Consider the following 56,622-nt stretch of genomic DNA (forward strand, 5'->3'; position numbering starts at 1 on the left):
AGAAGCCACTAAGCGGTCGACGCCAGTGAGACAAAGAGCATATGCGTTTTGTTGTCCGCTTCTGGCCCAAGGCCCATCAGCCCATAACCCCTTACACCTCTCCGGCTATAAATAGAGATCTCATCCCACAGGTTAAACATTCTATTCCCTCGGCTCTCACTCTTTACACTTAATTACTCTCAAAGCAATCGCTAATTCTCACGCCGGAGCCTGGTTAAGAGGGAAACCCCCACATTCCCCTCTTAACGAGTAACGGTGTTCTGTTTTGCAGGATTGATTACCAAGTCGGAGCTCAAATATCCTTAAGAAGATTAACCATCATGAAAGGAACATAAACCAATCTAATTAACTCCCTAATTAGATCACTGTTTCTTCATTGGCGCCCACCGTGGTTTTTCTATAACCACCCTCATCTTCTTTTATTTGAGCCTTTGACACCTCTTTCTTCCTTCGACTATGACTGGTCAAGGAATCATCCCGGAGTTCGGTTTCGGAACCAACTCTAACACGGCGTTGGGCGAAGGAATCCAAAACTTCCAAGCCCAACAAATCGAAGAAATCGGCGAAGTTGAAATCAACAATACTGGGGGTCCGCGCGGGAGCTTCACCCGCATCACCCAAGTGGTCACCCCAGGGAACGGAGAAGGACCTTCGAACACAGCGCCACCTCAAAATGTATCTGCATTACTTGGCTTACCAGAAGGCGAAACCCCAGCCTCGTGGTATGCCAAGAACATCGCCACTATCAATGCAGCATACCAATCGCTCATCGCGCAGCAAGCAGTTTTGACGGCAGAACCGTCCTTGGTCACCCCTCAGAGTCAGGGGGTGCGCCAAATGCCCCCACCAGCCAATATACAAGGCAGAATCAACAGGCCTCCCCCTACAAGACGTTTAAGCGTACAAGACACGCGCGATACAAGAGGGGAAACGGATAGTTACTACGACTATCCGTCGAACCTTCAACGAGGCCTTGTTCACAGCCGGCTCACGCCGCGCAACATGAACAACGAATGGGAAGAAACAGACCCATATGATCCCACATAGGAAGGTGACGAAGAATCGTCAGTCTTTAATCGTTTACCAAAAAACCATGAGTACTACAAGCCAAGACAACACATTGGCTACACAGAAGAAGCTGAAAGAGATTTCCGCCTGGCATACAGACCAGCGGAAGCTGCGGAACACTCCAAGTTTATCCCGAAAATTGCACTCGCGCCGCTTTCACGAGAGAAGCTACCCCCAACTGTTGGGAAATTCAATGGGTTGACTGACCCAGACGATCACGTCAGAACATTCAGGAGTGTGGGCTGCATGGGAGGTTGGAACATGCCCATGTGGTGCCACCTGTTCATTCAAACTCTTACCGGAGCGGCTCGCGCCTGGTTTGACAGCCTTCCGCCTGGGAAGATTAAATCATGGACAGATTTCAAGACGCAATTCTTAAGCTACTTTAGCCAACAACGTCGCTACCAACGTGACACAGCCGAAGTAGAAGATATTTGGCGAAGAGATGGTGAAGGTCTGGAGGACTTCATCACGCGTTTTAACAAAGAGTGTCTGGAAATAGGCGGCGTCAGTGAGCAACTCATGCGCTGTCACTTCAAAAAGGCTATACGCTGCGATAGTCTCATTAGAACCATCACAGGCAAAGATGGAATGCCAAAGGAGTGGGATAAACTAATGGAAGCCGCAAAAATCGTCGCGCAAACTGAGGAGTCCCTTGCTGGTGGAAAGGGCTACTACCCAGAAGATCGATTTTCAAGAGGAAGTACGCGCGATAACAACAACAAGCGTAACAAATACAAGAGTCATGACTGGAAGTCTGAGAGACCAAGAGGCCGTGACGACAGGCCGCGCTACAGAGAAGATGCGCGAGAAACGATTGACCGTATCGGTTACAAGAAGGCGGTCAGAGATGACAATCGTGACAAACACTGGACTCCGCTCACAAAAACTCCAAAGGAGGTATTGATGACGGAGAATGTCGATTTCAAGGCACCCAGACCAATGACAAACAAGAAAGGGCAAGACCCCAACTTGTACTGCGATTTTCACAAAGATTCAGGGCACCTGACCGACGACTGTTATAGCTTGCGCCAAGAAATCGAGAGAGCGCTCAAAAGCGGTAAGCTAAGCCATTTAGTGAAGAATGTACGCAAGGAAACCCGTCAACTCCAGCGCCACGATGAAGGGAACCACAAAAAGGTCCGACGACTAGAGACTCACATGGTCAACGGACCCAGGTATAGCGCGAAAGAGAAAGGCAAACGCCCTTATGAACCTTCTTGGCAAGAGCAGCAAGTTATATTTCCGGTAATGCGCGGCGGACCTCGCGCCACACGTCCTGTGGTCATCACCGGCATAATCGGGCATTATGAAACTGACTACATATTCATAGACCCGGGAAGTACTGCCGACATCATTTACGAACAGTGTTTCAATCAGTTGGATGAAGAGGATAAAGCGCGACTCGAACCTGTCGATTATCCTTTGTCTGGATTTTGCAACGAGATGGTTTTTCCTCTCGGACAGATCAGTTTCCCCGTCACGCTCTCTGACAGGAAACACTCAAGAACAACAAATGTGAACTTCATGGTAATGCCAGTGAAATCGAGGCATGATGTGCTTATTGGTAGAGAAACACAAGGCGAGCTAAACATGGTGACTTCAACGCCTCATTCTGCGATAGGTTTCCCAACCAAGACAGGAGTAGCAATCATATATGCCAAGAAAGAAGTAATGTCAACTGAAGAGCTGCGCCCAACAAAGGCGGCAAAAGTCTCCACGACCGAGCCAGAGAAATAGGTTTTAAACCGAAAATACCCTGAGCAGACTGTGACAATTGGCCACGCCATTTCGTCAGACATCAGAACACGTCTAAAGCAACTGCTGTTTCGAAACATGGATATATTTGCCTGGACACCGGCAGACATGACCGGTGTCCCGCGCAACATCACCGAGCATTGCTTAAACACGTACCCATCTGTCGAGCCAAAGGTCCAAAGAAGGCGCAGCCTAGGGGCAGACAAGACAAAAGCAATGAACGAGCAGGTATGTGAGCTGCTCAAAGCCGGGATCCTGCGAGAGGTAAGATATCAGAGTTGGGTGGCGAACCCCGTGATGGTCGAAAAATCAAATGGCGGATGGCGCATGTGCGTAGACTACACTGATCTCAACAAGGCGTGCCCAAAGGATTGCTATTCCTTGCCTGAGATCGATAAAAAAATAGATTCTCTCGCGCCATACCGATGGAAGTCCTTTTTGAATTGCTACAAAGGATACCATCAAGTGCAGATGAAGCTAGAAGATGAAGACAAGACAGCGTTCAGAACGGATTTTGGAATCTTCTGCTACACAAAGATGCCTTTTGGCCTGAAGAATGCAGGCGCGACATATCAACGCTTGATGGACAAGACCTTCGCAGGTGACATCGGAAAGCATATTGAGGTTTATATCGATGATCTAGTGGTTAAAAGTCCTGAGGAGGACCAAATGTTGAAAGACATCGAGAAAACGTTCAACTCATTGCGTAGCGTAAATATGAAGCTAAATCCAGCCAAGTGTTCCTTTGGCATGGAAGAAGGGAAGTTTCTAGGCTTCATTGTCACAAACGGCGGTTTCAAGGTGAATCCAGAGAAGGTACAAGCTATAGAACGAATGCCCTCACCGAGAAACATCAAGGAAATGCAACGACTAGCCGGCCGGCTGGCCGCGCTTAATCGTTTTCTCTCCAATCACACCGCAAAGTCGTATCCCTTCATTAGCACGTTGCGCAATTGTGTGAAGAAGCAAGAGTTCAAATGGACCCGGAAGCCGAAACAGCTTTTCAACAAATGAAAGCGTGTCTGATCGAACTCCCTACCCTGACTGCACCATTTGAGAAGGAGCCCCTCGTACTGTACTTGTCCTCCTCGGATAAGGCAGTAGGGTCAGTATTATTGGTCGACAGAAACGGGGTACAAACCCCGATCTACTATGTCAGCAGGGTACTCACTGACCCAGAAACAAGATATTCCACAATGGAAAAGCTGGTTCTTGCGCTGCTACACGCCTCCCGAAGGCTGCGCCGATACTTCACAGGCCATGTGATAACTGTGCTTACAAATTTCCACATTGGCACCATACTACAGAAGCCTGAGACATCAGGCAGGTTGGCAAAATGGGCCATTGAACTGGGCGGCCATAACATCTTGTACAGGCCGCGCCCGGCCATTAAGGGGCAGGTCCTCGCCGACTTCATCACAGAAGTGCCGGCCGATAAAATCAAGGAGTGCGAGCTGATAGAGACTCCCGAGAAAGATACAACAGATGAAACTTGGATGCTTTACACCGACGGGGCATCAAATGAAGATGGCGCGGGAGCAGGATTGCGCCTGGTGAGCCCAGAGAATCACGAGTTTACTTACGCCATTAAGTTGGACTTCAAAAACACCAACAACGAGGCTGAGTACGAAGCATTTCTGGCAGGCTTACGCCTCGCCATCAAGATGGGAGCAAAAAACTTGCGCGCACATGTTGACTCACTCCTAATAGCCAGTCAAGTAAATGGCATATACGACGCGAAGGGAGAAGTCATGGCTCTATATCTGGAACAAGCGAAAGAATTGCTCCAACAATTCGAAACTCACAAGGTTATACATATCAATCGCTCAGAAAACAAGCCTGCCGATGCCTTGAGCAAGCTTGCCTCGACTTCCTTTCAACATCTCGCCAAGGATGTAAGGATAGAGGTACTCAAGAATCCATCGGTATTACTGCGACAAGTGAACGTGATCGAAACAGGGCAACCATCGTGGATGACCCCAATCATCCAATACTTGCAAGAAATGGTGCTCCCTGAAAACAAAGCGGAAGCAAGGAAGATCCAAAACAAAGCCCTACAATACGAAATGAACGGCGGTATTTTGTACCGAAAATCCTTCCTAGGGCCACTGCTACGCTGTGTGGACCCTCAGGATGCGAATTACCTGATAAGGGAGATCCACGAGGGGATCTGCGGCATTCATTCCGGACCACGGATGGTTGTCGCGAAGATCATGAGCGCCGGTTACTACTGGCCTGGTATGCATGTCGACACAATGAAGGAGATCCGCAAATGTGACTCTTGCCAGAGGCATTCTCCAAAAACACTGCGCCCTAAAAATGATCTTATCCCTGTATCCACCGCATGGCCCTTTCAGCAATGGGGAATTGACATGGTGGGACCCTTCCCGAACGCTCCCGGCGCCGTAAAGTTTATCATAGTGGCTGTCGACTACTTCACCAAGTGGGTAGAGGCCAAATCCCTTGCATCCACCACAGCTATGATTGTGCGCAAGTTCATCTGGGAGCACATCATATGCAAATTTGGCCTTCCGCTCAAGATCGTAACTGACAATGGCACCAACTTCGCATCAGATGATCTCAAGAAGTGGATGAAGGAGATGAACATTGAACACACTTTCACATCCGTTGCGCACCCCCAAGGCAACGGACAAGTGGAAAGCGTGAACAAATGCATCGTCGAGGGAATAAAGGCCAGATTGGGAACAAGGCGACGAGGATGGGTTGATGAGCTCCCAAGCATTTTATGGGCTCATCGAACCATGCCAAAGACGAGTACCGGCGAAACCCCCTTTAGCTTGGTATATGGCTCAGAGGCGGTTATCCCGGCGGAGATTGGCCTACCCTCACCACGTATGACAGCGGTCAACTCAATTGACAATGAAGCAGAAAGGCGCCTGGACTTGGACCTGTTAGAAGAAAGGCGCGAACTCGCGCGAATTAAAGAGGCCAAGTACAAAACCCAGCTGGAAAGGTACTACAACACAAAGGTCCGCATTTGTACCTTCACCCCAGGGGAATACGTCTTTCGCGACAATGAAGCGTCAAATGCGGAACGTCCAGGGAAGTTGGCACCTAAATGGGAAGGCCCATATCTGATACATGAGGTCTTGGGCAAAGGGGCCTACAAGTTACGCACCCTAGATGGCCACATCTTACCAAAGACATGGAACGCGCAGCAACTGCGCAAATGCTATATGTAATCTATTCCGGCCTTGCGCCCCATTTTAATTCCCTACGTCGGCTATAAGCCACTAGCAATTATGTACGAATGCCTACGCGCCCACTTTTGACTTAATGAACGCATACGACATGTTTTTCTATTACATTTTTTCGTTACAAATGCATGCTAAACTTCTGATTAACGCGAAAACACTCCAGCATCTCAGAGCTTGTTCAAATCGCCTCCAAGGTCCTCCGCAAACAAAGCGCGAGACCGGGCGGTAACCTTTTATATAAAGGACACTTCCATTTATTCGAGCTAATTTAACCTAAGTTTTATAGCAATGCAATAATTGCAACGGAAAAAACGAAAATCTTTCATATCATTTAAAACTTGCGCAACAGCGCAGCATTATACATTCAACTACCAAAAGAAAATTACAAGGGCATAAAAGCCTATCAACAGCCTACCCTATTCAACATGACGGTCACCATCATCATCGCCGTCATCATCGCCATCATCATCATTGCCATCATCATCGCCATCGCCACCATCATCACCAGCTGGCTCTTCATCGGATAACTCGACAGTAACTGGTGGATCGAGGACCGCTTTAAGGCGCTGGCACCAGTCGTCTTTCTTCAAGGATTCCACAACCAGATCCATGATAGGCAAGGAAAGGTTGTCATACGAGTTTTCAGCTTGTGCAAGCGCAGCATCAGCACGATCAGTCACCGAGCAATGGCTTACATCAAATTCTTGCCCTAGTATCTGCTCAACGTGACTGGCACATTCTAAGTAACCACGTCGGTGACCCACCGCACGCGCCGCATCCGTAAGACCAGCAACGGCGCGGTCTAGCTCACCTGCATTCAAGATGGAGTTGGCAACCTTCAACAAAAGAAAAGCGTTAAAGATAACCCTTAACAAGATAGAAGCATAAAAAGTACTCACCAGCACTACTCCACGAGTGCGCATCCATTCAGCTTCTGAGACAAGCGTATCGACGATGCCTTGAGCCTCGGAGTAGTTGGTTTGGGCCACATTCAGCGCAGCAGTGCTAACAGCACGCGCCTCCTCAGCCGTAGCAGCCTTAACCCTCTCGGCCTCCAGGTCGATTTCCAACGACTCACATCTGTCGATTTGCTCGTTCAAGCGACGTTTGAGCTCCGCAATCTCAACGTCCTTGGCATGGAGATCTCTGTCCTTGTTAGACAGCTGCACCTTGACCTCAGACAACTCAACCTGGAGAACGGCAAAACAACTTAGGCTGATTTGTTAACAACACAGCAAGAATAAAGGAAAACAAATAAACTAACCTCCACCTGCTGTTTGGCAGCCTTCTCTCCCTGCGCCTCCTCTACCTTCGAGGTCAAGTCAGCAACTTTAGCCTCAAGATCAACTATCTTCTGTCGAGCCGCATAGGCGCGCTCGTTGTCTTGGGCACAAATACGTTTAAACTCGGCCTTCTCTTTGGCCAGTTGCTCTTCAACATTATGAAGTTTCTTTTGCAGGCCCTCGCGGCCCCATGCTTCGGCCTTCTTATCAGCTTCAAATTTGGCTCTCTCCTCACCAAGAGCAGCCTTGGACTTTTCAAACTCAGCAATACGTTTTAATGAGCGCTCACGATAAGCCTCCCAGTCGGCGCGCTCTCTAACCATCGTGCGCCATTCACGGACTATCTGGTGGTTGGCAGCACGAGCGTTGGCCTCTCCAAGAATAAAGGTGCGATATAACATTTCATGGGGTTTCGCCCTTTGCCGGTTAACTTCTGCAGGGGTAAACGAATTCAAGAACCACTCGCGGCAAGGGGAAAATTCATGAAATGTATCTTTCTGCTTTAAGCTCCAAGGGGCTTGGTGAGGAGCATCGCCGCGTTCTTCTTCATTATAAGTCTTATAATAGATATCGCCGACGGTATCCTTCGCCCCGATCACGTTCGGGTTAAAACCCCCTGCACCAGCAGAGCTCGCGCTGCTTGAAGCATGTCGACCCGCACCCTTAGAAGTAATGACAGGAGCAGAGTGGGTAGGGTTTGTAACCTCGGGCCCTTGAACATTAACAGGCTGCTCCATAGCCTTCTTTTTTTCTAACTCCTCAAGGGCCCTCTTCTTTGCCGCTTCGGCCACCCTCTCCTCCTCCGCCTTCCTTTTCCTCTCCTCCTCTTTCTTTTTCTCCTCCTCCTCCTTCCTCTTCCTCTCTTCTTCATCCTTCCTCTTCTTCTCGGCAACCCTCTTCTTCTCTTCCTCTCTCTTCCGACCCTCCTCCACCTTTCGCTGCGCCTCAACAGCCTTCGCGGCATCCTGAGCAGCAGTATCAGTGGACTTGATGGTAATCTTGGGCCTCTTCGCCGCAGCCTCATTGAACGTGACACCCTTCTCAGGGGTCTTCTTCTTGATTTCTGAAAAAATAAAGCAAGTGCGTTTAAACAAAGAGAAAAGTATTAAGAAGAGAAGCGAAGAACATACCAGGAGAAAATTTGTATAACGAGCGCAGCTTGCTCGTTTTCCCAACCGCGGGAATCACAACAGATGTAGGGGCGGAAGCCACACCAGTCGTGGCTTCGCTCCTACCCCTCTTCCGCCCGATAAGCTGGGCACCAGCATCTTCTTCTTCAGCTTCGTCATCTTCAGGAAAAGATGGAGTCGCGCCAGCTTCAGGGTTACGAGAACCCGCGCTCCCAGAGCTTTTCGACCCACCAGCACCAGTTTTTCCCTTAGCTACACGTGACAAGCCTTCAAATGAGTCACTGATGATCACATAATCATCTAAGTCACGTTGACGAAGGCGAAGAGTACCTTTGACAGCAACAGTTGTCGCGCGACTAGGGCCAGTGCCCTTGCTGGTCACTTCAGGCTCCACCTTCTTCTTCTTCTTCACAGGTTTCTTTTTCTTCTCCTCAGGGTCGATCCCCAGGTCGCGCAACACACCTGCAAAGATTTTAGACCAGGAACTTAGCTCTCCGCTGGAAGAACCTACTGACTCCTCGCTGGAAAGATAGAGAGTCTCTTTCCCAGCAAGAGTCACAGAGCGCAAAGGACGAGGTTTAGGGTATTGCGCACCTTCAGTAGCGGTGGGCGGCGAAGCGAAGGCATCAGCAGCTGGAAACATGAAATTGCCTTTAATCTGGTCATACCAGCTTTCCTCGTCATCGCGCAATGGGCGAACGCCCATGGAGCCACCAAATGTCGAGAAGGCAGCTTGATAGAGTTGCGCTTCTAAACATGCACTTAAGTAAGTTAGTAGCAATTAAAGCAGATTAACTGAAAAACCAACAAAGAAGAAACTAACCTTGATCGCCGATCTTCAAAACCGGAACCTCCCTGCTGCTAGGTGACCACTGGTCACTCATCTTAGCAGCAACCAACACATTTTCCCCAAACACCCGATTTGGGGTTGGGGTTAGCTGCTGGTACCACCGAGCAGTTTTTGGAATGGGAAGATCTTCCTTCGGTATGGCCTCGGTCCAGTCCCTAAAAGGCATGGCAACCGACAAAACCTCTTCCCTGATAAAGAAGAACTTAGGTTTCCAGTCATGGAAACTCTTCGGTGGGTTCAGTAAAATTTTCTTCGCCGCACCACGGCTCGCAAAAGAAAAGAACCCCATCGTCCTCTGCAACTGGTAGAAAGCACGAAACTTATCTACAGATGGCTCAATGCCATGAGAATGGCACAAGAACTCGAAGTGCCTTACCCTCACCATCCCGGGTGGGCTCATCTGCGATATATGAAAGTTGTAGTGATGAAGGATATTGCCCATAAAGTTGGTCGCCGGCAGTCGGAAATTGCCCTGAAGGAAGAAGTCTTCGTATAAAGTGATGTAACCGGGTGGTGCATCAGCCGCGGTCTGGCCCTGAGCCGGATACCGGGCATCCCACTCCGGTGGGAATCGGAAACTACGAACGATTTGTTCGAAGTGACCTAAGTCCCATTTAAGGACAGGAACTGGTCCTTCCTCAATGACAGCAACCTCCTGATGTTCTTCACTCATCTTTTCAGAAAGATCTGGAAAAAACTCGAAGAAAAGTTTGAAGATTTGAAGATATGAAGAACACTTTGAAGATTCAAAGAGTTCTGAGAGGAAAGTAGAGAAGAAACGAAGAGAAGTGAGAATCTCTCACCTTCTCTTCGGATATATATACCCATCGCATTTAATGCGATGGGTAACCATGCCGCGTTCGCCGCTAGGCTAACCAACAGGAGGTTGCCACGTCAAGCGGAAAACCAGGGGTGACGGTTACCACGCGCGCGTGAGCCTCACTCTCCTGACATGAAGTGCAACCGCCGCATGCGGCATGATGACACCCGTGCCATGGGTCAACTCAAACGTCGCTCTCAGCGACTTATCTCACCAACCCGTCAGAAGTTCAAATTTCGAAGTTTCCCGCCATAAAAGTTGCAAGTAACTTCATGCAGAAGTTACATGAACCGCGCCAGCTACACATTACCTCCAATAAACCCGCGCGCCTGATCAGACAAACGGCAATCCCTAAAGACCTGCATTGGTACTTGCGCAATTGAAAACAACATTTTCCACATGCGCCACACCAATCAGGGATCAAAAGAACATTTCCCCTATTACACTTATTTCTCCTAATTTTATTAAGTCCAGAGCTCCAACCACTTGTGTTGCGCATGGTGCAGCACTGGACTGGGGGGACTTGAAGGGGTATGGTCCCAAAAAGTCGCGCAAACCTCCGCCCAGGTTGCGCGCGGAACCATACTCCTTATTTCAGAAAACTTATTAACAGTACCCACGCGCGACTTATACGCGTTGTAGTTTGTCCCGCGCGAGGCAAGGCTCACAAGAGGCCTAGATATCAGCACTTAGCATAAAACAATGGAACAAATGAGCCACTCAGTAGGGAAGCGCGCGGCTACCTACAGTGGTACATAAGGTACAAGTGGCAGTAAAAGGAGCCAATGAGCGTCTAGCAGGCTCTGGTCAATCGTGCGCCACGATCGCCTGACGAGAAGTACACAAGGACGCCTACGTGGCACCAATCAGAGGACGGAGACAACTGTCCCACGATCTCCACTTGTCTGCTGATGACAGAAGGACAACAAGGCCGACAACAATGACACGTGGCTCCAATCAAGGTGCGCCAGCACCAACGAGCGTCTAGAAGCCACTAAGCGGTCGACGCCAGTGAGACAAAGAGCATATCCGTTTTGTTGTCCGCTTCTGGCCCAAGGCCCATCAGCCCATAACCCCTTACACCTCTCCGGCTATAAATAGAGATCTCATCCCACAGGTTAAACATTCTATTCCCTCGGCTCTCACTCTTTACACTTAATTACTCTCAAAGCAATCGCTTATTCTCACGCCGGAGCCTGGTTAAGAGGGAAACCCCCACATTCCCCTCTTAACGAGTAACGGTGTTCTGTTTTGCAGGATTGATTACCAAGTCGGAGCTCAAATATCCTTAAGAAGATTAACCATCATGAAAGGAACATAAACCAATCTAATTAACTCCCTAATTAGATCACTGTTTCTTCAGCCCCTGTACTATATCATGTGTTCTTTTTTTTTCATCAACATTTAAATACGCATACTGCATTTTCACAAGCTCACCATTAAACATGTTTAATGCCATGTCATTTAAATCAAATAATCATAAGTAGAATTATACTTTTGTAAGTATTATTCTAATTGGCATTTTGTGTTTTTTTTAATCAATGTTCCATGTAATTTTATTCAAAACTTCTAATTACATAACATATTATCTTAGCCCGTGTATCACACCGGTAACTAGGGATGAGATCGGTACGATACACGTACCGTACCGGTATCGATACCGTATATACCGTTACCGAAATTGAGGAAATGTGGATACTGATTACCGTACCGTATTTATAGATTTGGTATCGGTACCGGTACGGTACCGGTATCGGTATTTCGGTACTTTACCATATTGGTACCGCTTTGGTGTCATCCATTGTTTTACCTAAAAAAATTTCATGTGCAACCCATCCATCCATTATTAACTGAACTAGAGTAATATATAGAGGAATGTAAACAAAAGTTAAACATATTAAGTAGTCAAAAAAATCAAAAGGTAAACATCCATGGGTTCGACTTTTTACATCCAAATTCCAACATGTCTAAAAAATCATCATAATTGATTAAAAATAACCAAACAAAAAAAAATTGATATTGGTTTTTGTAAAACAATGTTCAAGAAAATATAACTTCATAGTTGGATCTAAGATAATAGCAAAATACATAAAGTCATTATTAAATTCGGTATTAATACCGGTATTTACCGAAAAATACCGGTACCGATACCGTTTTTTACCGATACCGAATTTCAAAAAATCTATTACCGATACCGGTACCGTTTATGATCGGTACGGTACGGCATCGGTACGGTACCGGTATGGTACCGGTACGGTACCAGTATTTCGGTAAAAAATCTCATCCCTACCGGTAACTAACCTAGTATGTAATATATATGGGTTAGGTAGGGGAAATATGTAATTGTTTTTTTTTTTATTTGGGGAAATACGTAATAAGCCAGCTTAGGAGAGGGAAATATGTAAAAATCTTTTTTTTTAAATCTAGTTCAAACCTCGCTCTGACCCGACCCGAACGAGGACCGACCTGAAAATTTTAAGGTTTTGTTATGAAAATTTTGAACACCGAAAAAATGGACCCCATTGGAAAAAAAAAATCCTAGGTCCGTTACTGTATGTGCCTATTGTTTGAGTGTTATGTGTCTCAGTGTTAGGTTCAAGGCTTGATACAAAACTGCAATCGAGTCGGGGGTCTTACTGGAAACAACCTATCTATTCCTATGGGGTGAAGGTAAGACTGTCTACATCTACCCTCCTCAGACCATACATTAGCCTTGTTATTGGTGTGATTTAATGATGATGATGATTATGATGATGACGACGACGATGACGACGACTAACCTACCCTCATGTGCAAGGCACATGCCATAGTTAACTGAAAATTTTAATTAGGTTTGGGCCAAAGGATGTAGGATGTAATGGTTTTTACAAAAAAAAAAAAGTCCGTGACTGTAATTATTAAAGTTAAAGACTATTCGTTACAATCCGATACAAATATAAAGGACGCAAAATGTACTTTTTTTCTAAAAGAGTCTTATATGTCTCATGATAATTTCAATAGAACAAAATATATTTAAACTTATGATTTTCCTAATAATTATCAGATAAATTTCAACACCTTAACTTTTATGAAATTAATCAGTTCCATATCGGTGTTTAAGTTTACTTTTATTGGCCCATTTAGTATTATCATATTTATTTTCGACAACCCGTGAAAAATTAGAATAGCTTTCCGAAACACCCTATTAATATCAGATCTTGCTTACGCAATGCCAATGGAAATGTATTTTTAAAAACGACCATGCTACCTATACTCACTGACCCTAACCGCAGTCTGCAAGCTCTTCATGTCATCAAGGTACACATCAAGGCCGGACCTATAGTATAATTAACCTAGTCTTGGGCCTAGGGCCTCGAACAAAATAGGGTCTCCATTTAAAAAAAATTAATATGCTAACTATTAATATTAGTGCAAACTTATTGTTTAAGATTTGTTTGATTCCTTATACAAGCAAACTACTATGTGTTAAATTGTCTTAGTTTTTTGTTTGGTTTCAAACACACATAAATGAGTATCATTTATAATAACCAAAGAAGAAAAAAAGGCCTCAAAATTTCATTTCGCCTTGAGCCTCCAAAAAGCTTGGAACGGCCCTGGTACACATAACGTCACCTTTTGATCGTTCATTTACATTTTAGTATTTTACACTATAAATTTTGTAATTTTCTGTACATAGCATGTCATCTACTCACGCACATGCCTGTATTCGTCATCAGTTACAAATTTGCTAATTTGGATATGTTTCAAATTTGAGTGGATGATCTTAAGTTTTGTACGAATTTAATAAACCCATTGCATATGCTCATTCTAAGTTATTATCTTGGTATCAGAGCCAAGAATCCCTAACCCTAGCTGCCGACTTCCTTCTTCATCGACTACAGCCGATCGCCCTCTTCTTCCACCCTAAATCGATCATCGGCAATCCTCAAACATGTCAACCGATATTATTGCCTTCACTCAAGTCGAGAAAACTGCACACAACTCTCACAAGTTCGGTTTCACATTGTCACCAACAAATTATGGCTTCTGGAAACTCATGATTCAACCGTTCCTCGTTACTAATGGCCTGTTCGGATACATTGATGGTTCAATTCCCTGCCCTCCATCTGTGATCGCAACTTCTGGAAAAGAAAAAGAGGCACCCGCATCATCCACAACCCTAATTATGATGCATGGCTTGCAAACGATGCTCATGTACGTATGCTTCTTCTCTCTACAATCTCAGAGGCTGTTTTTCAACATGTACAAGGTAAAACTTCACGTGACCTTTGGCTTTCCCTTGAACGTGCTTATGCCCACACACCTCGTCTCGGGAATTTACGTTAAAAACACAATTGTTGAAGATTCAAATGAAAGGGGATGAATCCTCTGCTGCTTATTTGGCCAGAGCACATGAATATGCTACTGCTCTTGCCAATATCGGCCAGCCAATGCCGGAAAAGGATATTATCATGCTTGTTGTTGCAGGTCTTCGTGAAGAATACAATGGAGTCAAACAAAATCTCCTTGCTAGAGAATTTACAGCTGTTTTTTCAGAGCTTCCTGGTCTTCTTGCTGATCACGAGTTCCTGATTAAGAAACCCATTCCTGATGTTTCTCCGGCTCAGGCTTTTACGGCTAGTACAGCAGCCCAACCCTCTCCAGCATCAAATGACACTATTCAAGCTCTTCAATAGATTGCTGGACGTCTTGGTTTTCAGCTACAACCAACCACTGGTTTGTCTCCGGCTCCTATGCCACAGCCCTTTCACACAAACAGATCGGGTCCTAACAATCGGGGCCGCGGGGGTCGTGGTCGTGGAGGTCGGGGCGGCAACAATCGCTCACAGGTGAACAACAACCGCAATCAAGGTCAGTTTAGTTGGGCTTCAAATCAGAATACAGTTTATGGCACTTGCAACAGGTGTGGTATTGGTCACTTGCCATCTCAGTGTCCAAACCGGGATCCGTCTACCATCAGATCACGATAGCCTTCAGCTAACTATGCTGATTTTCGTTCCCAATCTGACACACCTGCTTGGCTCAATGACACAGGTTCCAACAATCATGTAGCACCGGACATGTCGGGTTTTGACTCAGCTACGCCTTACTTTGGTGAGGATAATCTGCGCATTGGTGACGGTAAATCTCTGCCCATTTTACACATTGGTTCTACCAAAATTTTTTCACCCTCACGAACCTTTCATCTTAAAGATGTCCTTCATGTTCCAAAAATCAAACGGCACCTTCTTTCTGTTCAAAAATTTTGTCATGATAATAATGTTTATTTTGAATTTCACTCTACTTTCTTTGCTGTGAAGGACAAGTCTACACACACTACCCTCCTCACGGGTCCAAGTGACGGTGGTCTTTATACTATCCGGTTTCCCTCTGCTCAACCACTTCCCAAAGTTGCTTTCTCCACGTATCGGGCTTCGACAACCACATGGCATCAACGCCTTGGACATCCACATGCTCAACTGTTTAGTTCTATGCTTTCTAGCTTTCATTTACCTGTTTCAGACAAGAATTTTGACTTTAATTGTTCTTCTTGTTTAGTTGGAAAATCTTCCAAACTTCATTTGTTATCTTCGGATTATCACAGTTCTCATGTACTTGACTTAGTTTTTTGTGATGTTTGGGGGCCTTCGGGTGTTTCCTCTTTTGATGGTCATAACTATTTTCTCTTATGTGTTGATCATTTTTCCAAATACATGTGGTTGTTTCCTCTAAAACGAAAATCTGAGGTTTTCGAAACCTTTAAACGTTTTGTTACCATGGCCGAGAGACAATTTTCCACCAAGGTAAAATCCGTACAAACAGATTGGGGAGGGGAGTTTCGTAATCTTTCCTCCTTCTTTGCCTCCATTGGCATCATTCATCGTCTCTCCTGTCCGCACACTAGCGAACAGAATGGGACAGTTGAGAGACGTCACCGCCATGTTGTTGAAACGGGGCTCACTCTCATAGCTCAAGCTCTGATACCAAGATAAACTTGGTAAAGACGTATTGTATTCAATTGTTGTATAATCAGAATAGGTTACAGGAATATATAAGGAATATATTTACATCTACACCCTCTAACTAATCATAATTAACTATTTGTCTAATACGGTGGAATATTGTTTATGAATGTGTTTATAACCAAACAAAAAAGAAACGCTAAGCCATGCACACACCTTGCGGTACGTTTCCAGAACTTAACAAAAGGATAAATCAGTAGTCATAAAATAATAAAATAGACTGTAGGGTTTATAATAAAATTAAATAAACCAAGTGGTTAAAAATTAAATAATGGTAAATGTAATTTCTGATCTTTTGCAAACAAGCCAAATGGTTCAAAATTAATTAGTGGTAAATATCATTTCTGCAGATTATCTAATACTTTTGTAGACTTTTTCATAAGAGTAAACTGCCATTTTAGTCCCTGAGGTTTGGTTACTTTTGCCACTTTAGTCCAAATTTGAAACCTTTTACATCTGGGTCCCTGTGGTTTCACTTTTATTGTCATTGGTCCAAAAATCAAATCACCTCTTATTTGGCTATTAAAATCTGGTTATTTTGTCTTTTACTTCAGGGGCAAAATGGTCCATTTCAATTTATTATAACATATTATTAATTAAATTAATTATATTAAATATCATTTACCCTATAAAACCTTTACCCAGTTCTTCTTCTTCATTTCTCCCCACACTCAAACCCTAATCCCTAATCCTCATCAACTCCTCTACAACCGTCTGATCGACCACCTCCCCATACAATCACCATGAAAGTATTTCTAAAACTTGAAGACCAACCACACCACAAACCATCACAGCAATTACAACAAATTAAAATATTCTCAAAATTATTCCATTTACAGAAAAGGAAATCACGAACTGTGGGAGGACCTCATTTCAAGAAAAAAAGGAATAGACAGGATGGAGAAAACATGAATTAAAGTGTCTCCATAACTAATTTTACAGCTGAATTTCATATCATATATGTCTACGTTTTTGTGTATATATTATCAAAAATCTCTATACTGTAATAACCCTATCCACTTCAAAGCCAAAATCCCCATCGCCGTTTCGGAATCCCCTTCCTCTCCGGCTTCTCCACCACCCACCCCCCCCCCCCCCCCTCCGTCTTCCGGCACCCTCTCCCTCTGCACCCACTTCCCCTCAGGCCCTCCCTGTTCAAAACCCCATATTGTTCAAAATTATCATATACACACCCAGAATGTTCATACAATCGAGAATCGTTTTGTTTTCAAAATCAAACGCAGAAATCAAATTGAACCCTAACTGCACAAGATTTGTTGTCTGTATTGAGTATTTGATGTATAAATACAGTGATTGAGACAAAGGGCATACCGGAGTGACTGAAGACGGGTGAGCAGCTGTCACAACCCCCGATCCCTAGTTCCCGGGAACGGGCGGTCATGAGCCAGTTTTGGTGGTATCACGTTTATTTATCCAATTTGGCAGCGGAAATTTTCATCAGGACCGTAGTTAGGAAATATTTAATCAGAGTAAACCACCACGTTTTATAATATTAAACACATGGGTAAAACCCAAGTTTTCAGTACACACATTTCATAGGAATAAATCCTATTTCCTTTAATAAAAACATCTATTTTATTCTTAGGTAACTTTATTGCCACTTTTCCAAGCCTTCAGTGCTGTCCAGCTGGCTTCTATTTGGCTTTCACATTTTGTTACCTGAAACACGTTTTAAAAACATTTTGTCAGTGGGAAATACTGGTGAGTGAATCCCAGTTTAATCAAGTTTAAATAAAAAGTCACAGTGAACAGTATTGAGGGCGATCCCGCAATTATATTTGTTTCCAAGTTATATCAATTATCACCCGTTGGTACTGTCAGACCTGACTTGTGGAAATGTTACTCCTTGACCAGGTGGTAACAAATTTTGTATACAAAACCCCAACATACCCACGATAATTGTATTCTTACAAATACTCAATAACTGTTATTCACATAGAAAGGTATTTAAGGTTTTGTAAAAACAGTTAACAAAAAGATTTACAAAAAGTAGATCAACTCACATTGTTGTCTTAGGGTTTTCAGTAATGATTTCCTGGGAATAATCTATAATTTACACAAATGCACGTGTGTTAGTATAATAACCCATTTTAACATTAGTAATTCCCTCCCCGAGACGGCATTCCAACGACTACGTCGGGCAGAACCACGACAGCCGTTACGGAACCCTAGATCAATCGGGCAGCGTATCTAATACGTCTCCAGGGGTTATAATACTTACATCGTAGCAGAACCTCGCTATTTAGGGGGTATAATGCCCGCGTATAATAACTTCCTATAGAATTTTGAGATTGAGAATTGAAATCTGAGCGAACGAAAATGAAATCCGATGCGTTCTATTTATAGTTGTGATATCAGACTTCCAGGCGGCCCGCGTAAGGTAAGGCTAAGCCTTACGCGGCCCGCGTCAACATGCGGTCAACCTATAGCTCGTCCGGATCACCACTAGGCTTGACACGATGTCGACACGTGTCAGCACCGGATGTATCCGCGTTTTATGAGTCCGCGCGGCCCACGTTAATGTAAGCTTAAGCTTACGCGGCCTGCTTGAACTAAAGAATTCAGCGGAGTCCGGTTAACGCTCTCATACGGCCCGCGTGAGCTTGAGGTGGGATCTTACGCGGCCTGCCTCAGCTCTAAATTCAGATTTATTTTATTTTTATAAACTATAACGTATTTCGGCTTGGTTTTCGCATACGGGGTGCATAGAAAGACATATTGAGACATTTTAAGATATATTAGGGTGTCAGAACTATTATGAGGGTGTTGGTTTTACCGAGGGTTATTACATCCTCCCACCTTGTTTTAGAGCTCGTCCTCGATCTACTGGAACAAGTGTGGATATTTCTTTTGCATTTCTGATTCAAGCTCCCATGTATACTCGGGTCCTCTTTTGGAGTCCCATTTCACTTTGACCAGAACTAATCTCTTATGCTTGAGATTCTTAATTTTCCTATCTTCAATTTGTAGAGGCCTCTCTACAAAATTAAGTTGTTCATTTACCTCTATATCTTTGAGAGGTACTAGGAGTGATTCATCGGCTAGGCACTTTTTGAGATTACATACATGAAATACATCATGTATTCCTGCCATTTCCTTTGGCAGTTGTAGCTGATAGGCTACAGGTCCTATTCTTTTAATAATCTTAAAAGGTCCAATATACCTGGGACTTAGCTTTCCTCTTTTGATAAATCTTACCACTCCTTTCCAAGGAGAGACTTCTAGTAACACTTTATCGCCTACTTGGAATTCTAACGGCTTACGTCTGTTGTCAGCGTAGCTCTTCTGTCGATCCCGTGCTGCTTTCAGTCGTTCCTTGACTTTAATGATTTTGTCAGTTGTTTCTTGTACTATCTCGGGTCCAGATAGTTATTTTTCCCAAATTTCTGCCCAACAGACTGGGGTTCTGCATTTCGTCCATAAAGTACTTCGAATGGTGCAGCGTTGATACTTGTGTGATAACTGTTATTATAAGAAAATTCTATCAAAGGTAAGTGTTCGTCCCAATTACCTCCGAAATCAATTACACAAGCTCTAAGCATGTCTTCCATGGTCTGGATTGTCCTTTCGCTTTGTCCGTCCGTTTGAGGATGATAAGCGGTGCTTAGATTTAACTTGGTTCGCATTGCTTTTTGGAAACTTGACCAAAAATGAGAGGTAAAACGGCTATCCCTATCAGAAACAATTGATAAAGGTATTCCATGTAATGAAACAATTTCATTTACATACAATTTAGCTAATTGTTCCATGCTAAAGGTTTCCTTCATCGGTAAGAAATGAGCTGACTTGGTTAGCCTATCTACAATCACCCAGATTGTAACGAAATCCATTGTTATCAATTCCCATTTCCAAACTGGCATTTCTAATTGCTGTAATAAACCTGAGGGTTTCTAATGTTCAGCTTTTACTTGTGAACAAGTTAAACATTTAGAAACATAGGCTGCTATATCCTTTTTCATTCCTATCCACCAGAAATTTTTCCTTAAATCCTGGTACATCTTATCATTTCCTGGATACATCGTATATTTAGATTTATGGGCTTCTTCTAATATACGATGGCGTAAATTTCCTAATTTAGGTATCTAAATTCTCTTTTTATGGGATCTCCAAATTCCATCGGTGCCTTGTTCTAATTCCTTAATCATTCCTTTTAATTTTTCAATATCTTCCTTGATTACTGATTCTTGTGCTTCTCTAATCTGATCATTTAAATCTACTTGTAGATTTAATTTAAGAGAACGTACCCTTTTTGGCCTTTCGTGATACTTTCGACTTAAAGCATCAGCCACCACATTGGCTTTTCCTGCATGATACTGAATATTACAATCATAATCGCTAAGCAGTTCCATCCAGCGTCTTTGTCTCATATTCAACTTTTTTTGCCCAAAAACATACCTTAAGCTCTTATGATCTGTGAATATGGTAAACTTACTACCATAAAGATAATGTCTCCAAATCTTAAGGGCAAAAATTATGGCTCCTAATTCAAAATCATGGGTTGAATAATTTTCTTCATGACTCTTAAGCTGTCTAGATGCGTAAGCTATAACCTTTTGACGTTGCATTAACACACATCCATAACCTAATTTTGAAGCGTCACAATAGACTACAAAGTCTTCAGTTCCTTCTGGTAACGCTAATATGGGTGCATGGGTTAATCTTTGCTTAAGGATTCTAAAGGCTTCTTCTTGTTTTGGTCCCCATTCAAACTTAATAGATTTACAAGTTAACTTAGTTAAAGGAATGGCTATTCTAGAAAAATCTCGAATAAATCTTCTATAATAACCGGCCAATCCTAAGAAACTTCTAACCTCGGTTGGTGACTCAGGGGTTTTCCATTTGGTAATTGCCTCGATCTTTGTTGGATCTACATAAATTCCTTCATGATTAACTAAATGTCCAAGAAATTGAACCTGTTCTAACCAAAACTCGCATTTTGAAAACTTAGCATAAAACTTTTCCTTTATTAATAACCTTAAAAGTAAGTGCAAGTGCTTTGCATGTTCCTCTTTACTTTTAGAGTAAATTAGAATATCATCTATGAAAACAATTATGAATTTATCCAAATATGGCTTACATATTCGGTTCATCATGTTCATAAATACGGCTGGGGCATTGGTTAAACCAAATGGCATGACAGTAAATTCATAATGACCATACCTTGTTCTGAATGTGGTTTTAGGAATGCCCTCTTCCTGTACCTTTAATTGATGATATCCTGATCTTAAATCGATTTTTGAGAAAAATCGAGCTCCCTGAAGTTGATCGAACAGATCATCGATTCTCGGCAATGGATACCGATTCTTAATCGTGACTTTGTTCAATTCACGGTAGTCAATGCACATACGCATTGATCCGTCCTTCTTTTTAACAAATAAAATCGGCGCTCCCCATGGCGATGAGCTGGGCTGTATGAATCCCTTTTCTAGCAATTCATCTAATTGTTTCTTCAGTTTCTGCATTTCGGCGGGTGCCAAACGGTAAGGTGCTTTGGCAATCGGTGCTGTTCCTGGTAGCAGATGGATTCTAAATTCGACTTCCCTGTCTGGTGGTAGTCCTGGCAATTCCTCTGGAAAGACATCTGAAAATTGGGACACTACTGGAATGTCTTTTAATTCTTTTCCTTTAGTGTTAGTGATTATAGAAATCAAATACACTATAGATCCTTTTCTTATATAGCTTGCAGTTTTCATCACAGAGATGAATTTAGTAGATCTGGATGGTTTATCTCCTTTAATTGTGATCTTTTCACCCCTTGGTGATTTTACTTGAATTGACTTTTGATCACATAAAATACTGGCTTTATTGGCTATTAACCAATCCATTCCTAGCACAACATCGAATCCAGCCAGATTCATTGGGTAAAGGTTTGCCATAAACTTTTGATTAAAATTTTTTATTCTTGCTCCCTGCAAGATTTCAGAAATCCTAACGGTTTCTCCATTTGCTGTTTCTACTAGACATTCTTGTGGTAGTTTAGTTAATGATTGATTTAGGAGTTTGCAAAATGAAGTATTAATAAAACTTTGGCTTGCACCAGAGTCAAATAATACTTTAGCAAAAATATCATTAACTAAAAACGTACCAGCTATGACGTCCGGGATCATCTTGGCTTCATCTGCAGTTAGAACAAATGCTCTAGCATTTTTAGTGTTCTTGTTGTTTGTAGCTGGAGCTAACTTCGGACAGTTTGGCTTGATATGACCTTTTTCTCCACAGTTGAAGCACATTCCATTACTGGTTTTTCTCCTGCAATCTTCTTCCTTGTGTCCTGTTGCCTTACAATAATTGCAGTGAGTGGAGCATTTTCCAGAATGCTTCTTCTTGCAGATCCGGCAGTATGGTGCAGAGGTAGAACCTACATTCCTACGGTTGGAATTCCCAGAACGGAATTCTTGAGTAAGCCTTTGGGTCAGGTTTCTCCTCTGGTCTTCTTCTCTAGTACGGATTAACTCATCTGTCAAGGTATTAGCTAGTTCTACAGCTTCTTCTATGGTTTGAGGTCTAGCTGCCTTGACTACATGTCTAATCTCTCCAATTAATCCCCAGATGTAACGGGAGATTAATACTGGCTCAGGTGATGCAAGGGTTGGTACTATCCTAGTATATTCAAAGAATGTGGTAGTGTAACCCTTACTGTCTACCCCGGTCATTCTAAGATTCAGAAACTTGTTTGCTATCTGCTCCTTTTCATTGGGAGGGCAGAACTTCCTTTCTACCATATTTTTGAACTCTTCCCATTCCATGTTATAGATCCTATCACTTCCTCTTGACTGAAGGATAGTGTTCCACGATTCTAGAGCTGCATTTTTAAACAGATTCGAAGCAAACATTATTTTATCTTCTTCGGCACACCTGCTTATTTTCAGAACAGCCTCAGTTTTCTCTATCCAGCGTAGAGCTACAATGGGTCCTTCATTGCCCGAGAATTCTATTGGTTTGCAGGACCAGAATTCTTTATAAGAACAACCATATGGCATGGTTCTTCTTCTTTTGGGAATGGGCGCTTGAAGTACGAGTCCATTGTTCACGCTGTGTTCCGGTTCACTTGGTCGCTTACTACTATGCTTACTTTTATTATTCGCTTCTTGAACCGTTTGAATAATAAATGGCATTGCATCTATAATTCCTTGTGCCACTATATGTTGAACGGCACTATTATCCATTTGGTTTCCATTGTCTGGATTCTCATTAACCACGTTATTGTTACTCTGGTTATCATTATTCAGATTATCTTGATTTCCCTCGTCGGCCATCTGAATTTTAAACATTTACCAAATATTAATATCACAAATAATATTTGAATATAGCCAATCACATGACACGCACTTTTAGTCAAAAGCGTCGAGCATTGCGACTTTTACTCTATTCATATAGTATGCATCATTACACACCAGTACTGAAATTAAAATTACAATACCGACTGAAATGTAAAGCTACAATACTAATAGTATACATCCGTAGTTTTTTTTTTCTAACACATACACACATATATTATTATTATTATTATTATTATTATTATTATTATTATTATTATTATTATTACTACTACCATTTCCACCATCACATTTACTGATATGGATTCATCCAAAAATCCATATTGCGCTCGTCGTATTTCCATACGAGACGCTCTCCCACCTGTCGCATTCTCTCACTGCTTTCTAAAATTTCCTCACCGAAAGTCCTAAGTTCTTGTACGTTTTCTGCACTCATTGGGGGTGCAGGTTCTAGGACTGGGTTTGGAATCTGGGGTACAGGTTCCTGGTATGGAGGGATAAGGGCCTGGTATGGGTAGGGATTCTCCAAGATCTCCCTAATGTATGCATCACTAACGTTATAGGGATCTTGAGGATCTAACCCTGGGTAGGCTCCTAAGTTGGGTATTGGCACATTTTCCTGTATCGGGTTTTGTTGCACATAGTCCCTAACATCGTCCCACCAGGGGTCGTAGTCGTTTGGGTCTAGGGGATTTGGTGCAGGTACCCTAGGTATCTCCTCCGGGTTGTAATCAGGCATTTCTATTTGGTTTTCAGGGTTTTCTAGCTCCATGGGTTGATTAGGAATTTGTGGTTGTGGTTGGGGTGCTAGTATTTGTTCCAGGTTTAGGTCAGCTGCAGTGGTTACTAAAATGTGGATATTAGCTATACCCCTATTGAGCATATCCTGGGCATAGGCATCAGTTTCTCGTTTACCTGCGGCTAACACTCGCTGTTCCTGTAACTTTTTCATACGTTTCCTACGCTCGTGTGCTCCCCTACTGAACCATCCCCTCTTTTTCTGAGGAAATGGCTCTTCAGACTGAGCCTTAAACACAAAGATTCTTTCTTCCGTATCAGCAGAGTACCCTGAGAGGGCAGGCTGAGAAGAGGAGGTGCCTTCGCTCCTAGGCGAACCAGACAATTGACGATACGCGTCAGATGGTCCTTGGTCGCTCATACTGTAAACTAACAAATAGTCAGATAACACATAACAGGAAAATACAATTATGCACATATTTCCGTAATTTCCTAACACTTTGAATTTTGATGTCAGCAGAACACTTCTGTGGATGAATCAGTGGTTTAGCTCTGATACCACCTTCTGTCACAACCCCCGATCCCTAGTTCCCGGGAACGGGCGGTCGTGAGCCAGTTTTGGTGGTATCACGTTTATTTATCCAATTTGACAGCGGTAATTTTCATCAGGACCGTAGTTAGGAAATATTTAATCAGAGTAAACCACCACGTTTTATAATATTAAACACATGGGTAAAACCCAAGTTTTCAGTACACACATTTCATAGGAATAAATCCTATTTCCTTTAATAAAAACATCTATTTTATTCTTAGGTAACTTTATTGCCACTTTTCCAAGCCTTCAGTGCTGTCCAGCTGGCTTCTATTTGGCTTTCACATTTTGTTACCTGAAACGCGTTTTAAAAACATTTTGTCAGTGGGAAATACTGGTGAGTGAATCCCAGTTTAATCAAGTTTAAATAAAAAGTCACAGTGAACAGTATTGAGGGCGATCCCGCAATTATATTTGTTTCCAAGTTATATCAATTATCACCCGTTGGTACTGTCAGACCTGACTTGTGGAAATGTTACTCCTTGACCAGGTGGTAACAAATTTTGTATACAAAACCCCAACATACCCACGATAATTGTATTCTTACAAATACTCAATAACTGTTATTCACATAGAAAGGTATTTAAGGTTTTGTAAAAACAGTTAACAAAAAGATTTACAAAAAGTGGATCAACTCACATTGCTGTCTTAGGGTTTTCAGTAATGATTTCCTGGGAATAATCTATAATTTACACAAATGCACGTGTGTTAGTATAATAACCCATTTTAACATTAGTAATTCCCTCCCCGAGTCGGCATTCCAACGACTACGTCGGGCAGAACCACGACAGCCGTTACGGAACCCTAGATCAATCGGGCAGCGTATCTAATACGTCTCCAGGGGTTATAATACTTACATCGTAGCAGAACCTCGCTATTTAGGGGGTATAATGCCCGCGCATAATAACTTCCTACAGAATTTTGAGATTGAGAATTGAAATCTGAGCGAACGAAAATGAAATCCGATGCGTTCTATTTATAGTTGTGATATCAGACTTCCAGGCGGCCCGCGTAAGGTAAGGCTAAGCCTTACGCGGCCCGCGTCAACATGCGGTCAACCTATAGCTCGTCCGGATCACCACTAGGCTTGACACGATGTCGACACGTGTCAGCACCGGATGTATCCGCGTTTTATGAGTCCGTGCGGCCCGCGTTAATGTAAGCTTAAGCTTACGCGGCCCGCTTGAACTAAAGAATTCAGCGGAGTCCGGTTAACGCTCTCATACGGCCCGCGTGAGCTTGAGGTGGGATCTTACGCGGCCTGCCTCAGCTCTAAATTCAGATTTTTATTTTATTTTTATAAACTATAACGTATTTCGGCTTGGTTTTCGCATACGGGGTGCATAGAAAGACATATTGAGACATTTTAAGATATATTAGGGTGTCAGAACTATTATGAGGGTGTTGGTTTTACCGAGGGTTATTACATCCTCCCCACCTTGTTTTAGAGCTCGTCCTCGATCTACTGGAACAAGTGTGGATATTTCTTTTGCATTTCTGATTCAAGCTCCCATGTATACTCGGGTCCTCTTTTGGAGTCCCATTTCACTTTGACCAGAACTAATCTCTTATGCTTGAGATTCTTAATTTTCCTATCTTCAATTTGTAGAGGCCTCTCTACAAAATTAAGTTGTTCATTTACCTCTATATCTTTGAGAGGTACTAGGAGTGATTCATCGGCTAGGCACTTTTTGAGATTACATACATGAAATACATCATGTATTCCTGCCATTTCCTTTGGCAGTTGTAGCTGATAGGCTACAGGTCCTATTCTTTTAATAATCTTAAAAGGTCCAATATACCTGGGACTTAGCTTTCCTCTTTTGATAAAATGACTAAACAATCAGCTTTAATATGATATAATAAAATTAAAATGACTAAAATGCCCCTACACAAAAGGACAAAACATTCAGCCTTCAACAGTCAAAATAGAGGGTTTTTTGATTTTGGACTAAAATGGCAACAAAAGTGAAACCACAGGGACCTAGATGTAAAAAGTTTGAGATTTGGACTAAAGTGGCAAAACTGACCAAACCACAGCGACCAAAATGACAGTTTACTCTTTTCATAATTTACAATGTTTTTTTCTCATAATTTTCAATGCACCCTCTTTAAAATACAATAGCCTAAATTAAAAAAAGCATCTTCTCCCAAAATTTTTAACAGATACGCTTCAAAAATTTTCCAATATACAATGTTTAGTGTAAAAAGTTAAAAAAGTGGGTGAGTGAGTACCAATGTTCCATCATCAAATACCATCACAAAATAACAAATGAACATGTTACGAGGTGTATACTTCCATACGCGTTGCGTATGGAACCGCTGAGAAGAAAAAAAATGTAGAAAAAAACACTAAACGATAACTGAAAGAAAATCAACCAAAAAAATTTTACGGCAATGATATTGTTCGTATGAAACCCGTTGTCAGAGATGAGCAAATGGTACTGGGTGCTGGTACCGAATTTCCTGAACCGAAAGATCATAAGTACCAATTCGGTACCGACTTTTGGCGTTCTTGGTAACGGTTCGCTACCGGTTTTTACCTTCATATACCAGTACTGTAACCGGTATTTTCGGTACCAGTGCCGATTTGGTATCGGTTGACACCGAGCCCATCTCTACCCCTGAAATTAAGAAAAAGAAATCATTAAAAGTTGAAGAAAATAAACAAAAAAAATGTTGTACGATACCATTGTCTGTACGGTACCAGTGATCAGGGATGAACAAATGATACTGGGTAGCAGCACCGAATTTCCCGAACTAAAAATTTTCAATATCAACTCGGTACCGACTTTTGGCATTTCCTGTACAGGCTGATGCCGGTTTTTACCTTCATATACAGATACCGAACATGATCGTACCGCTATTTTCTATACGAGTTAAAACCAAGCTTATCCCAACTGTTATACTAAATAAATCATTAAATAAAAGTTAAAAGTAAAGAAAAGAATTATTTATTTATATAATATCAAATTGCAACATAAACATGCATTATGAGTTGTACAATGTGCAGCTTTGGGAGTTCTTTTGTTTATTGGGCTAGGTGTGAGGTGGGTACCTATTGCGTTCGTTGCAATGTGCGGGTCCTAGATCGAGTTAGTTATTATTTTCAACGTTTAACGTTTATGGCTAATTTCTTCGAATTAACACGTCGCAACGGGCGTGCGTTGTTCAACGATTTTACGTCTGTTTTTTGTTTGGTGATATTTTTTTACTTTTTTTATTTTATTTTTACGAGTTCTTCTAATGTTGGTGGTCGTTATCAATGGTGTGGCATTAGTGCTGCTTGTCACGATTTTTAGAACGTATTTAACCTATTAAGTTATTACTAATAATTTGTTTCGAGTTTACCACTATACCCCTTTGGTTGACATTATGGTATTTTATGACTTTTTACATTTTGTAGGAAAAATGAACTTTGTAACCAACTCACACCCTATATTATATATATATTACGATGAACCTGTCAAACAGAAAAAAATAGACGCGGGTTCATCGTGACGCGTGAGTCCTAGATCAACTTAGTTATTTTATTCTATGTTTTACGTTTTGTTTTAATGACTTCGCATTAACACGTCGCAACTTCAGTATCGTTTGTCGCTATCAGTAGTGTGGCATTAGTGTTCGCTCCCGCCGCAACGTGGGGATGCTTAATACTAGTTATTATTATAAGGTAGATGATCCTGTAAAAAGTGCTCAAAGTGTGAGAAGTGTATTATAACACTATATATAATACTATATAACACCATATAAACACCGTATAACAATATGTAACACCATATAATACCATATAACACTATGTAACACTATATAACATTATATAACAAATAGAGTTAATTGCCAAAATCGTCCATAAGGTTTGGGCAGGTTTGCCATTTTCGTCCAAAATGACACTTTTATACCAAATTGCCCCCAACGTTTGTATCTTTTTGCCATTTTAATCCAAACCATTAACTTAGTTTATTTTTTCTGTTAAGTTGAGGGTATTTGGATGAAACTGGCAAATATAAAACCATAGGGACGATTTTGGCAATTTAATCAAACTCTTTTAAATTTCTTTTATTTAATTAATTTTGTTACATATATAATAAACAAGAATATACATGCAATTTTTATATGAAAAAAATAATAGCTTTGTCACATAATTTTTATAAATTTTCATCCAACCACTAACTAAGTTAATTTTTTCTGTTAAGGTGAAAGATGTTTTAAATTTTATAAATTAAGACAGAAATTAATTTACAGCTTCTTTATATAAATCAGTTTTATAAAGAGAAAACGTCATTGGTGTGTAACACATAACAATCGATTACAACTTTTAGTATTTATCAGTTGTAGAGATAGAAAAAAAGTGTAAAACATTACATATTTTTTAAATGTGTTGAGCACCTAGGAAATATGTTGGTAGAAATAAAATATTTATTTAATTAAGATTATGAGGGTAACTAACTAATACTTATTCTGAGTTTGGCAATTAATTCTAACAAATATAACACTATAATTTGTCTGATAGCATGTCTATGATAAATGTATAATGTTATATTTGTTATATAATGTTATATAGTGTTACATAGTTTTATATGGTATTATATTGTGTTACATATTGTTATACGATGTTTATATGGTGTTATATAGTATTATATATAGTGTTATAATACACTTTTCACACGTCTCACACTTTAGGCCATTTTTACACTATCCTTACCCTATTATAATAATTATTATTATATTAATATATGCTTTAAATGGAAAGAAAACAATGAAAACTATTGTATAGTTATAAAAATAAATAGACAAATTTTTTTTTTTGAACGGCCAAAAATAAATAGACAGATGAAGAGAATTTACGGTGAACAAATAACACACGTCGCCGACTCAGTAGTTGATAAAGATCTAACGCCGTGAAATCTGGCACCCCGTTGCATAAACGTCGTTATCTATCTGTCTGTCAGTCAGTCCCCCCAAAAAGCTAATGCTAACCCATCCACCACCCACTCACAACCCTTTCTGTCGAATCAAATCCCCAATTCGGATAACCAATTCAACCCTAACCTCTTACCTTCTTCCCATTCCTTATTAAATTCAACAAATCGGAGACGATATTCATCCGATTCCTTCATCAAAATCAACAAATCCGATCAAAAACTTCAAAATTCAACCGTTTTTGTACCGATTTTCATTACAAAAATGTCAGAAACCGAATCTGAACCTGAAAACGTCTTCTCATACCTCTCAGATGATGTAGTTCTCAACATCTTCCTCAAGCTCGTTGATGATCCGCGTAACTGGTCGCGTCTCGCCTGCGTATGCACCAAATTCTCGATTCTAATCCGTACGATTTGCTGGAAGAACAAATGTCACCAAACGATTCCGACGGTTGTTTCCGATCTGCTTCCGCCGAACGCCTCCGTGACGTCACAGTTCTCTCCGCCAGGCGGCTGGTCGTCGCTGCACAAGCTCGCCGTGTGCTGCCCTGGCCTCGCTCACTCCGGTGTGCTGTTAGAGAATTCGGATTTCGGTCTGGAGCGTGACCTAGGTCCGGATGAGAATTATCTGGAGAGTAAGTTGTTTCAAGTAGGTAAATCAAATGATTCGAATCCTTCGTGTTCGAGTTCCGCTGTTGTTGATGAAATGAATGTTGCGGTTGATACGGCTGATTGTTCGTGGTCTTTGTATGATGATTTGTATTTGGATACTGTTTATAATAATGGTTCGAAGTCTCAAGATGATGTTTGTGAAGAAGATGCAACAATATATGGTGGTGGTGGTGGTGGTGTTACAACAGGTTGTGAGTTTGCTGTTTGTAAGAAGAGGAAGATTTGTAGATCTTTAACTTCTCATTTAGCGCCCGAGATTTGGAATTTTAGCAGGGAGCAAGGGAACAAGTTGTTGGCGAGTAGATTTAGAGGTGATTGTTTGTACATTTGTGATTGGCCTGGGTGTGTGCACACGGAGGAGAAGCGGAATTATATGTTGTTTAGAGGTGTTTTTAAGAACTTTAAGAAGTCTAGGGTTTGGAGGACTATTAATGATGGGAATCGAAGTAAGACTGATCTGAATTGTGCGTTTTGTCCGAGTAATGATGTTTGGGACTTGCATTCGGCGTTCTGTCTGAGGCCTGCTTATGGGTTCCATGATGATGGTGAGCCGGTGGTTCGAGCTTTTGTTTGTGAGAATGGGCATGTGTCTGGTGCGTGGACTGATTGGCCTTTGTACACTTGAACAAGTTGGTTCAGGTTCTTTGCTGCGCTCTCTTGTTATTGTTATTGTCTTTGTTTTCTTGCAGTTTATTACCGATTAGTAGGTTGTTCATTGTTTTATGTTTGCTTACATCTACATCGTTATGTATTGAATCTGATTTAATCTATTTTATCGTATAAATATTCATGTCTTGTAGTGAATTATAACCTAATGAATACTTTAATTCCTTTTTTCGATAAATAACCGAATCATCCTTGGGATCTCACCACCTCCGGATTTAGAGATCCTACCTTCTTTGGATCTCATTCATGCATGGTTGTATCCAAGAACCAGACGATAGGTTATCATCACTAACGCAACCTTGAGCTACCAAAAGGTATAACCACTTTGTGCTATATCCAATATACTTAAAAGGTATGATGAATGGTAACTACCCATACCGACTAACGGGTCATTTATTAGACCAACCACCCCGCCATCAACCCCTACATATACCACCAACAACCCATGAGGTACATTCATTACAAGTTTACAACAGTTCTTACTTAATACTACACATGCCTACTGAAAAGGCTAGCTAGATGAAGCAATCAAGCAATCTGACTTGTTTTCCTTTTAAACGTTTCTTATTCCTTGGAGGTTATTGTATATCCACAAGTATATATGTGTACAAATGAGGCAATATCGGTGGTTTTCCACTAGTTTCTTAGCTCACCCAAAACCGCTAGTAACCATAATGGCAGCACCAGTGGTTCCCAGTTCAAACAGTCAGTCATGCAATTTTCAGAGCTTTGGTTATAAGTAAAAGAAAAAAAAAGGCATTTCCATTTTGAACCAAATTGTTTTGTGGTGAGTTTTCAATACACATGAACTTCACTGCTGTTGTTTTCAAGCTTAAAAAAAAACACCTAAAGAATTAGGTTGGTTTGCACCACTTCCGTCATTGTCTATCATCTTGATCTTGACAGACCACCTTAAAAGTGACATGACCAAAACCAAAATTTCTTTTTGTAACACCTAATTTTCAACAAGTATTGACGTTTAAACTTACCTCTCAACCGGAAAACGACTTACGACCCAACGAATTCGACTCGTTTAACATCAAAAAGCTTATGCTACGGAATTCATTTGTTTCCTTCTACGACTACATTCACTCGGAGAAAGAATTCTTGGTGTTATAAAATTTAGTACTCTTGTCCAACATGTCACATCTTCATTCAGTTATTTCAAATGCCTTTTCTTCTCCAAATAAAGCCAAAATATCCATCTTAATCTTCCTCTATTTCCCACAATCACAAGGCAACACTTAATATTAGATGAGAAAGAATTCATCTTCAACTTGAATTCCGAAATAAAATCACCATAGAAAGAGACCAGATAAGGGACTTAACGACTAAAACGCTGATGGGTCAATCTAACGACCCGTTTGACTAAAACCCACTACCATTGTCTTGACCCGCCCTTTCGCTACCTACAAGCACTACTATGCGGTGCTTAAACAATGAAAAAGGAGGCCACAACATACAAATTTACAAACTTCTCCTTGGTTATCAATTGTACATATAGGAAAGTTCACATGATCATCCAAGAAGAAACAAGCATCACCATTTACCAATATTCTGGGACCACTGAGGGCCATAACAGAGATCTGGTTTCTCGATATGTAACAGTTGGGTTTGTAAAGTTACTAGAAGGCTATTAACAAAAGAGCTGAGCTTTCTAAGACCGGTGATGGTGGAATGATCCATGTATGACGGGAATATATGACGACTCGTCTCTTTCTGTCTCACTACTGTACGACCCATGTACCCCATGGTTATGAGGTTGACGGGGGACGGCTGGCAATATCATAGGCAAGGCCAATGCACCACCAAATCTCCTAAAACCATATGTAGACAAGGGCATGTTTGTAACTTCACTTGGTTGTTCATGATGATATGCCGCATGATGAATCGGGTTCCTTTCGCGTGACTGAGAATTAGCCCCTGAACTCTCTCTGGTTCTCGAAACAAGCCTTTGTAAAAGAAAATTAAAAAAAAAAAGATGCAAAAAAGGCAGTGGTTAATGAAAGGACAAACATGACATATGTTTAGACTTTTATAAAAAAAGAAATTAGCCATAGAGGAAACGGGTCAGATGGGTCAAAGTCTCCTAAAGGCTAAAGTACACTTTTAACACACACAACCTCCTGAATTGCTTTATTAAAAAAATCAGTGTTTGAAATATTACAGTTTTTTGTAAGCATGTTTACAGTTTTTTGTAAGCATATTTTAACCAGCATAATATAATATAGAGTAAAATGTCATTTGCGTCCCTGAGGTTTGGCCACTTTTGCGACTTTCGCCCAAAGGTTTGTTTTTCCGCATCTGGATTCAAAAGCGTTAATATCTTGCCATTTTCATCGAAAAAGATGAAAATACCCCTGGAATAACCTTAAAAACGGATGGAGTTAACGAGTTGGATGAAAATGGGAAGATTTCAACCCTTTTGGATCCAGATGCGGAAAAACAAACCTTTTGGACGAAAGTCGCAAAAGTAGCCAAACCTCAGGGATGAAAATGACATTTTACTCTAAAATATGTAAAAAACATAACAAAATTTTGGACAACAAATGTTTTGGGTCAACCTAAACCAACCCAACCCGTTTCAACCTGGGCCAATAAGCAGTTATCCCCCACACTCACTTTGTGTTTGAGTCAGTTAGAGGAAGAGTTACCGTTGGGTATAGTAAACGGGTTGAGCCCGAGCGTGAGTTGATCTCAGTGTAACAGGGTTAACCGGAGTTAAATTGCCATGCTCGATAAAATCTCTGTCTGCATTGTAAGGAAGGAAATGACAGTTCCAACCCCAGCTTGGGTGTTGAATGTAAGTTGAATGAACATTATTACGAGGGGCAGGATGGGAATTTAAGGGGTGATGGAAGTTGGAACCGGCAACATGCTCGTTGGGTCGAAAATGAGAAACGTAAGAGCGAGCTGAAGATGGTGTGGCTGTGTGTTGAGCAATCATAGCATAGTTTCCTAGGAAGTGAGCAACTGCATAGACAGCCTTAATTCACAGTTTGTTTCTTTTTCTTTCTAAAAAGATTAAAGTATAAGAATAGTCCCTGTGGTTTTACAAAATTTTGGATTTGGTCCCTAGCTTTCCAAAAGTACACGGATGGTCCATGCGGTTTGCACTTTGTAACTCATTTAGTCACCAGCCAACAAATCTAAAGGTTTCAGGAGGTCCAAGTTAGGGAATAAATGTGTTACAAAGTGCAAACCATAGGGACCGTCCATGTACTTTTGGTAAAAGTTGGGGACTAAATGCGTTACAAAGTGCAAACCACCTGGACCATCCGTGTACTTTTGGAAAGGTAGGGACTAAATCCGATTTTTTTGGAAAACCACAGGGTCTGTCCGTGTACTTTACTCTTCTAAAAAAATATGGAAAGATGAAGATATCATTAGAATTTTGAAGAACTTACATGTGTTTAACGCAGACTCGGTTTCCCTGAAACTATTTACAAATATGAAAAGGTCAAAGACTGGATAATTATAATTATAATTATAATTTGATTAATACTTAAAGTTAAGTTCCAAAATCTCGAAACGAGTATCAAAGCAGTTAAAGATAAGACTTGGGCTTTAGTTTCCTATTAACGTTACATCATTTCGCCTTCACAAAACTACACAAGATTAAATCTTGGTTGAAATTTTGAAAATTAATTAACTCCTACAAAAAGATCATTTCCATATTCGAAGATTTTTTTCTCCAAACTTGCAAATATGTTACGAAGATCATTTCTTGATTGAGGTTGTTATAGAAATAAAAACAGATTACTTCAGTAATCAGTATGGTATCAATCAGTTCAGAAATAACTGCCAGTACAAGCTCAAGGATGGAAATAACAACGCAAATTGGTTACAAAGAGAATGGTATTTTTCGTAAGTTACCTTTTTCTGTTGGAAATTAAAATTTATATTCTATATCTATATGGTAAGATTTCATTTGATGGCTGCTCTTTTCCTTTTTTTTTTTTTTTTTTTTTTTTGCAATTTATAGATTTTCATGCAAAATACTGAGCTTTGTCATCTTGAACTTGTGGTGGCGTATACACTTTAACTTTAAAGCAGCAGTTAGAAATGTAAAGAGTTGTCTTACTCAAATGATGAATGAACCATAAAGCCACCAAACGGATGCCAGCGAAGTCCAATTGGCTGTAAAAGGGTAGAACGAATAAGAAACGTTTATCAATCAAATGATGCACCGAGAATATGTTAAGTGCTCACCCATCTAGAGTAGCTCAAATCATGTGCGCTCTCGTGTGGCATCCAGTCTCGCGCACCACTCTCAGAAATTGTATGTGCGGAACCATCTGCAAACAGCCATCTACCACTCTCAACCTTGCGACAATTAGGACATTGCATTGCTCCCTTTGTATTAAAAGCTGATCCAATGCAATCTGTATATTATAAGCAGGTTTAATGACACATGCCTTACTAAGACAATTATCAAACATATATACTCAATATTATTATTTTTATTTGACCGTCTAACTTACACACCCTCTAATCTGACTCTAAAATTTACCCCTTTGTCCGTCATGGGACTTAAACCCTCAACCTCATGGGGATGGACACTTTACTTCACACCTTGATACCGCTACGCTACAAGCCCTTTCGTATTTATAAATATTAATTACTTTACATGTTAATAAACTACAGTGAAATTAGGAAATGCAGTAGATTGAGCGTATCAACCAACAATAATATATAACAGAAGCTAGCAGAAAATTCTGTAAATCATCTTGAACTCTCAAATAAGCCAAATGTGTGCCTACCTCGATCATAAACGCCGTAAACTTGAACTTTTGTATTTTTATAAATCAAAATCCATGCTAGTCTACTTTCTCCATTTTTTTACCATTTTTTGTTGTCATTTCCATCAAGCACATGAACAAGCAATGCATCAACATAATTATCCAATTCTGGCAATGTATATACCTCTACAATCTTCCTCCTACTCCTCAAACAGATAATTAACCCTAATTCCTCTATACCAATTTAACTCTACTCAAAACATACATCCATAACCACCAAACACACACCCTACCTTCCAATTTAAAATCACAACATCTAATCAACAAAAACACTAACTCTAACAACAATTACAACATCTAATCAACAAATTACAACATCTAATCAACAAAACACTCGCTCTAACAAAACCTACAACATCTAATCAAACTGCATTGAGCATTCAACCGTACAAAACAATCGATCGATTCACAATTCACGAAACACAGATCAAACCGAAAGTATTCTCACCGAGATGAAACTTGTGGCCGCAGTGAAGCTTGGCGATGGACCTATCGCCGTCATCGATCACTAAATCGAGACAGATCGAGCAGGGAACCGATGAGGAACAAGCTAACGCCGGCGACGGTGAGTTAACGGCGGCATTGATGACGTCAGAAATGTTTGAAGCAAGCATGATTGATTTGAATGAAAATTGTTGTTGTAGTTACATTGAAATGGATTGGTGGAAGAGATAAGATGATTGTTGTATGGAAAATATTTCGGAATTTGGCGTCTGATTTTTGTACAAAAGAAAAGAAAAGTTTTCTCACTCAATCCGGCCTGTCAGATTACGTGGCCAATAGAACCGATTACGACGGTGATGGATTTATGACAACATGTAACAGGACTCTAGTTCGTTTCTTGTTTTTTTTTTTTAATTTTAATTAACTAAATTAATAATTTTAGGATGTTTAACACAGTATAATAATTTTGTTTTTACTTTAAAATTTTTCTTAAAGAAACTCATTTCGTTATTTACTATTTTCCAATTTCCTAAGAGTTATTATTTTTTAGAGTTAACTATGTTTTTCGTTTACCTGATTGGTTGAAAATAATAGTTACAGTCCATAAATTTTAAAATTGTCAAAATAGTACTTGTATTTCACTTAAATAAGAATTACAGTTCACCTCACTAACCTCATCCAATAATTATGTTAGTTTATTTGAGATGAACATAATGTTTTTGTTATTAAAATTAAAATATAAGTAAATAAAGAATTAATTACGTTTTTCGTCCTTGTAGTTTGTTGAAAATAACCATTACAGTCTATCAGTTTAAAAACTGTCAAAACAGTATCAATATTTTTACAACTTCCACCTTCATCTCACCAACAATGGCGGTTATCGACTTCATCTATCTACTATATTTCACTATACTCTTCACTATCTCCGTTCTTCAGATCCAGCCAGAATATCACCTGCTCCGGCTCAAGCTTTCACACTAACGTCAATTGTGATGGGTGAAAATTAGGTGGCCGGATATTGGATTGTAATGGGGGAAAAGTAGGTGGGCGACAGTTTCATTCTGGTGTAACCGGTTGACGTAGACAAATCTGAAGCAGGTGGAGGTGACGGAGGAGATCGGGTTGACGGTGATATGAGCGGTGGTGAAACCGAGTCTTCGGAAGATAGTTGTGGAGTCGGAGCAGGTGATGTTCCGGTTGGAACTGAAGAAACAATGAGAATTAAGATTAAACTGAAGAATAGTAGTGATGCGTGTCGAGTGTAATATATTTTTTATTTATATTTTAAGCCCTTTTTAACACTTTAGTCAAGTTTTAAATTTATAAAACACGATATTCTACTAACACTAAACACACATATGGGCAAGTGCACCCATCGTGTAACACTCCAAATTTCGTATGTTATAAAATAATATTATTTTCATGATGTTAAATGACGGAAAACGGTAACCGTAAAACGGTACCGTAAGAAAATGATAGTAAGCTTAAATATAAGTGTGTAACTAAGTTAAACAAAGAAAAGAGACCAAGTTAGTGTGGAAAATTAGTAATATGAGCAAACTTTAAAAGTCAAGGGGCTAAATGTATAAATGTGGAATGAAATCTAATAAAAAAAAAAGACTAGTTTGTGGGTATGTGTGTGTGCGTACGGGACAAAGAGCAGGAAGGGGGAAACCCTTCTCCATCAAGCTTTGCAAGAAATCCAAGAAATTAAGGAGGATTAAGGCTAGGTCTTTGATGCATGAGTTTAGATTCATGATTCCTTAAGTGTTCTTGACATCAAGTAAGTCAAAATTCATGATTTGGTAATGTTTGATTTAGTGGGTTATGTGAAATTGTGAATCCGTATGGAATCAAACACGAATGCATGATGATATGAACATGTAGAAATTGAAATTATGCTTGAATTTCTCTATGATGATGAGTTAGGATAAAACCCACTTGTGTGTCAAAGATGATCAAAATTTATGAAATTCTACATGCTAAATTAGATTAATGTTGATGATATTTTGATGAATAGATGATTTAGAATAATATGTATATGCTCATGGTGGTGAAATGAGAAGTTGAGAATGCTTATGTGGGTCAATGGATGAACTAGGGAAAAACATGCTTTAATTACTTGTACATTATGCTTAGATGATAGTACGCACACCAAGTGTTTGATGAAATGTCTATGTGACAATAATATAGGAAATTGTATGCAAGTTGTGGGTCAATATGTATAAAGAGTGATAATGATGTGTTTGTAGTAAACTACTATGAAGAAGACGTGTTAGATTGACTCCATGTGGAGATTTTGTTGATTTCATTCCCGGGTAGAAGTGTGCACTAATGGCTTGCACTATGCGTTTAAATGATGTGATGCACACCATGTGGTGGTTTGATCCGCTAGTTGTGAACTTGAAGTATATGTGAAGCATATGAGAGTCCTAAAAAGAATCATTGTTGGAATAGTATAAGGTTAGCTTAATACGTGTTATAGTGTTAGTTGTGGAGTTATAGAAATACTAGTATGAATGGAATGAATTACGTGTATGTGTGTGTACATAGACAAGTAATTACATGGACATATGTTCTTGAGTTGGAAATTTGTATGCTTGATGGTTGACTTTCTGAAAAGTCAACGAATATGCGAATGGTATGGTTCGACTTATGAATGCTATTGTAAGGTTTAGGAATAAATATGTGTCATGAGTTAGGCTAATAACGTGTTAGACGTGCGTGTGTTTAATACGATGACACGACAGATTACATGAGTTGAAATGACATGAACTTGGTTACATGTATTATGCTTATTAGAAGTGACTATAGACGTCAAGTATGAATTATGTGATCGATATGATCGTTATCATGCACGATTGTGTATGCTAATAAGAATGTGATTTCGATGACATGGAAGTATAGGGATCATGTCGAGACGGAATCAAGCACGGAAGACTACGGGTCAAGAAGTGTCGAGGAAACAAATATGAACACGGATGCATGAGGTAAGTGATTCCGAAATCACTTCTTAGTTGTTATGTGATGTTATATGCAATCTAATTATATGTGATAATTGAGGTCAAATAGGAATGAGTTGTATGATGTCAATAAAGTATTAAACGGATCTTAGTTTGATCCAAGCTAGGCAGGTGTGATTAAGAAATTGTAGCTAAGTAGTGAGATTGGTTACTCATGCAAGAAATTCCTTTGTTATTAAGGATATAGCATAATTGACTAAAATGCCCTTGATAGGTATATCGGGCAAACGACCTTAGAAGTCGTTTGGAATCAAGATGTTCGATTAGTATAATATTTTGGTCAAGCATGAAAATGTGGAGTATGTTTTTGTATGTCATAAACTACTTAATGCATAAATACCCATAACGGGTCAAGGTAAGCTTCTGACCAAAAATATGTTAAAAATAGGTAAGACATCCAAGAATCTAATCCTCTATGATAAATGACGTTGATATTAAAAGGTTCATGAGGAGTCGAGGTTAAGTAATCAGATTATGTTGATAAATGCACGAACGGGTCAAATAGTTAGAAAAGGGTAATATGTCGAATGCACGTAAGTTAAGAATTTCCTTAATCCGGAGGTAGGATTTTAAGTTGATATGATAGAATATGAATTTACAAGCATGTAGGAAGAAACGGGAGGTTAAACGGGTAAACGGTTCAAAAGTTATGCGCGTTTTAGTGCGTACGGACGACGAAACGGAACTGCAGAAAACTGCAGTTTCTAGAGGGCGTCGCCGACGGGTATGGGGGCGTCGCCGACGGGCTCCAGAAAGTGAATTTTTGTGCTGACGGGTTAATTTCCTGTCTACGGGTTTTTGGGCTACGGGCAAATGCAAGGCCCGTCGCCGACGGCCCTAGGGGCGTCGGCGACGACCTCCCCAAGTTCCAAAAGCTGAAATCTTGTTATTTAAGTTAATTTATGTATCGTAGGCTTCGGTTTGTCATCCGTGGTCTACGGCGGACCTTCCAAACATGATTTTGATGGTTCCTTAGATGTTTATGAGCTATAAAGCTAAGTCTAATACCCATGTAAATAATGTATGATTATGTAAGAGGTACGCGTGATCTAGCACGTGTACATAAAGGTATGCATGTATGTAATGACGTAGGAAAGGTATGAACAAATGTAGATGTGTATGTATGTATGTATAAAGATATGTACGAGCGTATGCAGGTATGTAAAGATGTAGGAAAGGTACGTACGTAAGTAGAAGTATATGTATGTATGTAATAAGACATGTATGAGAGTATACACGTATGTAAAAATTGTAGGGAAGATATGTACGCATGTAGATGTGTATGTATGTATGTAATTACGCATGTATGCATAATTTAGTCACGTTGAGGGTTAATGTTATTAATGGTGCACCTTGAGAATGAAAAGTAATGCAGGTACATTATTGAAGCCTCACCAGGAAATGGATACGCATATGAAATGCTTAAAGTTTGAAAGATGACGAAATGTGAAGTGTACGCGAATGAATCTTGTTTATATAATGTGTACTAATGTTATGAATGTATGTGGTGAGTGCAGGTTATACGGATAACGGGCGAATTATCACAAGAATTAGAGATCGAAGACCGAGTCACGAGATAGATTGTACGGGAATAATTAAGTATGTACTATTAGTAAACATGACTTATATTTTATCTTTGTAAAAGATACATTTTAAAACGAACTTTCAAGTAAGTCAAGACGTTTGTAATGAAAGAAATTTTATGGCACGAATTTCCGCTGCGACTTTTGACAAATACGAATTAGGGCGTAACAAGTTGGTATCAGAGCCCTGGTTTGAGAGAATCAAGTAACAGGAGGTAAATACTTGAACTCAAACCGGTGTGCTCTCGTGACCAAGAACCCGTACAATCTAAGACTCGATCGAGGCCTAAATGCAAAAGCGAATGTAAGTATGTATTAGATTATGTATTTGAAGGAAACTAACAGTATGTTATGTGCAAGGTAAGCTTAAGAGTTTGAAGAGGGTGATCCGTGAATGCAGAATAGGATGAACGCCAAGGCGGGCGAAGGTGCAAATAGGCAAATTAACCCCAGGTACACAATACTAATATGTATGAGTACCGACGTCAAAATAAAAAAAAGAAGGGGTCTCCTTGGGAGGGTAATTATTAAACGAAAGACCATGATGTGGTCTTGGGGAAGTTTTAGAAATATGCAAGAAACTGAAGCCCATCTCTCGGGCATAAGGCGATGATTACACGAAGGCGATGATTACTATCAAGATTTGCTAGATTTTGCGAATCTTAGCGTTGACCACGGCCCGTGTTGAGCTGGGCACACCCCTGTGTTGGGAATAGAAGCTTCTATAGCTTTGTATTTTCTGCAGACAACTGGCCACGGGGCCGTGGTCAGCCTTCTGTTTCTTTGTTTTGGCTTGGGAAGATGTTGTCGAGGGGTCGGGCATGCTACGTTTATTCCTTTTCTTTGTATTCTTGTTAGATTTTGCTGCATATTTGTTCCTTTTGTTCAATTAAGCTCATTTCGTCTTGAAAATACAAAAGGAAGACAAAAGCACACTTTTTCCAACATTAGTACTAAAAAAATGTTAGTTTTATGCCTCGTTTGATGTAATTTATATGTTGCATTTTACACACATCAAGTAGATAAATGAAGTTGTTAACCGTCATTTGTAACACCTCAAAATTTTGCGTCCAATAATGTATTGACACGTGTCTTGAGCTTACACGTGGTATTAAATACTTAATAAAGGACTAAAGTTGACAAACATGAAAAATATGTAAATTCGAGGGTTAAAGATGTCAAAGAGGGATAAATACATTGTACAGTAACCCTAAATGATGCTCGTACCTTCAAACGGATAAATCATGGATCGTACGGAACGAAATACGGAAGAAAGTGAGAGATTACAAACTACAGGGGTTAATTGTGTCAACATGTTTAAGTTATACCTCTGAGTGACCCTTTAACATACCCGAGGCTTTGTAACAGTAAATTACACTCACTAGAATATACGATATAAATTTCACGAAGTTCCGTTTTGAAACGAGAAAGTTATGATCAATTCCGTATGCGAGGGGTTAGAAGCGTCAACAATGAAAGATAAGGCTTTTCGGATAGTAATTAAACTAACCGGGGACTTAACAATGCGGGTAAAAGTCGCGAGGCCCTTATTCGTAAATAAACGAGGCCCAAAACGCAAAGTTACCCCTTCGAAACCGAAAGGTCAGGTTAATCATGGTAAAAGATTTGAAAATCTTGATTTGCAGGCCTCAGGCGGGCCGCGTTAGAGAAACAAGCAAGCTAATGCGGGCCGCGAGCCATAAGAAGATATGGTTCCTGACATAAGGATTCAGGCGGCCCGCGTGAGCCTAGTTTGATCCTTAATGCGGGCCGCGTTAAGGTGCCAGATGCAGAAAACATCACAGATTCACTGTTTGAGCTTGTAACCGACCTTGGATGCATTAATTGAAGCATGGGCGCCCCCTACATGTCCCCTAACACTCAGGGACAGCTGCTGATCATCCATGAACAATTATAGGATGAGTTGTAATGATCTTATGCCCAAAATTTCCCTATAAAAGGCAATGTAGTGCACCTTTGTTCATCACACCTTCAAACAACTCATCTGCTCATTTCTGGAGCTCAAAAGCATTCTTCTAACATCTCTAGTCGTGCACCAAGCTTCTGTAAGTATGCCTAACCTTTTTCTGGCTTAGTTTTCCATAGTTTTAGCTTAAAAGTCAATCCGTCGTAATTAGCGATTGACTTTACGATAAATCACAAATGGTCCAGTGTTTTGTCGAATCAAAAGTAGTTATATTTTGGTAATCATGTGGGCTTTAAACCCCTAAAAGGGCACCCTCTGATTCCCACTCTAACTAGTCCGAATGTCGAGTCAAACTTGCTTAGAAAAAGTCAACAGAATGTTATTTTTGCGATTTTGAGCATAATCAGTAATCTAGATGGCGTGTAATATATTCTAACACATATATAACATGATAATAAGTATATTAACTAGTCTAAGCTTGTTTGATCCGACCATTTTCTGTTTTGACCCGGTACGGAACCGAAAGTCGCAAAACTTTGACTTTTGCTTTGACTTCAGCTCTGACCCGTTATGGTATGATTTAGATATGCCTTAGGACTCTCTTAGGACCAGGTCACATGATGGTATAACCCTCTGTGACCGGTTCGTTGTTTGTCTAAGTCTTTAACACATTTCCGTTAAATGCTTAAAAGTTGACCGTAACGCCCTTTTCACTTTAAAACGAGAATTTTGGACATGTGAAAGGACAATAATCTTAATTACTGATTTCTAAGCACGTCCCTAAAATTTCACGACAATCCGAGGTCTAGAATGGGAGTTATGCTAAATAGCGTAATTACGAAAGCATGTTGACTTAGGAAATTCGTTACGGGGCACATATTGGATTAAAACTCGTTACGGGCATTATGGAAGGTATCCTACTGATACCACAACTTCTTTAAAGCATGTTGACTTAGGAAATTCGTGTAGGACTCTTACGGTTACCCGTTACGCCTTTTGCGCGCACGGTTCGGCTTATGTAACTAGTTTACATAAACTAGCCGAAACGGGTCAAACCTTACTGTTTTGACCTCAAAATCCAGAGTGTGATTATATTACCCATATAAAACAAGTCTTCAAACTTGTCGGGTCTGAATCACATTCCATTCCCAGTTTTCGCCTTTCACGCGATTAAACCGTAAATATCCTTTGAAACTGACCGGTCTAAGCTAAGGCTAAATTAAAGACCCGTTAGGATTCTAATAGGTTGATTTAAACCTTCGTTCCAGAATAGGAGACCAGTAAAAGAAACTTGCATTGTTTATTAAGGATTAATACTTGCTCAGGTAAATACTTTTAACTTAATTTCCGTTATACGGGCTTTGGTTACGGTATTTAAAATACCGCTTGGTCGGGCAATTGACCCAAACTCATTAGTAGTTGGGTATTATCAATGTGACCCGTTTAAAAACTTGTTTTGTTGACTTTACGCCTTTGGGAGCTTAATGACCATGTCCCGGATATCCTTGGCATCGTTTTACGAAATGGCCACGACCCCGACACACGGGTGTAGGCGTACACCCGTAATGTGTCTATATTATTAAAGGTATAACCGTTGGTTTTCCCGCCACGGCTTTATGCTCAGTGGCGTGTCTATTAACCTTTAACCCGGCACGACCCGGGCGACCGAACGCATAGTAACATATAATTCTTTTACAAGATTTAATCATAAATTATCCCAAGTTATAAAGAATTTGTGCCTTGTGCATTCAAATCAATTTTATTAAACATTTTACAAAAGTGTCGGTTGAATGTATTTACCAGTGTAAACTGACGTATTTTCCCCAAAAAGATTAAATGCAGGTTCTAAGCGTAATTGGCTGGATATTTCTCCTTAGCATCAATAAAGAGTCTCGTAAGCTTAAGATGCCTACGTCTGTTGAACAATACTTATATTTTATTTTGATCCTCTGTGGATTATATTTCGACGATCGTGATACTTTGATATTACATTTAAATGTTGAAATATATTTATCTTTATGCTTCCGCTGTGCATTTATATATTGTGTGGTTTGACTATATTGTTGCCAACTACGTCACGGTAATCCCCCACCAGGCCCACCGGGCCCACCGGTGAGACACGTGGAAATCGGGGTGTGACAGGTTGGTATCAGAGCCAACATTGAGCGAATTAAACACTATCCTTATGTGTTTAATCTTAATGACACAATTGCACATACTTGAGTCTAGACAAGAACATAGGACAAATTCGAATTTGTTATTCCAGTTTGTCTTTGATTGTTTATTATGATTTAAAGATTTGTTAAGCAGGAAATATGCCACCAGCAATTAGAAGAAGAGGAAGAGGCAAAGGGGCGATCACTACTCACAATGATCACGAGGCCGGACCTTCGAACATGCGAGCTCCTTCCAGTACAAGGAGTGAAGAACCTCAGAGACGTAGAAGAAACCTCTTTGAGCCTGCAAGACATTCTACCTCGCACAGTTCGACACCTTCATACCATCACTCTTTTGGACCAAATTCGGAGAACGATCCCAGTAACCCTCAACCTTCGTTTATACCTCTCCAGCGATCTGCTTCGCACCGTTCCTATGGCGATCCTACTCCTTTCTTTCAAGGCCGATTTAACCCGGCTGATTATGTCCAAGAACCAATAGGTTATAACCCATTAGGACCTGAAGACCATTTCTCCGAAGATAATGCGGTAGATATGGATGAAGACACGGATCCCATAGAACCTGCAAGAGGTACTCCCAACCACCCTATCGAGATCTCTGATGGGTCATCCTTCCATGGAACGCCCTATCAAGGTCCCGACAGTTACCAGGCAAGGTTTAACCAGTGTGATTGGTACTTCACACCTTCTCATCACTTCTCGCCTCATGAGCAGCAACAGCAACAGGATCCTTCCGAGGATTCGCGTTTCGTGGCAGTTACGCCACCGCCTCCTCCGCCACCAGTTCAACCAGCACCTCCAGATCCACCAAGGCGTAGGAGATCAGGCGCGCAGATGTCCACCCGAGGAGGGGAATTCCATTTTAGCACCCCTCGCCACTCGAGTGCAAGTCACTTTCCGCCAGTACCTGAAAAACCACAATTAGGGGAACCTTCTGGTCACCCTGCAGAGGTGAATTCTGCAACAGTTGCACCACCTCCACCACCATTCGGCTATGACAATCCAATACCAGCATACGGCGGTTCCACCGCGTACAATCCGTTTGAGCAGCCGACTCACACGCACTACAACTATAATTATGATGCCGACCCATACGTGGTAGCGGCTAATTACAATGCCCTCCATCCAGACAGAGCTTATGGAAACCTTTGGGGAACAGATTACTCAGCTCATGGGTATCCAATACCTCCTAGACCTCCGGTTCAACAACCGTCGCAACAACCACGTTTTTCTCCACCGGAGCAAGAAGAAATTCTCCACCGTCTAAACCGAGTGGAACGAGACTTGGAGCAAGAACGTAAAAGTAATCGCGGATTCCTTAAAGGCCTAGCAAACCTACTAAAAGGGAGGAAGAAACGAGATCATTAGTCTCTTATGCACTATTGTATTTACTATTACAATCAAGTCCCTGCAAGGACATTTGTCTTAAGTATTTTAGTCCCTGCGAGGACATCTATCGTGTTTAGTCCCTGCGTGGACAATTGCATTTCAGTCCCTGCGTGGACTTATCTTTTTGTCCCTGTATGGACATCTATCTATGTATATGGTCCCTGCGTGGACTTGTTTTCTGTAAACCTCTGCGTAGGTAATTAATTATTTAAACGTCCCGTTTAGGGCAGTGTGTAACCATTATTATGATTAATGGAATATATGTTATAAATTTCATTTTGTTATTTTATACAATGAAACAAAGACCATTCCTTTTAAATTAATCTGTCTAAACAAAGAATCTTAATAGTGAAACCTAGTCTGGTGTCATTACAAGACCCGGCCAAGATGGTAAGACTTAATTAAAAGATCCAGATTCCAGTTAACCTCTGTAAACATGTTAGCATCCTTGGCAGATATGAGTCGTTAAAATCACACGCGTCATTCTTATATAAGAATCCTTCAAAGGATTCCAAGACCCAAATTGATGATTTACAAATCATGGGCTAAATCGTCAATAAAGATGATCATTTATCAAACATCCATTAGTGATGTAGTGCCCATGGGCCATACTTATTGTCAAATAAGACAAAAGACAGTTGTAGTCTATGACTCCCTGTCAGAAAGGGGTAAAAGAACTATGGTTCAAACCTCCATGCCTTGATTCTCTGTAATCCCGGCCTATATTATAAAAACGTCCTTGTGACTAGGCTTTTGTGCCACTAACTATGTTAATCGTAAATAGGATAAGTTATATTCAAATCCTAAATAAACAGTGAGTAACAAGTTAACCAAATATGGTCTCTGTTTACCATGGTTAATGAATTGCAAAAAAAAAAAAAAAAAAAATAGTTCCATACTAAACCCCTAAATAAAACATTGTCATTTTCTTCTGTAGCAGATTCAAGTTACAATGGCTGAACCAAGTGGAGTTAATAGTCATTCGAAGGAAGATGAAAATGATAACGCCCAGATTCATTTAACGGGTGCTGAATTGAAGGCTCTAGTAGACGGCGCTGTTAAAGCAGCCCTAGATCGTCAGTATGAAGAGTACACCGAGTCCCGAAGCAGAACCTTATCTACCCCACACTCAAAACCAAAAACCCACACTAAATCTCACAGCAAACCACCCTCAACTCCGTCTAAGCCTAAGAAGAACGACGATGGGCACTCATCCAATGAGAAAGTGTCCACCCTAAGAAGAAAGTAGTCGATGATACACCTCGCGCCAGGGGTTGCACGTATAAGTATTTCGTATATTGCAAACCCCGAGATTTCACTGGGGAAAAGGGCGCGGTGGACTGTATGACCTGGTTAGACGAGATGGACACTGTGGTGGACATCAGTGGTTGTGCAGAGAGAGATTTGGTGAAGTTTGTTTCACAGTCGTTCAAAGGTGAAGTCCTAGCGTGGTGGAGATCCTTGGTTTAAGCCTCTGGGAAGGCTGTTTTGTACAGCATGACATGGGAGGAATTCATGACTCTCATCAAGGAAAATTACTGCCCTCAGCACGAGGTTGAAAAGATCGAATCTGACTTCCTATCATTAGTCATGAAGAACCTGGATTGCCAGGCATACCTCACGACCTTCAACACTCTGTCAAGATTGGTTCCGTATCTTGTAACACCGGAACCCAAACGGATTACGCGCTTCATTGGGGGTTTGGCCCCAGAAATAAAAGCTAGTGTAAAGGCTTCTAGGCCTGCTACCTTCAGATCCGTGACAGATATATCTCTGTCTCTCATGCTTGATGCAGTGAGGCAGAGGTCGTTGAGGAATGCTAATAGTGAGAAGAGGAAACGTGAGGATGACGATTCACGTAGATCCAGCAAGAAGCACCGGGGAAATCGTGACCACAAAAGGGGGTCAGAGAACAAGAGAAATGACCGACATTCGGGCGACAAGCCCTTGTGCAAGGTTTGTCAGAAGCACCACTTTGGAAGGTGCAGCTTTGAAAAGAAATCCCCACCAAAGCCGTGTGGGATATGCAAGTCCTCGGAGCATAGGACTCTTGAGTGCAAGAAACTCAAGGATGCAACTTGTTACAGTTGCAACGAGAAGGGGCATATCAAGACGAACTGCCCAAAGATAGCGAAAAGGGCTGAAGATGGGAAGAAGACCAATGCGAGGGTCTTTCAGATGGATGTTAAAGAGGCTATCCAGAACGACAATGTCATAACTGGTACATTCCTTATCAATGATGTTTTCGCAAGAGTCTTATTTGATTCTGGAGCATATAAATCCTTTGTGGATGATAAGTTCTGCGAGTTATTAAAACTGCCTATCAAAACCTTGAATGTAAAATACGAAGTAGAACTAGCTGATGGGACTATGGGAACAGTCTCAACTGTTTTAGATGGATGTGTTATATCCATTAGGAACCACTCATTTCCTTTATCCCTGTTACCCTTTAAATTAGTTGGTTTTAATGTAGTATTGGGTATGGATTGGTTATCGCATAACCAAGCCCAAATCGTTTGCAACCAGAAACAAGTGGTAATCAAGACTCCGTCCGGAGAACCACTTACCATCCAAGGAGATACTCGACATGGATTGCCTGCACATGTATCCATGCTAAAGGCATCCAGATGTCTGAAGAAAGGATGTGTCATTTATATGGCACAGGTAATCGTCAGTGAGGAGAAACCCAGAATTGAAGACATCCCAGTCATCTCTGATTATCCTGAAGTTTTCCCAGAAGAACTGCCTGGTTTGCCACCAGACAGACAAGTGGAATTCAGCATCGACATCATTCCAGGAGCGGCACCTATCGCGAGAGCGCCTTATAGATTGGCACCCACGGAAATGAAGGAATTAAGGACGCAACTAGATGATCTGCTGGCCAAGGGTTTTGTTAGACCAAGTTCATCTCCCTGGGGAGCGCCAATCCTGTTCGTCAAGAAGAAAGATGGTTCAATGCGTCTGTGCATCGATTACCGTGAGTTGAACAAAGTGACGATCAAGAATAGGTATCCTTTGCCCAGGATCGACGACCTGTTCGATCAATTGCAAGAAGCGAGCTACTTCTCCAAGATTGACCTAAGGTCAGGATACCATCAATTTAAGGTCAAGGACGAAGACGTGCACAAAACTGCGATTAGGACTCGATATGGTCATTTCGAGTTCCTAGTGATGCCTTTCGGGCTCACCAATGCACCTACCGCATTCATGGATCTCATGAATCGTGTTTGCAAGCCTTATTTGGATAAATTTGTCATTGTCTTCATCGACGACATCCTTATCTACTTGAAAAGTCAAGCTGACCACGAAAAGCATCTTCGATGTATCCTTAAACTGCTTCATCAAGAAAAACTTTATGCCAAGTTCTCTAAATGTGACTTTTGGCTACGAGAAGTCCAGTTCCTTGGACATGTAGTCAGCGAGCGTGGTATCCGGGTGGATCCCGCTAAAGTTGAAGCCGTTATGAATTGGCAGGAGCCAAAGACACCTACGGAGATTCGCAGTTTCCTAGGTCTAGCAGGATACTACAGACGCTTCATCGAAAACTTTTCAAGAATTGCTGCACCCCTAACTTCTTTAACTAAAAAGAATATGAAGTTCGATTGGGGCCCTAAGCAGCAAGAAGATTTTGATATCCTCAAACAAAAGCTGAGCAATGCTCCAGTGTTGACATTGCCAGACGGAATGGAAGAATTCGTCGTATATTGTGATGCATCGCACACCGGAATGGGTTGTGTGCTTATGCAGAGGGGCAAGGTGATTGCCTATGCTTCGCGACAATTGAAAGTGCATGAAAAGAACTACACCACTCACGACTTGGAGTTGGGTGCCGTTGTATTTGCACTAAAACTTTGGAGGCATTACCTTTATAGCATTAAATTTGTGATCTATTCTGATCATAAAAGCCTTCAGCATCTGTTCAATCAGAAGGATCTGAATATGAGGCAGCGACGTTGGATGGAAACTCTGAACGACTATGACTGTGAAATAAGATAATATCCCGGCAAGGCCAATGTAGTTGCAGATGCCTTGAGCAGGAAAGAGAGAGTGAAGCCAATCAGGATCAATGCCAAGAGCATTGAAATAAAGAACAGTCTGAATGAACGATTGTTAGCTGCACAGAAAGAAGCTGTGTCAGAAGCTAACTATCCCTACGAAAAGCTAGGGGTAACTGAGGAGCAGTTATCCTGTGGCAAAGACGGAATTCTGAGATTGAATGGGAGGATATGGGTCCCTGTTTATGGAGGTCTTCACGACGTTATTCTTCAGGAAGCCCATAGTTCCCGATATTCCGTTCATCCTGGTGCTGATAAGATGTACCAGGACTTGAAGACAAATTTTTGGTGGATAGGCTTGAAAAAGTCTATAGCCACCTATGTAGCAAAGTGCTTGACTTGTGCGCAAGTAAAGGCTGAACATCAAAAGCCGTCCGGCTTGCTACAACAGCCTGAACTCCCCGAGTGGAAATGGGAAATGGTGACGATGGATTTCATCACCAAATTACCAAAGACAAAGAAGGGAAATGATACAATATGGGTGATAGTTGATAGACTGACCAAGTCAGCACATTTCCTACCCATAAAGGAGACTCATAGTTCCGATATATTAGCCCAGTTTTTTGTAGACAAGATTGTAGCCCTTCATGGAGTGCCTGTGTCTATCATCTCTGATAGAGACACCAGGTACACATCACACTTTTGGAGGAGCTTCCAACAATCTTTGGGCTCACGTTTAAATTTCAGTACGGCTTACCACCCTCAGACAGATGGACAGAGTGAGCGTACGATCCAAACGTTAGAAGACATGCTTCGTGCATGTGCAATCGACTTAGGTGGCAGCTGGGATAACCACCTACCACTAGTCGAATTTTCCTATAACAACAGCTACCACACAAGCATTAAGGTTGCACCTTTTGAAGCTTTATATGGTAGAAAATGTAGAACGCCCTTTTGTTGGGCAGAAGTTGGAGATGTCCAATTGACAGGACCTGATATAATATTTGAAATCACGGACAAGATTGTCCAAATTCGCGATCGATTGAAAGCTGCCCGAGATAGGCAGAAAAGCTACGGAGATTTGAAGCGTAAGCCTTCCAATTTCAAAGTAGGCGACAAGGTACTGCTAAAGGTATCACCCTGGAAAGGGGTGATGCAATTCGGTAAGAAAGGCAAACTAAGCCCGAGATATATTGGACCTTTCGAGGTAATCGAACGAGTCGGATCGGTTGCCTACAAGTTAAACTTACCGGAAGAGCTCAGTGGTATCCACAATGTGTTCCACATCTGTAACCTGAAGAAGTGTTTCGCTGACGAATCACTGGTTATACCGCATACAGATGTACACATCGACGAGAGCTTAAAATTCGTTGAGAAACCTGTGTCGATCGAGGATCGACAGGTTAAGAAACTTCGCAGGAAGTACATACCAATTGTGAAGGTGAAATGGGATGCCCATAGAGGTCCCGAGTACACGTGGGAGGTTGAGTCCACGATGAAGGAGAAGTACCCTCATCTATTCCAATAAATCTCGAGGTCGAGATTTCTTTTAAGGGGGTGAGGATGTAACACCTCAAAATTTTGCGTCCAATAATGTATTGACACGTGTCTTGAGCTTAGACGTGGTATTAAATACTGAATAAAGGACTAAAGTTGACAAACATGGAAAATATGTAAATTCAAGGGTTAAAAATGTCAACGAGGGATAAATACATTGTACAGTAACCCTAAATGATGCTCGTACCTTCAAACGGATAAATCATGGATCGTACGGAACGAAATACGGAAGAAAGTGAGAAATTACAAACTACAGGGTTAATTGTGTCAACATGTTTAATTTATACCTTTGAGTGACCCTTTAACATACCCGAGGCTTTGTAACAGTAAATTACGCTCACTAGAATATACGATATAAATTTCACGAAGTTCCGTTTTGAAACGAGAAAGTTATGATCAATTCCGTATGCGAGGGGTTAGAAGCGTCAACAATGAAAGATAAGGCTTTTCGGATAGTAATTAAACTAACCGGGGACTTAACAATGCGGGTAAAAGTCGCGAGGCCCTTATTCGTAAATAAACGAGGCCCAACACGCAAAGTTACCCCTTCGGAACCGAAAGGTCAGGCTAATCATGGTAAAAGATTTGAAAATCTTGATTTGCAGGCCTCAGGCGGGCCGCGTTAGAGAAACAAGCAAGCTAATGCGGGCCACGAGCCATAAGAAGATACGGTTCCTGACATAAGGATTCAGGCGGCCCGCGTGAGCCTAGTCTGATCCTTAATGCGGGCCGCGTTAAGGTGCCAGATGCAGAAAACATCACAGATTCACTGTTTGAGCTTGTAACCGACCTTGGATGCATTAATTGAAGCATGGGCGCCCCCTACATGTCCCCTAACACTCAGGGACAGCTGCTGATCATCCATGAACAATTATAGGATGAGTTGTAATGATCTTATGCCCAAAATTTCCCTATAAAAGGCAATGTAGTGCACCTTTGTTCATCACACCTTCAAACAACTCATCTGCTCATTTCTGGAGCTCAAAAGCATTCTTCTAACATCTCTAGTCGTGCACCAAGCTTCTGTAAGTATGCCTAACCTTTTTTTGGCTTAGTTTTCCATAGTTTTAACTTAAAAGTCAATCCGTCGTAATTAGCGATTGACTTTACGATAAATCACAAATGGTCCAGTGTTTTGTCGAATCAAAAGTAGTTATATGTTGGTAATCATGTGGGCTTTAAACCCCTAAAAGGGCACCCTCTGATTCCCACTCTAACTAGTCCGAATGTCGAGTCAAACTTGCTTAGAAAAAGTCAACAAAGTGTTATTTTTGCGATTTTGAGCATAATCAGTAATGTAGATGGCGTGTAATCTATTTTAACACATTTATAACATGATAATAAGTATATTAACTAGTCTAAGCTTGTTTGATCCGACCATTTTCTGTTTTGACCCGGTTCGGAACCGAAAGTCGCAAAACTTTGACTTTTGCTTTGACTTCAGTTCTGACCCGTTATGGTATGATTTAGATATGCATTAGGACTCTCTTAGGACCAGGTCACATGATGGTATAACCCTCTGTGACCGGTTCATTGTTTGTCCAAGTCTTTAACACATTTCCGTTAAATGCTTAAAAGTTGACCGTAACGCCCTTTTCACTTTAAAACGAGAATTTTGGACATGTGAAAGGACAATAATCTTAATTACTGATTTCTAAGCACGTCCCTAAAATTTCACGACAATCCGAGGTCTAGAATGGGAGTTATGCTAAATAGCGCAATTACGAAACTTTAGTAATTAAATGGCGCAATTAGCATAACGCCTATCTAAGCCCAAATTTCGGCACCAAACCTTTTACCCACTGATGTAAAATAATATTTGGAGATTTTTAATGATTTTTTAACCTGCTCATAACCTGCGGTTATGGCATCGGTTCGGTAAATACCGAATATACCCTTTTCGAGCATAACTTGAGTTCTACAAAGTATTTTGACCCGATTCCAGTTGCTACTGATTTTAAATAATAAATAGAGTATTTTGGACTTTATAAACTGATCGGAAAACTCAGATTTCCTGTAGAACTCAGAAACCTCTTTTATGATCTTTAAAATGACCGAAATACCCCTACGGGGCACATATTGGATTAAAACTCGTTACGGGCATTATGGAAGGTATCCTACTGATACCACAACTTCTTTAAAGCATGTTGACTTAGGAAATTCGTGTAGGACTCTTACGGTTACCCGTTACGCCTTTTGCGCGCACGGTTCGGCTTATGTAACTAGTTTACATAAACTAGCCGAAACGGGTCAAACCTTACTGTTTTGACCTCAAAATCCAGAGTGTGATTATATTACCCATATAAAACAAGTCTTCAAACTTGTCGGGTCTGAATCACATTCCATTCCCGGTTTTCGCCTTTCACGCGATTAAACCGTAAATATCCTTTGAAACTGACCGGTCTAAGCTAAGGCTAAATTAAAGACCCGTTAGGATTCTAATAGGTGGATTTAAACCTTCGTTCCAGAATAGGAGACCAGTAAAAGAAACTTGCATTGTTTATTAAGGATTAATACTTGCTCAGGTAAATACTTTTAACTTAATTTCCGTTATACGGGCTTGGGTTACGGTATTTAAAATACCGCTTGGTCGGGCAATTGACCCCAACTCATTAGTAGTTGGGTATTATCAATGTGACCCGTTTAAAAACTTGTTTTGTTGACTTTACGTCTTTGGGAGCTTAATGACCATGTCCCGGATATCCTTGGCATCGTTTTACGAAATGGCCACGACCCCGACACACGGGTGTAGGCGTACACCCGTAATGTGTCTATATTATTAAAGGTATAACCGTTGGTTTTCCCGCCACGGCTTTATGCTTAGTGGCGTGTCTATTAACCTTTAACCCGGCACGACCCGGGCGACCGAACGCATAGTAACATATAATTCTTTTACAAGATTTAATCATAAATTATCCCAAGTTATAAAGAATTTGTGCCTTGTGCATTCAAATCAATTTTATTAAACATTTTACAAAAGTGTCGGTTGAATGTATTTACCAGTGTAAACTGACGTATTTTCCCCAAAAAGATTAAATGCAAGTTCTAAGCGTAATTGGCTGGATATTTCTCCTTAGGATCAATAAAGAGTCTCGCAAGCTTAAGATGCCTACGTCTGTTGAACAATACTTATATTTTATTTTGATCCTCTGTGGATTATATTTCGACGATTGTGATACTTTGATATTACATTTAAAGGTTGAAATATATTTATCTTTATGCTTCCGCTGTGCATTATATATTGTGTGGTTTGACTATATTGTTGCCAACTACGTCACGGTAATCCCCCACCAGGCCCACCGGTGAGACACGTGGAAATCGGGGTGTGACACCATTGTTGGTGAGTTGAAGGTGTAAGTTGTGAAAATACTAGTACTGTTTTGGCAATTTTAAACTAATGGATTGTAATGGTTACTTTCTACAAACTACAAGGATGAAAAACGTAATTAACTCTTTATTTATTTATATTTTAATTTTAATAACAGGAGCCTTATGGTCATTTCAAATAAAATAATAGAATGATTAGATGAGGTTGGTGAGGGTGGAGTGTAATTGTTATGAGAGTGAAAGTATAGGTACTATTTTGGCAATTTTTAAACTAATGGATTGTAATGGTTATTTTCACCAAACCACAGGGACGAAAAACGTAATTAACTCTATTTTTAATAACAAACTTATTTATTATAAAAACAGCAAATTACAAAGATAATCCATATGGTTTTCCAAAATTTTGCCTATCTCGTTTATCTAATAAAGGAGAGTAGAGCATAACATCACAATGGTGACGTGACAATCATCTAGGCTATCCAACAATGCCGATATTATGTCATTTTTGCATCATCAATTTTATATATTCAATTAATATTTAATATTAATAATTAGTAATAAAGGAGAGTTGCAAAAAGCCAGGTGTTTCAAATTTTAAAAGATTATGGGGAAGTGTATTTAGCATTTAATACATGACAAGATTTCAAATTTCAAATACCCCTACATTTTCAGATCTGAATAATCTAGATCTTTCTCCACAAAACCAGATTTCCCCTTTCCCTCTACTCCAGGGAATCTTCGCCACTGATGATACTACCGTTTCTTCAAGACTGTCGTCGCTTTCTTTTTAATTTCGTCAAAACCCTAACCAAGAAACACTCTCTAGATCCAACCCTAACCTCCACCTTCTTTATTTTTGTTCAGATGGGTCAAAAAGAAAAAAAACGACGAAGAAATATAAAACGCTAAAACACTTATTTGAAAAAAACCTAACCGAATTGCAGGTTTGTTCCTATTTTTGTATATATATACACACACTTTTGATTTTGAGTTAATTACGTTTTTCGTACTTGTGGTTTGTCAAAAATCACTATTTCTGTCCATTAGTTTAAAATTTGTTATTTCAATCCCTGTGGTTTCACTTTTATAACTATTACAGTCCACCATCGTTAACCCCATCCATTTATTCTGTTGAGTTTTGATGAAATGACTAAAATACCCTTTATTTAAAAAAACAATATAAAAAATATGTCTCACTCTCATCCCTGTCTCTCTCCTGTTGCCCCCACCCATTACCAGTAACCTGATTTTATAAACTTTCAATTTGGGATTTATAACAAATTAATTCCTTTTTTTATCCAAATAACAATCTGAAACCCCAAATCTCATTAACAACCGCACCACCATAACAGTACCACTTCACACCACGATCGTTCAC

The 56,622-nt window shown here is 40.6% G+C and overlaps 2 protein-coding genes and 1 long non-coding RNA gene across 3 annotated transcripts; 2 read left to right on the plus strand and 1 right to left on the minus strand.

Moving 5' to 3' along the window:
• Window positions 1-29,680: 29,680 nt before the first annotated feature.
• Window positions 29,681-31,158, plus strand: LOC110937349 (phytochrome A-associated F-box protein). Its single transcript, XM_022179759.2, has one exon. The coding sequence runs from the start codon at window positions 29,945-29,947 to the stop codon at window positions 30,977-30,979; it is 1,035 nt and encodes a 344-aa protein (XP_022035451.1). The 5' UTR covers window positions 29,681-29,944; the 3' UTR covers window positions 30,980-31,158.
• A 1,322-nt stretch (window positions 31,159-32,480) lies between these two features.
• LOC110937351 (E3 ubiquitin-protein ligase RFI2) lies at window positions 32,481-36,607 on the minus strand. The gene is made up of 6 exons (XM_022179760.2): window positions 36,271-36,607; window positions 35,233-35,405; window positions 35,105-35,160; window positions 34,428-34,459; window positions 33,675-33,993; window positions 32,481-32,972 (listed from the first exon to the last, which is right to left on the minus strand). The coding sequence occupies exons 1-6, from the start codon at window positions 36,434-36,436 to the stop codon at window positions 32,678-32,680; spliced, it is 1,041 nt and encodes a 346-aa protein (XP_022035452.1). The 5' UTR covers window positions 36,437-36,607; the 3' UTR covers window positions 32,481-32,677.
• Window positions 36,608-37,877: 1,270 nt separating this feature from the next.
• On the plus strand, window positions 37,878-40,917 carry LOC110935100. Its single transcript, XR_002588867.2, has 3 exons — window positions 37,878-38,049; window positions 39,174-39,256; window positions 40,807-40,917. It is a non-coding gene; the product is annotated as an uncharacterized LOC110935100 (long non-coding RNA).
• Window positions 40,918-56,622: the final 15,705 nt, after the last annotated feature.

This window comes from Helianthus annuus, chromosome 4, assembly GCF_002127325.2.
Source record: "Helianthus annuus cultivar XRQ/B chromosome 4, HanXRQr2.0-SUNRISE, whole genome shotgun sequence".
Classification (NCBI taxonomy): domain Eukaryota; kingdom Viridiplantae; phylum Streptophyta; class Magnoliopsida; order Asterales; family Asteraceae; genus Helianthus; species Helianthus annuus.

What these genes read in the sequence shown, in the direction of transcription:
- LOC110937349 (XM_022179759.2), top strand. Translation starts at nt 29,945, where the DNA reads ATGTCAGAAACCGAATCTGAACCTGAAAACGTCTTCTCATACCTCTCA.
- LOC110937351 (XM_022179760.2), bottom strand. Translation starts at nt 36,436, where the DNA reads ATGCTTGCTTCAAACATTTCTGACGTCATCAATGCCGCCGTTAACTCA. An exon ending in ATTTGAGCTACTCTAGATGG is followed by an intron (nt 35,161 to 35,232) that starts GTGAGCACTTAA and finishes ACCCTTTTACAG; the next exon opens with CCAATTGGACTTCGCTGGCA. An exon ending in ATGGTTCATTCATCATTTGA is followed by an intron (nt 34,460 to 35,104) that starts GTAAGACAACTC and finishes ATTTGTAAATAG; the next exon opens with TTTCAGGGAAACCGAGTCTG.